Source organism: Spea bombifrons, chromosome 5, assembly GCF_027358695.1.
Source record: "Spea bombifrons isolate aSpeBom1 chromosome 5, aSpeBom1.2.pri, whole genome shotgun sequence".
Taxonomy (NCBI): Eukaryota; Metazoa; Chordata; class Amphibia; order Anura; family Pelobatidae; genus Spea; species Spea bombifrons.
Genome location: NC_071091.1, coordinates 28845503 through 28906450, shown reverse-complemented (window position 1 = coordinate 28906450; position 60948 = coordinate 28845503). Strand labels below are relative to the sequence as shown.

The 60948-nt window shown below is 41.3% G+C and overlaps 3 protein-coding genes across 6 annotated transcripts in view; 2 read left to right on the top strand and 1 right to left on the bottom strand.

The window, feature by feature from the left end:
- Positions 1–365: 365 nt before the first annotated feature.
- Positions 366–29818, top strand: DYNC1LI1 (dynein cytoplasmic 1 light intermediate chain 1). 3 transcript variants are annotated; one of them, XM_053466377.1, is made up of 13 exons: positions 366–673; positions 13054–13127; positions 14003–14119; positions 15033–15263; positions 15418–15587; positions 16016–16109; positions 22947–23082; positions 23795–23906; positions 25867–25926; positions 26012–26053; positions 26555–26675; positions 27562–27702; positions 28997–29818. In XM_053466377.1, exons 1-13 carry the CDS (start codon positions 558–560, stop codon positions 29107–29109), a joined length of 1527 nt encoding a protein of 508 aa, XP_053322352.1. In that variant the 5' UTR covers positions 366–557; the 3' UTR covers positions 29110–29818. The 3 variants fall into 3 exon arrangements, with proteins under 3 accessions (XP_053322352.1, XP_053322353.1, XP_053322351.1); XM_053466378.1 differs by having other exon boundaries at positions 367–673; positions 27559–27669; XM_053466376.1 differs by having other exon boundaries at positions 367–673; positions 27559–27702.
- A 3890-nt stretch (positions 29819–33708) lies between these two features.
- CMTM6 (CKLF like MARVEL transmembrane domain containing 6) lies at positions 33709–48233 on the top strand. The gene is made up of 4 exons (XM_053466950.1): positions 33709–33911; positions 46085–46261; positions 46961–47059; positions 47570–48233. Exons 1-4 carry the CDS (start codon positions 33807–33809, stop codon positions 47708–47710), a joined length of 522 nt encoding a protein of 173 aa, XP_053322925.1. The 5' UTR covers positions 33709–33806; the 3' UTR covers positions 47711–48233.
- A 10149-nt stretch (positions 48234–58382) lies between these two features.
- CMTM7 (CKLF like MARVEL transmembrane domain containing 7) overlaps positions 58383–60948 on the bottom strand; it is a 9883-nt gene continuing 7317 nt past the window's right edge. Inside the window, exons 4-5 of one of the 2 annotated variants that reach the window (XM_053466789.1) lie at positions 60615–60696; positions 58383–58760 (exon numbers count right to left, since the gene is read on the bottom strand). In XM_053466789.1, the coding sequence (XP_053322764.1) occupies positions 58747–58760; positions 60615–60696 (96 nt within the window). In that variant the 3' untranslated portion in view covers positions 58383–58746. Of the gene's footprint in view, positions 58761–60537; positions 60697–60948 lie in introns of those variants that run through there. The other variant, XM_053466787.1, reaches the window with a different exon arrangement.

Genomic DNA, 60948 nt, shown 5'->3' with positions numbered 1-60948 from the left:
CTAAGGTGACTCAATCAAGATAATGCCGAGGTTTCTGTGAGGACCGGAATTACTAAGGGGTCAGCTCATTTAGAGACTTCCAGACCAGGGTATATATATTTATAGACATAACACTAACAACCCCAACATCTATGGATTAAAGGAATTATATATATATATATGTATATGTATATATATAGTATATACCGTATATATATTGCATCCATATAATAAAGGCCATTATCTACACTATACTAGTAATAAAGCCAATATCTTTAAGTACAATATCACTCGTCAACGCAGCCTGTTTGATGACATGATACACAGTTCTCAGACTAACTGGGCGGGGCCTACAAGCCGACGCAGCGTCATCTCCGCCATGCCTGGCGTCCTCGCCCCGCCCCCTACTCCTTACTCCCGCCGTCCTTTCGCTTCCCCCCTCCCGGCTGCTACTGCTTCTTGTGCCCTAGGACCGCGCCTTGTCTGTTATTACGGGGGGTGAGACAAAAAAAGAAAAAAACAAAAAGGACGAGGGGTGTTACCGAGGCTGCAATTTACATCAATAAGGGAGCTATAGCATGGCAGCGGGAAGGACCAGCTCCTATTCGTCTCCATCCTCCAGCTTTAACGCTGGTTCTGGGAACAGCCACACTGCGACGGCAGGTAGTGAGGACGAAGATGGACACAACCTATGGTTAGTGCTCGTGCCTTGGTCGCTGTTATTCTTTACTACCCGCGAGGCCTCTCGAGTAGTGAAACAGCATCCTCAATGAATGGGAGTGGCTGGGGCCTGGCATCCTCGCAGCGCTGCCTCGCATATTACCATTAACTGCCTCGCATATTACCATTAACTGCCTCTTATAGCCCCATTCATTCTTAACGTTATCTGCCCATGTTGACAAATGTAACGGTCCCTTATGGTCCCGAAAAGACTGGGGGGGCGGGTCTTATGCCCACATTTGCCAGGTAACCCTTTCATGGTGTAACCGTTTGTACAGGGGAGTACTGAGCAAAGAGCGCGTGGCCAAGTAGCCGGTGTAAATATTTTTTTTTTGCTGTCAGTTACACGGTAAACATGTGTAGTGTGTGTTGGGCATGGTGTACCTGTCACTTGTGTGCGTGGCGCATGCGCGTTATGCAAGAAGTGGCGCTGGGCAAGGTGTGTCACGTGCTGCACTGACAGCTGGGCGGGGCCCGGTGTGTTTATGAACAATGACAGATAGGGGTGCTCTTTGTACTGATTGTTTATTCCTAGCTGCTACTGGGGTAGGGTGTTGTACAATGTTTACAGTTCAGGTGTAGGCAGATTAAGAATCAATGAAGATTCCCAGCAATGATGAAGATTACAAAATATGTATGAAGTCATCTACTAAATAAACTGGAACATAAGGAACAGACTCCATGAAATAGGTGGTAACCAATCATAGACTACGATTCCTGGGTAAAAACACACTCAAGTGATCTAATAGATAAGAAACACACTGCTTTATGTGGTTATTTAGAACTTTTGAATTATATATTTTTTATAGCTTTAATGTTCCCTCTATGATGTTCCATTCCAAGTAGAATGGTTAAAAAAAGCCACCAAAGAAAAGCCAATCATCTTCCAGGAAAGGAGGCTTTTGATATATATATATATATGTGTGTGTGTGTGTGTATATATAAATATCAGGTAATGGGTGTAACCAAGAAGAGATTGTGCTGATATCTGGACTTTTTGTATTCTGTGTAATGCTGTGTAAGGTAGACTGATAAATTGGTCTAGTAGCTATTATGCAGGTGTGGTATAATAAGTCTTATGACATCTTTGCTTGGCAAATGAGAGTTGGCAACAGAGGTGACAAAGTGCAAAAAATATTCTGCACAATTTATACAGTATACTTGGTTTCATTTTGTATTGTCTTATTGCTATAGCAACCTATAGAATGTTGCTGCTGATGGGACTGTTCCGATTGTTGGCATGGTGATAAGTAAACTGAATTGGTCTTTTGTAAATAACCTCCAGAATTTTTGTTACCGTGGATTAGTGTGAACAATAAAGCATAGTTCTGTGAAGCGCTCTCAGTAATGAAAGATACTAATGGTGACAAATACAACAACTGAAAAGGCCGGGAGGCAGGCAAAGTAATATGTGAAATGGCATTGATTAACACTTTAATATTATTCCCATCCCAATTGAACTTCTGGTCCCGGAAGAGCTTGGGTGGCCCTGTATTAAGCATAGTTAAATCAGTGAGATTTCCTCGGGCACCTCACACGATGCATTACAGGGCTGGTTCAGTTCTTAATGCTAAAGAAACTTAATAGTGTTGGCTCTCTTTATAGTGAATATGTATGTGAAATATGATTGTGAGAGAGACAGAAGTGTCAGTGTAATGCCTGAAGTGGTTATTAGCAGTGCAGGGACTATGGTGTTGATCCACTACAGTGTTTTACAGTTGATTACAGTGACTAAAACGTTAAACTGAAACTGATGACTACTGAAACCAATGGAAACTCTTTACAGAAGTGCAGACAGGGGCTCGACCAGACCCCCACAGGCTGCATTCAAAAAAGGCGATAAGTACATCGCATGCAGGGAGATTCGCTGAAGACATCTCCTGTAAGGAAAATGGCTGGGAAGCAGAGCATTTGAAAAAGAGCACAAAAAATGTAAAGGACCGCGCAGCTATCATTTGCATTAAAGTGTATTCTGTAAGTAGAATTATGTGGATGCTTTAAATATTTCACATAACATTGCACTCTTAAGCACTATGGTTTTGAACCACATGCTTGGTGTCTCAGAGATTCTAGATGTGGAAAAGAGACAGAAATGTACCGCAGTCGGTGGAAACAGCAAGTAGATGCAAAAAGCTAATAAGAAATAAACTATTTAAACGGCAAATGCCCCAGAGTACGGAGTGTGGCCTGGAGTACTGCAGACAAAGCAGCTTTCTAGTACTCGCTCTCTAAACAGACATGCAGTGGAAGAAATGTCTAGGACAACAGCCACACCACCTTAATATAAGAGATGTAGAAAGGAGAGGCTGGGAATACATTTTTAGAGACATACGGTATAGTCTGGTACGCTAAGCCGTGGTCCTTCAAGCTTGGGACCCAGTAATGGGTGGTGAGATGTTCTCCCTCAGACATCACAGTGCCGAACACTGCACGGTAGCAATTAATGCGGTTATTTCTGTTGCAAATAATTTATGTGGTAATGAAATACGTATAAAGATTCATCTTATTACTGTCCTCCACATTTGAGTGCTTTGGCCGTGTTTGCCTCGTTAGCAAAAAGTTACCTGGCGTGCTCTGTGAAGGAACAGAAAGGGTCACGACTGTATGTGACTGGGTCACGGGGCAAATGTCTGGAGAGCACTAAGCCAATGTAATTAATAAAGCAAAAATTCAATAAATAATTGTTTATGTGCCAGTAAATGTGCTTGTGACTACCAGTAGCTGTTGTTGACGCTTGCACAGGCAGATAAGGGGACGTTCCCAAGCATGGACCTTTGGAATGTCAGCAAATATCTTATTTGTGTGTCTTTCTGAATCAACTCCCAAAAGAACACCAGATATCCATGATGAGTGGAAACTGGCATGTTTAGGTGTTAAACCCTGGTCTTGAAAGCCCGAGAACCTGCAAGAAGCGACCATCTCTCTTGGTGCGCTTTGTCTTCTAAAACAGCCACGTGCAGCTATCGCTCATGTCCAAAGATGGTGTTTGATTTGCCGAGCTGCTTTATTCAGTATTTGCAATGTTATTAATCTCTCATTAAAATATACAGTATTGTGGTGGTCCACAGTGCAGTAATCTGGGCAGTGGATTATTACACAAAGGACCGTTTCAGCCTATAGAGATTGAAGTCTTTAGGGTCTGTTTACTGAAAGGAAAGGTTACATCAGTGAGTTTTATTTAGTCTTCTCACCCTTAAATGATGCATTATAGAGGGCCATCTTAAGGGCCCTTAATAATGAATACTGAACTATGGGAGTTGAAACCACAACTCTTGCCAACTCTCCCTTTAGTGAATAAATGCTTTGGGCACAATGCTCCTTATTTCACTTGGGCGCACTAGATACGTAGAATGAAGGTTAACCCTGTCCTGAATTCACTTTACTAAAGGAGCATTCAAGTCCCATTTGGGGTCTTTCACGAACTCTAGCGAATGTAAATGAATGCTCACAATTTTTTTTAAATGTATTTTTAGGGAGTTTTGAAACCACTCTTTCTTGCTTTTTAAAAGACAACTGTAGTGAGACATTTCTTAAACACATAACATAATTGCAGTAAAACTTAAATATAGAAAATACTTTTTTCAGCTCCTCACATGGCATGCCCACTTCCGTATTGCATAGAATATTGGTTGAATCCGACCGAAGATGCGCGTCCCCATCTGTTTATGACGGTGCACGCATCCCTCCGATATTCTATGCGGTATGGTGGGTCTAGCATGGTATGTGGGGAGTGTGAGAATTTTCTATAATCTTTCATTAAAGTTTTACTGCAATTATGTTATTAGTGCTTGAGGAATTTAAAAAAAAAAAAAATTCTCCCTACACTTGTCCTTTAAGCACATCGGCACATACTTAAAGTCAATGTGAGCTGAACCGGCATTCTTTTATATTTGTAACATTGCGTGTGAAGTGAATTCATGCTGGGGGGAAGAAAGTGAGACTAAACCTCCCTAAAGCAATAAAATTGTGCAACATTGACTCATTGAGCATAAAATTAATTGCTGTGTACAGTGATGTCGGTTAGCATTGACAAAACATGATGTTCTCATTTGTTCCAATAAACTTATTTTATCTTTAGACCTAGAGGCAGCCATTGTTGCCAGTCATGTGACATGTTGAGTGGCTTTCCTTGTTCAGACTCCACACTGAGCTGATTCTTTATGGGGTGATTAATCACAGCCGGGTTTGTTTACTATAGTCTGGTAACAGATCTAGAACACATTCAAATGGCTTATATCCATTATATATAACTGTCTATTATTGCCCTTAAACAGTGTTATAAATATAAAAACGTGTTTGTATTTTATGAATCTTACTGTAATTATTGAATAACATTTACTGTATGAATATATATATATATACACTGTTATGCTATCAATAACCACTAACTATCGAGTGTAAAGTCAGAGTCCACACTCCTTGTTTTCTGCAATTAACAATATTTATTAAGAGAGGCTAAACAAATTAACAACACATATACAAATTACTATAAGTTAGTATATGCTGTTACCAAACTATCTATTCATTGATTGAATGGAAATAACAAAGAAACAGCAGGATAAGCCTGTAAACACGTGATACAATTACCACTCCCTTGTGATCATCTCCACGCAGACTCAGAGAGAGAGAGAGAGAGAGAGTTGGCAGGACTTTATAAGCACAATAAGTCCTCCTTCTGCTGGACACTCCCCTGGTAACCTATCTTCTCCAGTGACCCTTAGAGACCAAGGTGATAGAAAAGGGAAAGGACATTGCACTGGGGGAGGGAGTGGAAGGTGACCATATGTCCTAACTGATTTGCCATGTGCTCTGCAGAGAAGAATCTCCATTAATGTTTCAGACCATTTTAAGGTCATGTATAGAGAGGCTTTGCCCATTGGATCTCTGCATCATAACACCATTACACTTCATTGGCATACAGTTGGTTGTCAATCATGCCTTCCTTTTTACATCCCTCCTTTTGACAATGAAGTGGATGAGACTCCTGGACTCTATAAAACCCACTGGAGACAAGAGGGATAGCGTACCTCGCAGTGTATCTACTATGTATGCATGCCCAGCCCGCTATTTACAGAGTTCTTTCCATTTGCATTCCATAATGGAGGTGATATACTCTGGCAATCAATGACTTCAGGTAACAACACATACAAACTTGAATAACAATACATACTACAGAAACACACAATACAATAATAAATGGATGTATGAATAAGTTCCCCAGAGCAGTACCCCATGTTGATTAGAGAAAGTATTAGCTAACTTTTGCCACCAAGTTGTACTAGGAGTGTCAGTTAACAACTGTAGTGCTGCTGTCATACTGGCTATGTCTACTGCATTCACTAACCCAACCCAGTTCCTACACCTCCCAGAACTGTGTCCACAACCCCTCTTCTATATCTATTTTTACCCCTTTCTGCCCACCTTATTAAAGCTCTTTCCATAGTACAGGTAATTCTGGAACAATTTTGAAAATGTGTAGAAATTTAAAATGTGTAGACACTAACCAGTCAGTTTTACATCCCTACCACTTAAAACTACAGTAAATTTTTCCCAAACTGACCCTTTACATTCCCAATCATCTTAATTGCCCTGGTTATCTACCCCAAATCCCAAAATATTATTTATTATTTCCCCAAAAATTTCAACAACACCCCCACCCCCACTGAGTATTACATATAAACACATATCATATACATTGTCACCACTCCATATTTTAGTACATCCTTCTATTCCATTGGCGTAATTCCCTCTGCGGTCTCGAGAGGGCGGAGTGATGCCCAGATCAGTCCAAGAGCTGTTTCCAGTATAATTGCCTTCAGGATGTTGGTCAAATGAGTTTGTGTTAAGTTCAAGTATTGGAAGATTCATTTTTGGTATCTGTATAACTTCCATTATGTTGCTGAGTGGATGGAGTTACATTCAGTTCCAATAGGGAATTATTATCGGATTCACATGTCCTGAATTGTTTAAGGAAATGCAACATGACCGGAAAGATGTTGAGCTTCATTCTTCTTAGAATATTATTTCACTTTGTCATACTTCGGGCACCTAAAAAGATCAAGCAGAAGCATCAATCCTTAGCAGTTAACTCTGTATCTGGAGCACAAGTCCCTTTATATAATTTACACTGATCTACATGCACCCACTTATATCCAGGCTGCCTTCTGGCCTTTTTGGGGTTAGACCTCTGTCTCGAATTACATAGGGCCCTTCCCAATTTGCATCCCAGGGAGAATTTTTCTGAAAATTTTTAATCATTACTAACCCCCCCTTCTCAAACAGAGTTTGAGGTGTGCATAAAATTTTGCAATCTGTTGGGGCCATATTGGAGGCAGCAAAGTGAAGCAATGAGTTTAATTGCTCCTGAATTTGGGAGAGATACTGGTCTCTAGATACAGATTCTCTCAGTGGAGTTGAAAGTTGTGGTTCACCTGGATGGCCTAGTGCCATTTTTCTCCCTGTCATTAATTCATATGGAGAGCACCTAGTGGCATTAGAGGGTGTAGCTCTGATAGCCATGAGTACTGCTGGGAGATGGTTAACCCATGATTTGCCATGTTGTACCAGCATTTTAGATAACCTGGACAGAGTATGATTCATTCTTTCCACTATACCGGATGACTGGGGATGATATGGTATATGAAATCTCTGCTGTATTCCTAATAGAGAACACAGGTTTTTGCATATCTCTCCACAAAACATTTTGCAAAGGTCTACCAGCATTCCTTGTGTTCCCATTACATCTGCACCCAGTATAGTACCTTCAGTGTTTTTACTTTGCCAGATCGGTATTTCCTTACTCCACTGAGCACTTAAAGTCAAGGTCACTTGTGGAATAAGAAATGCTTGAGACTGGGAACCACCAAGTCCTACAAGAAATGTCTTTTTCGCCCCAGAAGGAGGACTTAATGGTAGATCGGTTAATGTCACTGAAGCTCCTGTATCAATCAGAATCTTAGTGTGATGTCCTGCCATAATACCATGCACGTATGGACGTCCGGAATGGTCCCTTAATGTTTTACAAATAGGAACCATATCGTCCAGTGCTAGTCAATCTGAAAATAAAATTAGAGGAGCCTCATCCCCTGGTTTCAGTTTGTGGTCATTAGTAACCGCTCCTTGTACTGCCATCATTCTCAGAGCCTCCCGCGCCGGACCATACAGATTGGTCCTAGGCAGAGGGTTAGAATGATGTTCCTGACCTGCCTTTTCAGGACTGTTATTTCTTTTCATCTTTACAGATCCTCTTTGATCACTTTCTTTGACAGACCAGGGGGATGGACTAACATGCCATCCCTCAGTCACCCTTTGGTCTCTCTTGGCCTTTCTACATTCTTTCTGTCTATGACCATTTTTATTGCAATAATAACAAATCCCTCTGAAGGGAATCTCAGGTAGAGATTGCTTCCCTTCATTGGTAGTTACAATCGCAACCTTGCTCTGTCCTATGACTCCTTTCCTCATTAAATTCTGCCTGGCCTTCCCTATGATGGTCAATACCCCTTCCAAAGTATCTTTTTCCTCTGCCATCATCTGCACTCCAAGGTCTAAGTAAGTGAATTTTTTTACTAGGTATTGCAGTAGATCAGGAGGAGTTTGATCTGGTGGAATGCGGTGGGTTAGCCGATAGACTTGCTCAAATTTGGAAGCAAAAACCCACGGATCATCTTGTAAATTCACCTTCATCTCAGCAAGTGAATGACTATCTAAATCTCTGTCTCCTGTTACAAATTTGGAGACAGCTCTAAGTCTGTCTCCCTCTGTAGCCCATTTATCATCTTTAAACCAATCTCGGTCTCGATTAATAGGACCATTTATGGGTGGATTAAAGCTACATGCAATGCTGCTTGGGGCCCACATTTTAAGCATCATACATGCCTCTTTCGGAGAGAGCATATATTGTTTAACTGCTGATTCGAAATAAGACATGTTTGAAAGGACATCTGTTTTACAGTCATATGGGGGAAAGAGGGGCTTTAACTTCATCAGCTGTTTCATCACCTTATCTCTATCCTGCTGCTGTAGAATTTTAGCAGTTTGCAGGGTGGCAGATGTCCTGCTTTTAACACTAGGTGAAACAGATAAAGGGTCCATAAAATGCGGTATTGCTGGCTTTGTTACACGAGGGGTTAATACAGGGATACCACCATTATCTAGCTCATCCAGTATACGGTTTCCTATGTTTGTTCCTGGGTTCTCACTCTCTACAATACTTTGTGCCTCTTCTTCTTCTGCACATGTTTCCCCCTGGCTGCATACAGCAACTGGGGTTTGCGTGGCTAAACATGTCCTAAGGGATGATATCAACTCTCCTCTCGCTTCGTAATTGTCCTCTAATGTGTTTACATAATCTCCATTTAATCCACAGGTTGGACAATCACTATATTTACTTGTGTTGTTTATTATGGAGGCCACAGGAGTGTGCCCCACAAGTATACGGTTCAACTGATTCCTCAATAACTTCAGCAACTTCATACAGTTCTGGATTTTCAGTCTATCTTTATTCAGGCACCACTTCTTATTGTCTACTCTGCAATTCTCTTTCTCACATTGCAACCACAAGCTATGCATTTGTTTAAATTCATTTTCATTTTCCATCATTAATGGGTCAAAAGTGCTAGCTTCTGCATACTGTGCTACAATTTCCATTCTAATATATCAAAAAATAAATTATAATTTACTCACACGACTTGTGTCTTCAGACTGCAGGCAATCAAATGGTGTGCACCCCACTTTGAATCCTCAGTCTGGATAAAATGCGATCCTCCAGAAATGATGTCCGGCTTACTAATTGCGTCTCACTCTGGTTGCCTCTTAGGATCTCTCACGTCTTGGCCCGAGACGTATTGCAGAAAACGCTTCCAGCAAATAAAACAAAATCGGTTCGGTTATTTTGTCCCTTTTAGCTCACTTGTATCTGGAGAAAACTGGATTGTCCCCCCTTGCCAGTGAGCAAAAAGTGGTAAAAAATAATTACCTGGCTCGCCAAATGTTATAAATATAAAAACGTGTTTGTATTTTATGAATCTTACTGTAATTATTGAATAACATTTACTGTATGAATATATATATATATATATACACTGTTATGCTATCAATAACCACTAACTATCGAGTGTAAAGTCAGAGTCCACACTCCTTGTTTTCTGCAATTAACAATATTTATTAAGAGAGGCTAAACAAATTAACAATACATATACAAATTACTATAAGTTAGTATATGCTGTTACCAAACTATCTATTCATTGATTGAATGGAAATAACAAAGAAACAGCAGGATAAGCCTGTAAACACGTGATACAATTACCACTCCCTTGTGATCATCTCCACGCAGACTCAGAGAGAGAGAGAGAGAGAGAGTTGGCAGGACTTTATAAGCACAATAAGTCCTCCTTCTGCTGGACACTCCCCTGGTAACCTATCTTCTCCAGTGACCCTTAGAGACCAAGGTGATAGAAAAGGGAAAGGACATTGCACTGGGGGAGGGAGTGGAAGGTGACCATATGTCCTAACTGATTTGCCATGTGCTCTGCAGAGAAGAATCTCCATTAATGTTTCAGACCATTTTAAGGTCATGTATAGAGAGGCTTTGCCCATTGGATCTCTGCATCATAACACCATTACACTTCATTGGCATACAGTTGGTTGTCAATCATGCCTTCCTTTTTACAAACAGTATTAGTCTCATACACTTGTAGAAAATCCAGAACTTGCACAGAATATGCTAGCGTGTGTGTTTGTGTGAAAGTACAATGCACGCATGTCAACAAAAACATATTTATGTTCAATCACATCTCGGTTTTGAAGGACAGCAGACCCTGCCGTGTGCCGAGTACCCAAATGTTTCCGGCTTGTTAGGTCTTTTTCAAGCTGGGCTTTTGAAAACATTCAGCTCGGTAAATTCGTTGGTTGGCGTCTATTGTGGAATAAAAGTTGAGTCTGCTTGATTTTCAAAGGGATTTTTCAGTAGGATCCCACACCGTGTCACCTGCAACTGCGTCATTGCGTGTACATGAGGCCTTATTACTGCATTGCATATGCTTACTACACAGTGTGCGTCAGCCACTTGGCTTTCTCCTTGTACTATTAAGTGACCTCCCCATTTGTTCCAGTATTGCATATTGGAGTCCATTTTACATTCCAGTGCAGTTTACTGCATGAAGATCGGTCAAGATCAGGGTTATTGTACACGTCTTTACTCAACTGTGGTTTCCCACTAAGTTCACCCCTCAAAAAATAAAGTTTTTAAAAAAGGTATTTGTCCTGATTTTGGAAACACCGAATATGCCTGGTATTTTCATCTATTTTGGAGGTTACCAGGCTAAATATGAATAATTTAAAAACTAGATTTTTTTTTTTTTTTTTAAAGTGATATTTGGAGTTGGGTCCCAATAACAGCTAGAAAAGGCATATTTTAAGACATTATATACAAACACAGTATTTCGGTATGTCTATACCCATGATATCTACCGTATTGGCTCGAATATAGGCCGCACTTTTTTCCCCCACTTTAAGACTTTAAAGTGGGGGTGCGGCCTATATTCGGGGTCTAGTGCCCGACGCCCGGGACATGCAGTCCCGGGCGCCGGGCAGGCAGCGGGGTTAGGATACAGATCCCCCGCAACGGTGCAGGGGACCTGCATCCTACTCTCGGATGTCCTCAGACAGCCTCCCCTGCCAGCACTTCCCACGGGGGGGTGCCGGCACGGGAGGTTGTCTAAGCGCATCGTCTGGACGGTCACCGGCTGCAGCGATGCGGGTAAACAGCCTCCGGGTTGTTTACCCGCATCGCCGCAGCCGGTGACCGTCCAGACGATGCGTTTTACCTCTGCCCCCAAGACTTACCGGAGCAGACTCCCGGGTGTCTTGCGGGGCGCCGGCGGGGGACATCTACGCAATACGCGTATACAACTTCCGGTTGTATACACGTATTGCGTAGATGCCCCCCGCCGTTCCCGCAAGACACCCGGGAGCCTGCTCCGGTAAGTCGGGGGGAGGAGGACAGTGGCATCGTATCTCGGGGAGGGAGGACAGTGGCAGCATATCTCGGGGGGGGGAGGACAGTGGTAGCATATCTCGGGGGGGGGGAGACAGAGTGGCAGAATGTTTTTTTTTTTTGGTGCTTTTTAAAGAAAAAAACTTTTTCTTTAAAAAAGCACCAAACTTTTAGGGTGCGGCCTATATACGGGGGCGGCCTATATCCGAGCCAATACGGTATATACAATTACTGAAATGACTTATGATTTGTATTCGGCAACACCTGAGGAATACAGTTTAATGCTTGTCCTGTTTCTCAGATATTGTTGGGTCAGATTTGGAATATGTGCATTTCCGTTTCCATTTTGACAGATTACTTGGTCCAGGTCTCATTTGAGACACATTAGAGGTCCCATATTTCAAGTTAACCCCATAAAACTATATACATTCCTTAAATGCACGCCCCTTGAAGATTTCAGAGACACCCCACTTTCTAGCTGGTCCGCTGCAACCACAGATATAACCGGGAACACAAATGTTTGAGGTTTTTCTTGTACTATTCCACCTTTCAGTCACTTTTTGGATGGATGCTATACATTGGGCTTGCCTGGAACAAAAAAGAAAACACAAAAATGTAATCACATCTTTTGATCACATAGATACCCCATGTGTGTGGTATGTGAGTGTTACACGGACACAAGAGACCCTCATGCACACCACAACCGTGGAATAGCCTCCCGGTCACTATGAAATCTTCCTTCAGTCTAAAGAGATCTCGTTCGGCATACCTCAATGCAGAAGGCGACTGTAATCATGGTGTTTTCTCACTGGTTTGAGTTCTATCTTTGATGTACATTTGTAATTTAATATAATTTTGTACTTTTAATATTATATTCTAACTTATTGTAATGCAAATGCAAGGTTTGGGAACCAAGAATGTGTTCTTCCTGGCAAAACACTTTTATAAATAAATATGCAGTATAAAACAATGTTTTGGAGTAGGTAGTTCCAGAGTTAGTTAATTTAATTGTCTCACAGGTTAAATCCAAGGAACCTCTAGGCAGGCTGGAGAGCTATTGACATATTTATGGAGTTCTCAAATACAAAGAGACGCTCTTCCAAGATAGTCTTAGCTAATCATACTCTACGGGTTTTAGGCAAACTGCAGAATGAAGAGCAACCACCAGGACCATTTTATTGGTTTCCACAATTAGATCTTTGCCATAGAAATCCTTCTTATAATTAAAGCCCATTGTTTAATGATCATCATGTTGTATGTTCAATGTAGAGCTGGAACTTGAAACACTCAGTTGAGGAACCGTTGAGTGTTGAGGAACTGAAGAATTAATTGGGATATACTGTCTCTCCATGTTTTAGGTCCTCGATCCTCAGTGAGGTCTCTACTCGCTCCCGATCTAAGCTGCCATCCGGGAAAAATGTGCTATTGCTGGGTAAGTGAAGACTATTTACAACTTTAATAAAGAAGATATGTGGAAGGGGAAGCGCTCAAGACCGTGAAGTAATTAGTTATGTAGATTTTGCCACCCTTTAACTCTTTTTTACTGTGGTAAAATTTGCATTGCTGGAATTACTCTTATATAGAACACACACTATTTATATCACCTACGTGTTATGCTTTTTAAAGGCTTTAGTACAACTCCCAAATGCATATGTACAACATGTTCACTCACCCGTGTTTAGATATGTTTTGTCTCTTTGTTACGACACCAGTATCTGTTTACCGTAATGTCCTGCAAAATGATTACCTACAGAGGTATAAATGTCACATTAGTGTCTTACGAACAAGCTGGGATGGTGTGATATTTTGCTTGCTGTATACCATATGGGAGTAGGGAGATTTGACCTTCTAGAAGTAAAATACCAAACTGGCAAGTTAAATGTCAGTATGTGCAATCAATGTGGTTTTGAGGTCTACATTTTACAGTTTAGAAGTGTGATAAAAATTTGATATTCTACTGCAGCCCCCCCCCCTCTTGTTATGGCGAAATAGTTTCATGTAATAATTTGTGTTGGAGTGTGTTTCAACATGTGCAAAAATCATTCTTTCCGATGTGGCAGGTTTTAAGAATTGTTGGATTCCACCCCGTGCCATCTGTGTCATTAGGCACACTATCCTGGAAAATATGATAACGTTCCACCAAGCTAAAAGGGGCAATACTAAGCGACTGGCAGCTGGGGCAATTTCAGTACTAAACTTTCTACAGTGTTCTTCTTTATTATTTTTTTCAAAATGATATATTTTTAAAGCGTGTTTCTCAACCTTAATGTTCCGCTATATCAGCTTTAACATCATTTTTGTTTGCAGGAGAGGATGGTGCAGGCAAGACAAGCCTGATAGGAAAACTTCAGGGAATAGAGGAATACAAGAAAGGAAGGGGAATGGAGTATCTTTATATAAATGTGCACGATGAAGACCGAGATGGCAAGTATTCTCCCGTTTTCTTCTCAGAGGAAATTTTAAATGGAAGAATGTATAACGGGATATGTTGGTGTCAACGGTTAGCAGGGTTAGAAGCTTCCTCTAATCCATTTTGTTAGCTATACTCTGCTCCTGATTTATATTTGAGACTTGCTGCGGTTCTTCTGGAGGCCAAATGTGCTTGTTTTGTCCTTGGATCTTGAAAGCGGCCTTGTATATTATTAAAGTTGATGTTCCAGTTAGATAAAACATTAATTATACTGTCCAGTATTTTAAGCAAGCTTAATCAGGGATCCTTGGTATCCTTTGATATCTCTTTAGGCAGAAGTATTCCCTTATAGCAGAGATGACTTCCTCGAGGATAGTTTATCCCTTTTCCTGTATTGTTTTGTCTCCTTATGCCCTGGTCCAAACTGGTACCATCTTCTCCACTTATCAAAATATTAAACACTCTAGTTAGTGATCAAATATACCCATTGCAGGTCTCTGAAGGCTTAAAGAGGTTCTAAACCCCCTTTTCACCCCCTTATTATGATGAATAAGCATCATTACATCATTCCTTTAAACCCTCTGCAGCTATACTACCACCAGAGCTTCCAATATAGGATGGATGAACCTTGGTGTAGGGATGATGCTATTCTGTGAGAACTTCGAGAGAATTGTTTCATGTATTTTGGATTTTGCTTCAGAGGGTTTTGGATTTGTGATAGTGGAACAAATAATTGCTGTTCTTTAAAATTTATAAGAATATTTCTCACAATGTAAAACGTAGGTTATTTTTAATAAACGTGAATGAAAGATTTAATCCTTTACTAGCGAACAGTGAATAGATTCCCATGGCAAAGTTAACATTCATCAAAAGGCGTCAGGGCGTCAGCTGCTCTTGGGCTTATATGACTATCTTTTTCTATTCTAGATCAAACCAGATGTAATGTGTGGATCTTGGATGGAGACCTTTATCACAAGGGTCTACTGAAGTTCGCCATGGATGCTAGCAGTATAAGGGACACATTAATTATGTTGGTGGTTGATATGTCCCGTCCGTGGCTAGCGCTGGATTCTCTACAGAAATGGGCTAGTGTAATAAGGGACCACATTGACAAGCTGAAGATCCCACCTGAAGAAATGAGAGATATGGAAGAGAAAAGTAGGTGCCTAGTTGAGTGTGTTTTTCTCATTCTGAAATGGAAGACTTAAGATATATCTTGCCAATGCAAGTAAACTACAGCTCGTGGATTTGCATACTCGTACGTATGCCTGCTATCATTAATTTTATATTTCTTTCTGATTTTTCTTTGCAGTGGTAAGGAAATTTCAGGAATATGTGGAACCTGGAGAAGAATTTCCAGCATCACCTCAAAGAAGAAACACATCTTCACAAGACGATCAGGATGACAGTGTTATTTTGCCACTGGGAGAACACACACTCACACATAATCTTGGCATTCCCGTTGTAGTTGTTTGCACAAAGGTCTGTTAAACATTTTTTTTTTAATTGTCTAGTTTATTTTTTTATTTCTCTTCTGTTTGTTTGTGTAATCCTTGGTAATAATTGCAATTAACACATAGTATTTTTTATTGTAATAGAAAATCTAATTTGAAAGGCATTAATGATACAAAGGAAACAAGGCTCCCAAGAGTGGTACAAAGTATTACTGAAGGAATTGGCATGTTTAATTACTGTCCTGTTTTGCACGTGGCTTCTTATGCATGAACCACGACTCTTGTTTGAGTTACGTAATTCCATTGAAAGTTCAGCTATCTTTAAAAAAGATGCAAGAGTCTCATACAATGAAGATTCTTCCTTTTCAACAAAATTTGTACTGTTTCTACAAAATGTCTTCAGTACAACGGTGAAAAAAAGATTGTAACTTGTCTCTTTTCTTGCTTTCATCGCAGTGTGATGCCATTAGTATTTTGGAGAAAGAACATGACTACAAAGATGAGCACTTTGACTTCATTCAGTCACATATCAGGAAGTTCTGTTTACAGTGTATCCTTTCTAGAAGTACATATAACGCGACTGGATAATTTATAAAAATGATACCCACTGAAATGTGATTTGCACATAAGCGGCTTGCATGGGAGGGAAACCTATGTGGAATATAGATGTGGAATCAATATGATTTTAGGAGCCATTGCTTAATCTCCATTAGTTGTTCAATCTAATGCCCACCCAGTTTGAAAAATGCAGACTGGATGGATATTATGGTTCTTATCATGTTTCTAAGAAGCATACGGGTTTCTTTGGTGCCATCCAGTAGAGCTGGAGAAATCCAATATGCTAGCTGACCAATAGCTCCTAAATGTTTAAGCCTTAGTTTTTGCCTTTTTTGTTTAAATCTTTTTATTAGCAATGTTCACCAAGCAGAAACATATGACATAAAGGTCAACAGCCGCACTGTCAAGAAACAGGGACAGTACGAGCCCAAGGACAAAAAACATACATGGAATGCACTAGTAAAGTCAACGTTCTTAGAGGGTGTATAACAAGGATCACCGAGTATAGCGTAACATGTCAGAGACATAGAGATGGACCAGGGAGGTCCAACCATACGAATGTGCGGCCGACCATGAAAACAATATGGCGACAACAAAGCGGTTTTCTATTTTTACTCAGAGGTGGCAAGAGACCACTCCTGAACGAGAGAGGAGAGACAGAGAAGGAAGAAAAAGAGAGAAGAGGGAGTAGGAAGGAAAGAAGGGAGAGAGAGAAAAAAAAAAAAAAAAAAAAAAAAAAAAAAAAAAAGGAAGGTCTCCAGGAACCTAGAGGCGCAGAACGGAACGAACCCTAACAGGATCCATGAAAGTAGATATCCAAGGGTCCCAAATCGCCTCGAATTTTGGCACTTCATCACGCAGGGCAGCCGTCAGTTTTTCCATAGTGAAGATATGCCAGATGTTAGCTGTGATTTCCCTCTGCGTGGGGGGAGGACCCTTCCAGTGTCGGGCGATTGCTTGTTTCACCGCCGCACAAACACGGTGAATAAGGCGGGAAGCGGTGGGGGACAGAGAGTCCGTTGTGTCCACGAGCAACAGTGCAAGTTCAGGGGATGGCATGATGGTAATGCCAAGCGCCCGCGACAACATATCAAAGCAGGAGGACCAAATTGGGCGAAGGTGGTCACACGCCCACCAGGCGTGGAGGTAGGTACCCGGTTCCCCGCAATTCCTAAAGCAGGCGCCGGCACTCCCCTGGGCCATGCGCGAGAGCCTCACAGGCGATAGATACCAGTGGGCCACAACTTTGTAAGACCTTTCACGGATGACCGTGTTGGCAGTGAGTGTATGGATACGTTCCGCAGCCTCATCCCACGATACGTCAGGGATTTCCTCCTGGAGTTCTCTATGCCATAAAGATCTGTAGGCCGGCGGCTGAGGAAAGAGCACAGACACAAAGTGAGCGTAGTGAACCGATATAGAACCGCGGAGGCGTTTGCGGAGTAGAAAACGCTGTTCGAAGGTCGTGAGGGCCGATAGATCCCCGGCACGAAGCAGTGACTGGGCAAAATGGCGCAGCTGTAAGTAGCGAAACAGTTCCGAGCCGGGGACACCGTAAGTCTCCTGGAGCGCAGGAAAGGAAAGCACCGCATTGCCTTTAGCCAATGCCCCAAGCCTGAACAAATCCGCATCTCGCCACCACCTGAATTTAGAGGCTTGAACACCATCTGGAAAGAGGGGATTTTGCAACAAAGGCGACATCTGGGATACAGAGCCCATGAGGGATAATTTACGTCTCCAGTTGCGCCAAACGGTGAGAGTAGTGGTGATCGCCGGTAAAGTGGGAGCCCCCGGGAGAACCAGAGGGTCCAGCCAGGGGACCACATGAAGGTCTGTGCAGGGCAGAAATCCGCGTTCCACGTCGATCCAGGGGAGAGTACCTGGGGGGAGGGACCAGGCTTCCAGTTGGGACATCCTGGCCGCCAGGTAGTACAGGTAGAAATTGGGAACCGCCAGGCCTCCAGAGCGTTTTGCTTTATACATAGTGTGTCTGTGGATCCTCGAGCGCCTGGAACCCCATATGTAGCGGAATACAGATGCTTGAAAAGAGTCAATCTCGTCCCTTCGAACTGGCACTGGAAGAGCACGGAAAAGGTAAAGGAGACGGGGCAAGAGAGTCATTTTTACCGCATAGATACGACCCAACCACGAGATAGGGTATTGGGACCAACGTTTAAGCTCTTTCCGAAGGGCTGCGAGGAGCGGAGGATAATTAGTCCTGTACAGGGAGTGAAAGTCATTGGTGAGGTAGACACCCAGATACTGCAACCTGGAGGATTGCCAAGCAAATTTAAATGAAGTCGCAATAGAAGAGCGGATTGGATCCGTCCAGTTGACATTAAGTGCCTCACACTTGGCCTCATTGATTTTATAGCCGGAGATCCGTGAAAACTCCCGAAGAGTGCCATATAAGTTAGGAAGGGAAACCACAGGATTGGTAAGCGTAAGCAAAACGTCGTCAGCAAAAAGGCTCAACTTGTACTGAGTGTCCCGGACCACGATCCCCGTGATATCTGGGTGTTGTCGGATAGCCGCTGCCAGGGGTTCAATGCAGAGTGCAAACAGGAGCGGGGATAAAGGGCACCCCTGACGGGTACCGTTCTTGATGTTAATAGAGGAAGATTCACAGCCCATCAGGGCTATCGTGGCGGAAGGTTGGTCGTAGAGCGTACGGACACCTCTCAGGAAGCCTTCAGTAAAGCCAAACTTCCGTAAAACCTCCCACATATACCTCCAGTCGACCCTGTCGAAGGCTTTCTCGGCGTCCAAAGCCAACAACAGGGATTCCTGGCCGGTGAGTCTGGCAACGTCAATGAGATCGACCGTTCGGCGTATATTGTCAGGAGCCTCCCTATTGGGAACAAATCCCACCTGATCCGGATGCACCAAGGAGGGGAGGACAGTCCCCAAGCGGGTCGCCAACATCTTTGCATACAGCTTAATATCCGCGTTGATGAGGGATATGGGGCGATAGCTACTACAGCTAGCGGGGTCCTTCCCCTCCTTGTGTATAACGATAATCTTGGCCATTTGCATTTCTCGAGTCGGGGGCACTCCCGTAAGGAACAAGTTGAACATTGAGAGCAGACGAGGCAATAACTGACGCTGGAATTTCTTATAATAAGAGCCTGGAAGGCCATCAGGCCCAGGGGCTTTAGACGCCTTGAGGGAGGCAATGGCGGCACGAAGTTCCTCTTCGCTAAAGGGCTCGCCGAGTTGCTCCACCTGGGCCGACGAGAGCCTGGGCAAGGATACCGAGTCCAGAAAAGCGTGAAGATGAGTCGGGTCCTGGGCTGTAAGGGGAGCTTTCTTGCCGTCAGAGGGTTTGGTAAAAAGACGCAAATTGGTCCGCTATATCGCGAGGGTGGACCCAGCTTTTGGCATTCGCGTCAATAATCTTCGTGATATTTTGTGCCTTCCTCTGGGAGCGCAATCTCCTGGCCAGCATCGTGTCGGGTTTATTGGCCTTTTCAAAGAAACGCTGTTTAGTGGCATTCAGCGAGTGCAATACGGCATCACTAAGGAGAAGGTTCAATTCCCCCTTCAGTTGGATCAGGTCGTGCAGCGCCGCAGCATCCAAGGAGTCCTTGTGCTTCGCTTCCAAAGCGCTCACTTTATCGGTAAGGGATGTGATAGCCTCTTGGCGCAGCTTCTTGCGACGTGCTTTGATACGGATAAAGGAGCCTCTAATATACGCTTTATGCGTCTGCCAAATCAAAAGCGGGTCCATGTCAGGCGTGTCGTTAAACGAAAAAAACTCATCCAGGTCACCCGAAATCTCCTCCAGCACCGATGGATCCGTAAGCAGAAACTCGTCCAATCTCCAGTGTTTGGGGCCCGGGTGCCAATCGAATAGGCGATAGATGCATTCAACAGCTCCATGATCGGACCAGATAATAGGATGAATCTTTGAGGAGCGGACCAGATTAGCTTGATGCTGGGCCACGAACAGATAGTCAATTCTCGAGTAGGATTGGTGAGGATGTGAGAAAAAGGTATAGTCCAACGCCCGCGGGTGGAGGAGACGCCACACGTCAACTAAAGCTGATGTCGTTGCAAAGTCTTTGAGATGTTTAGAATTGAGTGGAGGATGGGCCAGCAGAGCAGGGCCCCGTCTGTCTAAGTGTAGATCCCAGAGCGTATTGAAGTCACCCCCAACAAAGAATTGATGATCTTTCAGAGGCAACAGGGAGTCCGCTAGGGTGGAGTAAAAAGAGGCCGCCGAAGGAGAAGGTGCATAGACGTTAAGAATTGCTATCGGTTTATTGTGCAAGAGACCCGTGACAAGGAGGTACCTGCCCCATTTATCCTTCTTGGTCGAGTGGAGTTGAAAGCCAAGTGTCGTGTTGAGAAAAATGCTGACTCCGTTCTTCTTTTGTGAGGGGTGAGTGGCATGAAAGTGGGTGCCAAAACGTTTACCCCAGTATTGGGGGAGGTGAGAGGAGCGTAGGTGAGTTTCCTGGAGGAGGACAATGTCGGCGTGGAGTTTGTAGTAGTAGGACATCGCCAGTCTCCTCTTCTGGGGAGCGTTGAGCCCCTTGACGTTGTGGGAAACAATCTTCACATCACCAGACATTTAACCCGGTGGGGAGCAAGCTGAGAAAGGCCGCCTGGAGACGAGAAAAAAAAAAAAAAAAAAAAAAAAAAAAAAAAAAAGGGGAAGAGGGGGGGAAAAGAGAGAAGCAAAAGAAGCAGAAAAAGAGAGAAAGAGTAGAACAGAGAGCATACAGCACAAAACATGATACAGATAACGGTATATTGTGCAAGGCTGCACATAACAGAATAACCCGGCTAGCAACCTCCCCCGCCGAGACAACGGCGGTAGCAGAGGCTTGGCGCCAGATTGCATGAAGACCAGCATCGGTCTTAAAGGGGACCTAGCGGCACGTTCAACCTCAATGGCCTCCATGGCCCTCAATAACGTGATGCTACCTCTAGGCTGTGAAGTGTAGGTGAGTGCCCGAGGAAGACAAACAGATGTACGAACGCCGAAAATAAATGCCGATAAACGCCGAAAAATCATAAAATATAAGAACGGTAAATAATAAAAAACACGACATCCCGAAAAATAAACAATAAGCGTCGGTGAACCGGATCAGACCCCCACATCGAAGCCACCCAGATGGATCCTAGTAGGCATAGCAACACAGAAGGGGCTGCCCGCCACAGCACAGCAAACGGAGTCCGCAGAGTCCGCAACCCCCCAATACCCCAAAGGATACCAAGCTGGTAGTGAGTCCTGAAGCATGACGGGTCTCCCCGAAGTGGACGAAGCGGCGAGCAGGCTGGAGAGCCCGTCTGCGGCGGGGGCAGTCAAAGAGCGAGACGGCGCCAGAATTGTGGTGCACTACAGCCAGGTGGGCAAGGTGGTCGAGCCCAGGATGGGCAGGTCAGCCGGAGAACCGGAGCGGTGCGATGTGGCATCTCGATGGCCGGAGTCTGGAGAGATCCTAGTCTACGGAGCTGCTCGGGAGGAACTCGGGACGTCCGTCCAGTCATCCGGCGGGGTGGGTCCACGGTCCTGGCGACTTCTTTTGCGGCCCGATGTGAGGGGGGGAAGACCCAGAGCGTGAATGAACTCCACGGCCTCCGACGGGGACCTAAGGAGAAAGCTGGTACCCTCCTTAAGGACCTGGAGCGCGAAAGGGAATCGCCATCTATACGGCACATCGTGGGAGCGCAGGTGGGCCGTAACAGGTTGGAGGGCCTTGCGCCGCTGGAGTGTCCTGGCGGATAGATCCGCATAAAGTTGGAGCTCAACATTATCGAGACGCACCTGTGCGGATCTAGCTGCCTTCATGATGTCCTCCTTGAGTGCGTAGTCGCGTAGTTTAACGATAATGTCCCTGGGGTTGTCAGTCGCCTTGGGTTTAGGCCGCAACGCCCTATGGATCCTGTCCACGGCAACGTCTGACGGCGGGACAGCAGGCAGGAGTTGTAGGAGAATCCTGCGAAGCACCTCATCGGCGTCTTGGTACGTCTCCGGAACGCCCCGAATACGAAAATTGGCCCTCCGGGACCTATTCTCCAGGTCCTCCTGGGCATCGTGAAGCGCATCAATTTCGAGGCGAAGAGCAGCCACCTCCGTCTCCAGCACGTGTTGTCCCCGCCGCAGGTCAGTATGGGTGCGCTCCAGTACATCCGTGCGGGAGCCAATAGCTGTGATTTCGTGCGTCATTTGGCGCAATTCGGCGTGGATGTGGTCCATCAGGTCCTTCTTGACCGACAGGACCAAATCTTTAAGTTCCTCCACGTCTCGCTTAGTGCAGGAAACCGAAGCGTCGTCCTCGGGTAGGCCCGACGCCGCCATCATGGGAAGCGCGGGAGCCGCGGCCTCAGGAGTCTTCTTCTGGAAGATAGCTGGCACTGTCTTCCTCTTCGACAACTTGCGAGAGCCCCCAGTCATGCCGGGCGTCTCGGCAGTCAAGTTTCGAGCAAAAAATCGAGGTAGGTAGCCTTTAGCAGTGCAAATTATAGGGCGCCGTGGAGGAGCAGGTTCACTGCACGTCCATCTCGGAGTTCGGCCGGCCACGCCCCCCCAGTTTTTGCCTTTTTTGTTGAACTCTATGGTATAACTTGCAGGCTACTAAAAAAACATGATGTTTTTCTATGTCTTCCTGGCTCCTAACTTAGAAATTCCAGCTCTGCTTTGGATGCAAATTTTAAGTATTTTTCTGCATTTGCAAAGTAACATGTTTTATCTCTAAACTGAGCCATGATGAAAGAAAAATCATTGGTACAATTGGGCCAGTGGTGATTGTCTAATAATGCCATGTTAACATATGTTTGGAAGAAATATCATGCACTTTTCCTTAAGCAAACATTGAAGATGGTGCTGCACTTATTTACACCTCAATAAAAGAAAACAAAAACATTGATATTGTATATAAATATATCGTTCAACAGTTATATGGGTTCAATTTTAATATGCCTGCAGTGGTTGTGGAGAAGGATGCAGTATTTATGTAAGTAGCCTGCTCTTAATTTTCTTAAATATATCAAGATACACCTGGGGAGCGGGAGGTAAATGTTTAAAAGGACAGCACGTTTTTAGCAGATCACTAAATTGTAAACATTGCCCGAGGTGTTTTTTTTTTTTGTTTGTTTTTTTTTTGGTAAATGACCTATGGCTATGTAAAAGATGTAGCCACTTAAGCTTTCAGGAACGTAGAATCCTCTTCTTAAAATTAAAAATTCAGAAAAGAACTCGGAGGTCCTGAATGCTCCTATGACTTCATCTTTTTTCTGTGTTGACCCAATAAATGGTGTCGCCTTTGGCCAAAGACTCTCTTCTCTTAAGCCAATATATATCCTTTTTATTTAGACCAATGTGTAGTAACCTGGATTTAAAGCTTACAAGTTATCAAGGTTTGAAACGTCTTATTCTCCCGCAGAATGAAATGTTAGCTGAATGTTACTGATATGATGTCAAAAGTGTTACATTTATATATTTTTTTAATCTACCACTACCTTATTTAACATGTAATGTGTGCCTGTGTGATTTAATTTGCAATGTAGACCTCTTTCTACTTACAAGGAGTGAAAAGCTGTAATACCTGGAAAGAGGGCTTGATTATGTTAAAATATTTAGTTTCGACTGATGTTTTACTTCACTCTAATTAAAATTATTACATTTTGCCATTTGGACTTTCTATTCTAAAAATATTGTGGTTTCAGTCCAGCAGGATGGGATAATGAAAAGAAGATAGGTATTTTACATGAGAATTTTCAAACTCTAAAGCTGGAAGATTCTTTTGAAGACATCGTTACTAAACCACCAGTGCGGAAGGTACATTATATGTCGTTAGACAAGTTTTATTGTTTGCGGTAGTCTTGTTTGCTGTAGCAAAACCAGACTGCAGGTTTAGAGGTCAAAAATAAATAAATATATATATTATATATCACATACTGAAATATATATATATATATATATAATGTGTGTGTGTGTGTAATATACTACTGTATACAAATATTTTTCATGGAAAACAAGGAAGTTTTTCCAGCTACAACATTAACAATGTCGACACTGTATTTCTGATCCATTTGATGTTTGTTTTCATGGACAACATTTTTTTTTAAAGGTTTCTTTCAAAAACAAAGAAATATCTAATTGACTCAAAGTTTTGAATGAGTGTGTCTGTACAGTCGTGTGAGAAAGTACACCTTCTTTGAATTCTATGGTTTTGCTTATCAGGACATTATAACAATCATCTGTTCCTTAGCAGATCTAAACATTATGTAAATACAACCTCAGATGAACAACACATGACGTATTACACTGTGTCATCAGGCCCGGACTGGCCATCGGGCACACCGGGCATTTTCCCGGTGGGCCGGGCGGCCCAGGGCCGGATTGACGTAGGGGCTGATGGAGCTGCAGCTCCAGGCCCCTACCTTAAAATAGGCTCAGTCAGGACCGGACTGACTGGGCCTATGCGGCCGCATTAACGCAGGGCTTAAGGGGCACCAGCCCCTTACGCCTGCAGCAACTGCGACAGGGTCCGCCACTCTAGGGGGCCGGGCAGCCCCCACCAGGGCCGGCCTTAGGGATGCGCGGCCGCACAGGGCTTAAATTAAAACAACAAAAAAAACCCTGATGTTTTATTTCAAGCCCTGGTGGGGGCTGCCCGGTCCCCTAGAGTGGCGGGCCCGGTCGCAGTTGCTGCTTACTCCGGCAACAAGGTAAGTAGGGTGAGGGAAGGGGGTGCAGTGGGAAGGGGGTGCAGTGAGAAGGGGGAGAGGGGTTAGATAGAAAGGGGTAGAAGGGATAGATAGTGAGAGGGGGTACATATTGAGAAATGGGGAAGGGGGAACATAGTTAGAAGGGGCAGATAAGAAGGGGATGGGGAGAGGGGGTAGTGTGAATGCGTACAAGAATGAATGAATAAATGTGTGGATGAATTGTGTGAATGCGTATGAGAATGAATGAATTCATGTGTGGATGAATTGCTTGAATGATTTGTGAGACTGCATTAATGAATATGTGTTAATGATTTGTGTGAATGAGTGAGTAAGTGTTTGTGTCTATCATGAATGTTTAAGTGATTTGGGGAGATGCAAAGATGGTACATGAAGGGTGGGCTTTAACAATAAATAAATAAAAATGGGCTGCTCAGTCTTAAATGCCCGGGCCTATTTTTTTGTCCCAGTCCGGGCTTGTGTGTCATGATTTATTCAACACAAAAAGAGCCAAAATGCAGGAGCCATGTGTGAAAACCCAAGTACACCCTTACTGCTTCCATAGGAATTAAAATGCTAAGTAGCAGACAGGTGCTGCTAATCAAATTAATTGATTGTCACCAAGTGTTGACCTCCTCTATAAAAGTTGAAGTTTTAGCTGCTTGCTGGTCTGGAGCATTTAGGTGTGTGCTAACACAATGCCAAGCAAGAAAGACACCAACATTGATCTTACAGAAGCACCTCTTGCTGCCCATCAATCTGGGAAGGGTTATAAGGCCATTCCTAAATAATTTAAAGTCCATAATTCTACAGTAAGAAAGATTAGTCAAAAGTGGAAAACATTCAAGACCGTTGCCAATCTTCCCAGGATTGAGTGAATGTGGGACCACAAATTTAGGCTGAAAAATCTGAGCTTTTTGCTTCTTTTTTTTCGCCGATTGTTGTTTTTTTTTTTTCTATTAAGATTTCTTTCTTTTATTAACTGCTTTTCTTAAATATCTTTTCCAGGGTACTTGTGTTTCAAAGAATATACTTTGATAATGATATGAATGTTTTCATTTTATTTACAGTTTGTGCATGAAAAAGAAATTGTGTCCGAGGATGATCAAGTATTCCTAATGAAGCAGCAGGTAATCTTGTGGATTTGTGGGAACTTGGCATACCCTGATTCTTAAATAAGTTGAATAATAAATTGGCTGTCCCTGTTTATTTTAGTCACAGTTGGCCAAACAACCTCCAACCGCAGCTGGAAGGCCGGTGAGTACTGTTTTTTGTTGAGCTATCTTGTTCTACTTAAATATTTTAATATATCTTTTAAAAAAAAAATAAAACAGTCTGACACCTCTTCAACGCAGTGTTCTCTGGTGAGGGTATGTCCTCATATTACCATACATCAGCCCCTCACCAGTGCTGAACATATGGCACGTAAGTGTAACCGTTTAGGAGAGTTTCCCCTTTTTTCCTGACAATGCTATATAAAGTGACACTATATGTGTAGAGATCAATAATTGTTTTTCTAATAAAATGCATGTTTTAGAGGTTTCTAAATACATTGGCCTTCTACAACCTTTAAAGGTCCACTCCAGCCCTATTTTCTTATTGCTAATGTATATTGTAGTCCAGTTTGTATGAACTCCAGTACATTTTAATGCATGCAGGCATTCTCTAGTGATTTGAGTCGGAAAATTAGAATGCTGTCTCATTTTGATCCTGTCCCCAACTGCCTTAAATAACATTCAACTTGTATTTTAACTTCAGGATGCCTCTCCAAGGGTGCCTGGTGGGTCGCCCAGGACACCCAGCAGATCAGGAAGTTCAAATGTTGCCAGTGTGTCACCGGTCCCTGCTGGCACGAAGAAGATTGATCCAAACATGAAAGGTATCTAATGAGCTTGAAGGAGGGGTTCATCTGCTCGGTGACATAAATACGCTAGCTAGGTTATGAAATGCCAGCTGCAGCATGACATCTTGAAAAAGTGATAGAATTACAGAGGGCAACAATTAGTTGGTGAAAGATCAGCCATATTCCTGGTCAGAATATTAACACACACAAGCATGCATACCATGTCACAGTGAGGTTGTCTGTGAGTGCAAATGATTGGACACAATCCCATTCATTTATTCCAGTTGATGGCCTCTGATCAGACATTCAGAGTGAATTGTTGTAGTTGTAGGCTGGTTGCCTTCACATTTTTCTGAAGGCTGGTAGTAAGTAGCATCATAGATGTCAGAATTGCCTCTGTATGATATCCCAGGGGTGATGTTTGTCTGGCGACTTGTAAAGGTGGAAGTCTTGTGTCATGCTGTTGTTGTTACTGCCTGAAACACAATTGTGCCATGCTGATGGTGGCAAAGATGCATCAGGGAGGTAGGAGGATACTCAGAATTGCACTGTTCTGGTAGAGGCAAAAACAAAATGTATGTGTGTAATATATAGTAATGTAGTGATGACATATGATTTTTTCTTTATTTACTTTTATCGGTCAATTTGGTGTAAAGTCGAATTGGGTAAATAATTGTAACCAATTCAAATTGTGACTTAATCCCTGATTTTCTTCTGCCTGATAAGCACTGAAAATACTTGAGCACGATAACATTAATATGCTGCGTTAGTTTTTCAAGATGAGAAGACTTGTGGTACATAGTAACTACTGTTGATGCTATTGGATAGTTTATGGAAACAAGTTGTGTACCTTTTTATGTTGTGATATAAGGTCCTTTCCCTCTTTTTGTGGGACATTTACCTATTTTTCTTTCTGCAGCAGGAACAACAAGCGAGGGAGTGCTGGCTAATTTCTTCAACAGTTTGTTGAGTAAAAAAACTGGATCACCTGGACCTGGTGGCACAGGGAACCCAACTAGCAATCCCGGAGGTAACAGTCTGCCAACATCTGCCAAAAAAACAGGTATCCTCTTTGTGTGGCCCAAAGGAAGCTGTACTTAATACATAGGACAACATCGATAACCTAAGGCTTGAGTGAAACCTTTGCTAATCTTATAAATACTGGAAAAGACTGGCTTTCTTCATCCTGTTTTAATCAAATGAAAACAACATTTAGTTCCCGCAGATCAAACTATTTTTTATTTGCATGGATAGATCACAGTAGCAACCAATGTGACCTTGGATTTATACAACCCATATTATACAACATATTTTTGGGAAAGTTAATTGTTTTTTTTGTCTGGTTTGTTGCTCACTTCATTATACCCAGCTACAAGCCTAGTAGATGGGGGGCAGAGGAATGCAAGCAAAAAAAAAAAAAAAGACATGACCAGCATTGCAAAGAAATGCTGAACGTGTATGACATCTATGGTTGCATTGCTCTGCACGGTCAATCAAAACCAATTGAACTCAAAGGGGCACAAACAGGCCAGAATTTAGGTAAATCCTTACTTTGAACTGATTAATTAATCGGTTCAAACCATTTTAATTGAGCTGCCAGTGCTTGCATCCTGAAAACCTGGCCTGGTTACTGGCTCTTGATGCCTGAAGATTTGATACCCCTGCGTAATATGTGTTTTTATCCATCCACCTAGTACATATTGCATAGGTATAATACTTTGAAAATCATCCTTAAAGAGCGTATCTTATGGGAATTACGAATGTTCTCATCTGATCCATGATTTTAAACTTTGGGCCACACAAAGAATACAACAGTTCTTAATCCATCCATTACAAAAGGACCAGCTGTAGATTGGTGGAGTTTCTACACCACATATTCACATAAATCACGGTCTCCATTTTGTGCACCACTGCAGAATATGTTAACAGCGGTATTTTAAAATATTTGAAACCTTTTACAAACCAAACAAATGTAGACTTAGTTATACACACAGACCTAGAGAGTGCCTATTAGTTCTAGTTTGCATGTAAAGGATAAAACTAAGCCCAAACCATTCCCAGCACACACAGAAGTCGGCCACAAAACGCAGAGGGTGGCTCATGCATACAGAAGGCAAAGCCCCAGGATGCATTTCCTAGTCATCATGGCATCCTGGGACCTTGGGTTAAAAAAAAACCAGTTATATCTTAATGAGATGAGCCTAATAATTCTCTCATTGCCATGATTCTGTTGACTAGAAGTGGTGCCCCATGGTCCATATGTTAGTAGAGAAACAATGGAAGCTGAATAATAAGATGTCGGTTAACAAATAGTAATTACTTTTACTTTTTTAATTTCTCTTTTTTTTCCCCTGTAGGCCAAAAGCCTGTGTTAACAGATGTTCAAGCTGAGCTGGAACGAATCTCACGAAAACCTGACATTGTGTCGCCCACATCACCTACATCCCCTACGGAAAGTGAGGCTTCTTGAAGACACCAAACACTGCCGCTCGTCAAACTTCTTCGATTTTGTTAAATTGCCTCTGCCTTTTCCTTCCTCGGTGGTTGTGGAACTGCAGAGCCCAAAACACTTAGGTTTATTATTATTTTTTTTTAATTGAAGATAGTTTTGATAGATCTCCCGGTTGACAAAGAAATCCTTATGGGACTGCTGTTTTTACAGTACACATCTACATCATTTTCTACTTCCATTGATTTCTTCATGTTTCTTTAAGCCACTGTTGGATACATTTGCAGCTTGATACAGTTAATAACCCGGTCTCCAAAAAAATGGTTGTAGGTGACATATAGTTCCATAGGTCTACTGATGATTCAACTAATATTATAGTAGCCTTTGGAAGGTACATTTTTGTTCTTTGCAAGGAATGAAAAAAGTTGGAAGTACAGTCAATAGAGAAATAGTTGGATTGGTATGGGGTAATAAAACAGACATTAAATATTGCTGCTGTACGGAAACTATGACCTAAGGTATGGGCAGGTTCTATTACCAGTTTACTTCACGCACTAATTGTTTTGTGTAAATTAAGGTGGAAAGTAGCTTCACTGTAATACATAATTCTCAAGATTTGTTTGTACAAAGCATATGGCTCTGCACTAGCTAAATGTCTCTGAATTGGTTCTAAGTCATGTCATCAAGGATCAGTTAATAAAGTTGTATTTATTCTCTGCATAGACTTAAACCACTTCTGTTTCATATTTATTTTGCCTTTCATTCTGTAGCACTAATATTTCCTGCGCAATATTCTTTTAATTATGACATATCATACAGAAATACTGAGTTCTAGGGAAATAGAGTCAATAAAATGTTGCATTTGTTAACTAATTTAAGTCCTTGCAACTATATGGCAATGTTCTACATTTCTAGCAAAGTATACACATTAATACCTGGAACACTCACATGATCAATTTTTTTTAACCCCTTAAGGACAATGGGTGGTCCCTAAACCCATTGAAAACAATGGATTTTGAGTCCGTACATGTACGGCTTTGTCATTAAGGGGTTAAATAGATATTTTTATTTTATTTCTGTTACTTCCTATCTGCACTTGCATATTTAACCAGCTCTGCTGTAGGATCTTTTTGGTACATTTGAGAACATATCAATGTGTTCCATTCAATTATTTGACATTGTTTTTTTTATTTTGTTGCCATGAGACTGTATGAAGTTAAATTACAAAACTAGATAATTCTGCAGTACAAAGTATGAAAGTTATATTTTGTTTTCTTCCCTGAAAGCGTTTTAATATTATCTGCGGGTTCCCCCTATGGAGTAGCTTTTTGAAGGAAGCTCAGAGAAACCTTAATTTTTTTTTATTTTTTTTTTAAAGCATGCATACATCTCAATCCACGTGTCTGCAGTTTTCTGACATAACCAACTTTGGATGTATTTGGATGTCCCCAAAATTATTTCATGAAGTGCTCTACATGAGGGATCTGTTTTTGGGAAGTTATGTGCATGCCAGTAAACTTTTCCATTCAAATTTGTGGCTACTAGTATTTTTTTTTAAAATTGCTTTACATGTAAGTGAATAGTAAATACATTGATAGAGCCATTTGTGTGGGCAACACCTGGGTGTTTTGTTATCTTTCGTAGGGTTTATTGCATTAGCTATGCATTGAGGACCCCCAGCATTTCCCATCCAGCAAGGACTCCTTTTGCCCCACAGAATGCTTACTTCAAGGTACACTTGTCCCCTAAATAAACTGATTTGTTCCTCCTATCGGATGCCAATGTATCTTACTGCCTGCATTCTTTGATTGTGTCATGCTCCCCTGGCTGCCTGAGACCGGGAATTGTAAGCATGAAGCATGCTTAAGTATGCATCTTGCCTATGTTTGGCAGCCCTCCTGTTTAAATCAATAGGAGTAGTGACAGCCATTGTATGCTAATTGAATGGTGAACACTGTCTACCTTGAAGAGAGGCTCCCATGTGTCCATATTGTACAGATCTATTGTTATCCTAGTTAGGCACGGATACTTTCACTCCAACCTGGTCCTCAAGGCAATCAGTCCGGTTTGTAATAATCTCCCCATTGGAATAGAATATGGTATTTACTAAATTCTGCTCTGCTAGTGTAAGGCTCTGCGACAAACATCTCTTGGTGCTCCACAGTGCAGCAGAATGAAGACTGGGCTCCAGATCACGTTTTGCTTCTAGATCACACAAAAAACTGAATTTATAACTCTCATCCTATAACCGTTTCATGTTAGCTTGTTCTCCAGTTTTAGCTACTTACCTTGGTGTGAAGGATTTGAGTGACACCAAGAAATTGTACGAGACCGCATGAAGCGTAGCCCTGGCCTGCTCTGAGTTGGTTCCTGTTGTATTGTTATACTCAATTACTCAGGGCTATCAGCGCAATAATAAATATACAGTATAACAGTAATAAATACTAAGCAATACCACTCCATTGGTTGCTTCTATTTTTTTCTCAAAATTATTTGGGAAGTGAATCTTTACAACGTGGGGTCAGGGCGGCTTAGTCCTCTCCCGTCAGCCCAGAAGCGGTATGACAAATCTGCCTAGGGCTCCTGAGACTTAGGAAATAGACTATCTGACTGAACTCATACATGTGGTTGACATTTAGAAGACCATGGGCCATCTGGATGTATGAAAATATTAACCCCTTAACGACTATCCCCGTACATGTACGGGGTTGCCGTGCAACGTTTTAACGACAATGCCCGTACGGGCTGCCGTTAAATAGCTGCATCGCCGCTTTTTCGCCGCGATCGGCGGCTTTGCAGCGTCCACGGAAGCCTCACAAGTGAGGCTGACCGTGGATCCGGGGAGGGCAGCCCTTGGCAGCCCTCCCCGGGAGAAAAATGGCCGCCGCCGCACCGATCATCAAAGATCGCGGCGGCGCCCGGCTAAAACTGCTTAGGAAGCGATCAAAATCGCTTCCTAAGCATAAACTGTGTTGCTGACATGCCTCAGTATCGAGGCATATCAGCAACACTACCCCCTACCCCGATCGCCTTGTGATTGCTCCGAGGAGCAACCACAAGTGTCATCCTGTGAATGACGTTGCCGTCATTCACAGGATGGCATTAACAATAGATCTGAGTTCACAGAGGGTCTTGAGAACTCTCTTGAGAACTCTCGAGCTCCTCCTGCAGGTTGAATGCAGGTACTGCATCCAACCATGCAAGGTCAATGGAGCCCAGCTCACTAATGAGAGTGACTAGTAATAAAAAAAATTTTTTAAAAAAAAATAAAATTGGTCAAAATTTTTTAAAAAAATATGGTAACATGTAAAAATCCCCACTGTCACCAAAAAAAAAAAGTTTTTAATAAGCAAGTCCTAAAATTCTTTATCTTTACAAAAAAAAAGAGTTGATATGAGTTGATGGGGTAAATTGAATTGGCCGGGTTCAAAGATGTCCCAAATAAGGGACATGGGGCAGATGTCTAAATGGCAAAAAAATACACACCTCACAAAGGCGGCATTTTACCTCCCAAATAACCCTACAAACCCATGCATGGGGGGTATCACTGCGCTCAGGAGATGTTACTGAACACATATTGGGGTGTTGTTTGACACGGACATACACCAGGAGTGATAAATTTATACCTGAAGTACAACACGTGTGAAAAAAATACAAAAACAATTTACTACCATAAAGTTTCACAAAGGGTGGTGGTAAAATTAGTGCATGGAAAGGGTTAAAATACCAGCATTTCAGATACCTTGGGGTGTCTAGTTTTTAAAAATATATGATTTGATGGGGTAAATTGCATTGGCCGGCTACAAAGATACCCGAAATGGCACATGGGGGGAAGAATTACCAGATTTGGAAAAAAGGTTTTGAAATGGCAAAACGCTACCTGTACTTATTGCCCCATAAGGTGCAGAAAAAAGCAAAAAATCATAAAAACATTGGGTATTTCTAAACTCAGGACAAATAGTAGAATCTATTTAGCAGGTTTTTTCATTAGTTTTTGCAGATGAGTAAAAGTTTTCTGTTTAAAAAGTGAGAAAAAGTAATTTTTTAACAAAAAATCCCCATATTTTATCATTTTTTTATAGTAAATTAGATATCATAAAAATAATGGTATCTAAAGAAAGCCCTGTTTGTCCTGGAAAAAAACAATATATAATATGTGTGGGAGCACGAAATGAGAAAGAAGAAAATCACAGCTAAACAGTAACACTGAAAAACGTTAAAAGAGCCATTGTCCCGCAATATACTACGAGTAAAAACCCCTATTGTCCTTAAGGGGTTAAGGACAGCTTTTAATTTCCTTGGCTATCCGGGGTATCTTCATCACCCAGTGGGCGATGCTGTTCACTGGTGAGGTGTTGGCTAAAGAAATCCCTCTGCATCTGCATATGGATGAAACCAATCGTTTATAGTGCACATGATGGCTGGAAGGAGATGTCCCTTTATTCTCCCTTTATAATTAAATATATATATTAAACACCACGTCTGACTCTGTAACACATTTTATGGAGTCAATTGTTTTGTTTCATTTATTTCCCGGTAAACGTTAAAAACTCCCTCGTGTTTCTCGAATGTTATCTAGTTTTAGTTTCACTTTTATCTGGCTTGACTCCATTTTATTAGTGAGCCAGCCTGAAGGAGGTGGAGTAGGAAGTGCTCAAAGTACACAGAAAATCCCCACAGGCAGGAAGAATAGTCGTCGCTGAACCCCCAGACCGAGCATGGACACTACGGTATATAACTGCACTACGGAACCGGTGGCGAAGACCGGCTTCTGTAACACAGGGCTGCCTCCCGCGAGGCTGTGGCTGAAAGTCCTGCAACTGGTGAGTCGCTCCCTGACAAGATTAGGACTCTGGTAGTAGGGCTCTCTCCTTATTGGCGGTTAAGTCCTTACAATAACCCTTTACATGCCAAAAACTAGGGGCGGTTGCGGGGCATAAAGGGGGTAACACGGCTACAGCCCCCTCCGTGGTACCGAAAGGGTTACAGAATGGATATAATAATGTAAATACCACCCTGTTCTATATGCTACGAAAACAGCACGACTGGTGGAAGCCACGGGAATAGCACAACGGCGGGAATGCTGACATGTTTATCGTTATATATATATATGTATGTATATATATATATATGTATGTATATATATATATATGTATGTGTATATATATATATATATATATATATATATATATATATGTATATAAAATGTGTTAGTGTTCATTTTGTGAACCTGCATTATGCTATTTGAAACAATAATGAGATCTATTGTGCCGTTCTTGGCCATGTTGGATTGTAATGTATGTATTCTGTATGTTTTATAGAAGTTATAAGAATCAGTCTGAGGGGGATAGTTGTGCGTTTACACGGCTGCTCAGAATCTGAGTGCGTGTGAGAATTCACAGGCCGCCGACAGTAATCATTAACTGGTTTCTGACTTTTCCCAGAACAAAGCCTCGCTTTGCGCCCCCTGGAAAGCACTGGGAAGTGTGTGTGAATAAGCAGATTAATAACCAAATTTGCCTTAATAACAGATATGTAATAATTATTCTTTTTTAACCTCTCATGCAAGTTATCACTAGTATGACTTTTTGCTCCCAGCACCCAGTGTATTTTTTATTAGCCAGTGTACCCCTTATTGCTAATTATCTAAAGTACACAGTATTGGATGCCGGTAATGAATGTTTTGTGACATTATTGTTATTTTCTTTTTTTTTTTAAAACAACTATTGGTAAAGTACACATTTCTGGACGCTTAACAATGTAAATTCTGAACTTAGCACTGTGCTGGCTAAACCCATTACTCTGAAAATTAGGCAGGTTGACCCCATGAACATTTTTACCTCACTAATGCCCGTAAATAAATAAACGAACATTACTGTCCCACTTTATACTGACATCATCAGTGACTGCGTTGTACAAAAAAATTGCAACCGACCATTTTTACATGGTTTGTTAAATTGAAACATGGATTATTTTCATTATCAGTGATAAAAACACCTTTCCATTGGTAGTGTTAGGCATGACGTTCTGACTGGCCCACGCAGAGCCCTGTCCAACACTTTTGAGATGAACTGAAATGGACATGGAGAGCCAGTCCTTCTTGTCCAACATCAGTACCTGACCTCACAAATGCTCTACTAGACGGAAATTCCCACAGAAACACTCCAAAATTTTGTGGAAAGGCTTCCCAGAAGAGTGGATGTTGTTATAGCTGCAAAAAGGGGGCCAACTTTGTATTAATGTCTATGTATTTAGAATGTGATGTCATAAAAGTCCCTCTTGTAACGGTTAGGTGTCGCAATACTTTTGGCGATATGTGTGTGTAGGACACCATTACTGCATTGCACGATCACATTACACAGGTAAAAGGCGTTGTTGCTAAGGAAAAGCTAGCAAAACCGATTGTCTTCAGATACAGAGTGATTTCCTGCACATCTGTTGTTTGTATGCTTTTATGACTGCTTCTAATTACAGGCAGCTTTCAGTTAAATGGAGAAGACCCACCTAAATGGCCAGGTTATAGGGAAGCCTTAGAGGGACAGTTTAATGTCAATGATAGCCCCAGTAAACATTGCTTATTATTGTACTTTATGAGTAAAGAAGTAATCATTCATTAAAAAGAGGGGGAAAAATATACTACCTACTAACTATGCCCACCTCCTTCATAATCCAATGCTTCTTGCCACTGATCAGTTGCAGCCAATATGTGGCAGACGTGCTCACATTTAAATCAGTGGCAGCACTTTCCGCATATTGTTTTCTGAGCCGGCACTGGAGCTGACTAGGTGAGTATATAGGTGAACAAATAGCTAAACAAGCCACCAAACACCTTGCACTCATCCTGTTTAATATATACATTATATATATGTGTGTGTGTTTGTGTCTTGACAGAAGAATCTGTATCTGCCATATCTGCCATACATCTGCATGTATGCATGTATGCGTGTGTATGCATGTAAGTAAGGGTGAGTATATGCTTGTGTTTAGGGCTGCAACTAACGATTATTTTAATAATCGATTAGTTGGCCGATTATTTTTTCGATTAATCGATTAATCGGATAAAAAAAAACAATATGCGTTTCTTTAAAATAATTTAATGAACTGGATGTTAAAAAACAACTTAAAATTTACATTAACATTCTTATTTTGTTATGATGTAATAAAAAACAATATTTTCAAAGTACAAGAACCCAAACACAATATTTATGAAACAAAATAACCCCAAACATTCTGAAAAGAGGTGGACTATTACTGTTCAAGAAACTTTGCCCCAGCCCTGGCACTTTGCCCCCAGCACTTTGCACCCAGCACTTTGCACTTTCCACCCAGCACTTTGCCCCCAGCACTTTGCACCCAGCCCTGGCACTTTGCACCCAGCACTTTGCCCCAGCCCTGGCACTTTGCATCCAGCACTTTGCACCCAGCACTCAGCACTTTGCACCAGCACTTTGCACTTTGCACCCAGCACTTTGTACTCAGCACTTTGCACCCAGCACTTTGCAGCCAGCCCTGGCACTTTGCAGCCAGCCCTGGCACTTTGCACCCAGCACTGGCACTTTGCACCCAGCACTGGCACTTTGCACCCAGCACTGGCACTTTGCCCCTGCACCCAGTCTCCAACTCTGCCCTGCACCCAGCCCTGCCCCCACATTCTGCCCTGCCCCCACACTCTGCCCTGCACCCACTCTGCCCTGCACCCACACTCACACCCTGCCCTGCATCCCCACCCCCACTCTGCCCTGCACCCAGTCTCCCACTCTGCCCTGCACCCACACTCACACCCTGCATCCCCACCCCCACTCTGCCCTGCACCCAGTCTCCTGCCCTGCACCCCCACTCACACCCTGCCCTGCATCCCCTGAAACCCCACCCCCACCCCGCCGTGGACCCCCACCCCCGCGAATCGCTCTGTGCGAATGGAGCCACTCGCACAGAGCGAACCGCTCTGTGCGAATGGAGCCACTCGCACAGAGCGAACCGCTCTGTGCGAATGGAGCCACTCGCACAGAGCGAACCGCTCTGTGCGAATGGAGCCACTCGCACAGAGCGAACCGCTCTGTGCGAATGGAGCCACTCGCACAGAGCGAACCGCTCTGTGCGAATGGAGCCACTCGCACAGAGCGAACCGCTCTGTGCGAATGGAGCCACTCGCACAGAGCGAATCGCTCTGTGCGAGTGGCTCCATTCGCACAGAGCGATTCGCTCTGTGCGAGTGGCTCTGTGCGATCTGTGCACATAGACATGAAGAATACTTACCTCCGGAACGCGTCACATCCGTCACGTAGTTAAAAGAAGGCGGAGACTGCAGAGCGTGTAGCAGAAGCGGGGAACGCTCGCGGAGGTAAGTAAAAGGAGCCGAGTGCTCCAACAACGAATCGATCACTCGATTAATCGATAACGGAAATCGTCGACAACGATTTCCGTTATCGATTATTATCGATTTTATCGATTCGTTGTTTCAGCCCTACTTGTGTTATGATTTTTGTTTTTCTGGAAGGTGGAAGCATCATTGCACTTTGATGTCTGGTTTCATGCAGAAAAGTGTGGCCCAAAAACATTCATCATCGCTGCTCTAGGAAAAGGGAACGCTGCCCTAATGAATTTTAACTGATTCCAAAAAGGGAAACTCCCAGTGATGCCTCGGGAGAGAGATGAGGGAGGAGAACATACTTCTGAGTAGCAACCCTTCCCATAACTGCTTCATCTTCACTGTAACCCACCCTGGAAGGGAAGCCTTGTTCCTTTTTTTTTTGGCACTTACTGGTATTGCGCAGCTCAGGGAGGGCTGTTCCATAGCGCACTTGGAGAGTGAACTTGTTCTCAGAGGTTATTCCTAGTTAATAAATGACTCTCTGTGGCAGCATCACAACATTACACAGACCTCAAGCATCCAGTCAGTTACATTTGGTTAATGAGCAGCTCCTACAAAGTTCCACCTAGGATTTAACCTGTTACACACTCTAAAAAAAACGATTACATTACTTTGATGTAATTTCATGATTTTTTTTGTGGTCCTGTCACCCTTAGTGCACATGACCTAGATATCATACACACCAGATATCATGTGCTCATTATAACATGCATATTGGCGCATGTCCAAAACCATTCTGCATTGTCACATGTAAGGAAGATGAATCTAGTACATCCTTGTGTTTGAACCCTGGATGCTCGGTTTGAACTTCAGCAAGTTGTCTTGACCACGTCTACATGCCTAAATGCATTGAGTTGCTGCCATGTGATTGGCTGATTAGCTATATGTGTTAAACAACTGAACTGGTGTACCCAATAAAGTGGCCAGTGAGTGTGTATGTATCATTTGTCGTGGATTTTATTGGGGTTATCCCCTATGCGGGGGGTGAACTGGTGATCAGTTTGTTAGCCTTCTGGCTTTTTAGGGCGGTTGGCTTTGTTTAAAGTTTCATTTAGAAGGTTGTTTAGAACATTGATTTGGGCCAAGAGTTTTTGTAAAAAGTTGTTTTGTTTTAAATTAGTTTGTTGTTAATTGTGTTTGTGTTGTGTTTTTATTCAGAAATGTATTTGTTATAGTTACTGTATCCCTTACAACCACATGCAAAGAGAAGGAGAGAGGAAAAAAGTGGGAATCATTTTTATGATTCGCCATACATGTTAGTTTTATCCAGATTGTTCTTCAGCATAAATAGGGGAAATATATGTATATGTGTATATATATATATATATATATATATATATATATATATATATATATATATATATTTATTAGTAAGTGGGATAATAATGAAACTGAAACAGTTGTATATAGCTTATGCATGTTGTGATCTGCCATGAGTTGTACTAGGGAGCTTGGATTGGGAGTGTCAATGTGGCTACCAGGAGGTTCAGTAGCCACTAAAAGCTCAGTAAAAGAAGTCACCTGTCCTGGACAAGTCCTGACACACTTGTGGAGCATCACTAATTTGTGACCTATAACTATTTAGTTGCTCCAAGCTTCCATCCCGGGAGCATTCTTACTTGGCCTTCTATTTGAGATCTATTTTCCTGACTCTGGTTGTCTTGACTCACTCTTTGATGGCTATCATCTGTAAATGTATCCCCTGGCTTCTGACCCTGCATGGACTTGGTTTACATTCCCATCTAGCTCATTCGGTACTGTGTTTGGCTCCCCACATTCCATGTACGACCTTGAATTGTACTGAGGCTATATATCGTTCTTTTCTCAATACCTTGGTGCCACAGTTTCATGTTACCACATTCGTATGTTTTACTCAGTTACAGTGTTTTCGTTTTGTTTTGCAATGTTTACTCGTGATGTGTTGAAAATATTACAGACAAGAAATTTTCCCCTTCCCCTGTCTAGCCGTTTGTCGCCATATTGTTTTCTAGTGGTCTTAGAAATTTGTTAACTACAAAAAAAAACTCTGTTGCAAGCTCCCTAGAGAACAATATTTTAAAAGTTGGCTTCATTTTTTAAATAACTTGGAACTGTGTTCTACGTTTCCTCATTTTTGTGTCCCTCCCCCACAGACCTAATTCTGCATTTTCTCTAAAGTTCAGATATCCATAAGAGATGTACGTAGATTTAAGTTTCTGTTTCAAAGCTATTAATCTACAAACAATTTCCTCAGGTTTTTTATCAAAATTAGTTTGAGACTGAGCCCGTGTCTTCAATAATAAATGCAAGTTTCAATTCAATTTCAGTTTATTGGGCTTTTGTACATGGTCCTTAATGTACAAAGTTTTAGTAAATAAAAGTAAAAAATGTTGAAGACCGAGTGATTCTTTTTAGTTTGTAGTATCTTGGAAGTATATCTTGGAATAAGGATGTAGGGTGTTATGATAATAACTTTAAATATATAGATGGGTTCAAACAAAGTGCAGGAGAGAAGTTTATTTAATGGGTTGGAAAATGTTACAACAGGATGTTAAAGTATAACTAGGGCCAGAGGCTTGGATGTCCTATAAAATGTAGTTCTTCAATGCAAGGGTGGTGGGCTAATGAAATGGTCTTCTATCAGAAGGGAAAGAGGTTGTGAATGGAAGCTTGTCCATCTTTTGCCTTCAGTAAGACAGCAAATGTTTTTTTTAGGTTATTGTTATTTTGCATGGGGTACTTGCTGTCTTACTGAAGGCAAAAATGGACAAACTTGATGGGCCAAACGATCAGCATAAGCAAACCATGGCACTTACTGAAGATATACTTGCAATTATTAAAAATATTCTGAACAATGCACCAGGTTCTGTGATGCTAATATGGTCCTATAAATGTGAAAACAGCCATCATGTAGTATGCAAAAAGCCTTACTTACAAATATTACCATATTTGCTTGATTATATGATTATATTTGCCCTTGTCTTATATTCGAGGTTGTTTTCTAATGAGACCTCAAACAGCAGTTAACCCCTTCAGCGATGGACGAGACTAGTGCTGGCGAGACGAAGTAGGACAGCAATCTAACTGAGCTGTGCTGGTACTGTCGCTAGCCAGAGCTTAGCTACACAGTGCTAACATTGTCCTAAAAAGGACAATAAGTTGTCAAAGCAGCCCACCCCAATCATCAGAAATAATGTTGAGGTGGAAAACACATACTTAGTTTACTTGAAACAGCTCAGCTATTTTTGCACACAAACATAATTAGATCGGGAGTATAATCCCATCACTTCCAGACAGCCCAGCTCCTTCATACAGTTCTATGGCCAGCATTGCCCACCCAGTCCCAGGTTACCAATGGAGAGCTGAGGGTCCAAGTATGTTATATTCCAAAAAGCATCTTGATCTGTTGTCAGGTCCCCGGTAATAGCCCACATGTTAGCCGGGCCAGCGTTCCAGAGCTGCAGCTGGGTAAACCCTGGTTCTAAAGATGGGTACTAAAACCAGGGTTCCCAAATAAAGGCATTCTCTGTAACCGCCTCCGAGTGTGGCCCAAGAAATGCCCCAAAGGGATGCATAATTATGCAGTTCAACCACCGGCTCTTAGTTCTTGCACCTTCGACTTACATCATAAGACTTCAGGCAGTGGGATTTTTTTCATAAACATGACATGTCACAGAGGTCAGCAACTCTGTGATCGGAAGTACCGTATATTCTTAATTTCTTTTTCATCTTACATAGATATTGAAAGATATATTCAGCCCCACCTTTTACATAATATGCATACAGTATTATTCTTGCATTATGATATGTGGATTAAGTGCATTTATAAGCCATTACAATGAAAGCAATAGACTGTAACAGGTACTTCCCGTTTAGCTGACTTATAATGCAGGTACATAGAATTAGCAAAATGGTGGATGAATTGTTTAACATTGAAGTTGCTGGCTCTTTGGCACATGAAGCTCTTCAAGTGGCATTAAACTTTTTAGTTTATTTTTTACTCTTAAGAAAATGATTCAGTGCCCTCTGGTTAGTATTACCTGCACACACCCGTCTCTGACATCTGTGTCACAAAGTGTTTTCACTCCCTCACTGTTTGCTTAATCATTTAGTTGGGGAAGAGAGAGAGAGGGAAGTTTAATGCTAATTTAATGTGGCAGAACCGGTCGTGCAGGCTTGCTTAAGTCAAATTATGTGTAGCTAGATATTTTATTTGTGTTCTAATGATTATGCGCTTTTGTTGTCTAAGACAGGCTCTGTAAACATAAGTCCTTGTGTACATGGCCAGATAAAGAGCATCGTGGGCCTGGTGCTAAGGATTTTGGTGGCCTTTTTATGGAAATTAATTAAATAGACAGATTTCCTTGGTGTCCATGTGTACTGGATAAAGATGACATCAGTGCTAGGCAGATAGTATAGGATAGAATCTTATGTAAAAGAATTGGGAGGTAGGGTGACCACATGTTCCAGATTGCCAGGGACAGTCCCACAATAGGACTTTAAGCCTCATTGTCCCGGAATGAGAAGTCTGATTGAAGGAGGTCTCAGCCTTTTCAACTCTCCTGATAACCTGAGAGTTCAGAATCCTCTCCTGATAGGCTGAGTCCCTCCTTCACACCAGCATCAGGTATGTGTGTTTGACTGTGTGTATGTGACGGTGTTTTTCTATTTGTTACTGTTTGTTTGTGTCACTATGTAATAGAGGAGTTAATTTTCTGAATCTGCTCATGCCTGGTAATAAAGGGGTAAATACTCAGAATCTACTCATGTATGTAATGATTATAAGTCTGAAATCAACATGGTTTCCAAGGCTTCCTAATAATTAATATATAATAATATATGTGTGTGTGTGTGTGTATATATATATATATATATATATATATATATATATATAATTTTTATTTTTTTACACATACACCAGCCCAGCCAGCCTGTTTGGCACCAACAACCATCCCACTTTCAAAGTCACTTAAGTCCCCTTTCTTCCCCATTCTGATGCTCGGTTTGAACTTCAGCAAGTTGTCTTGACCACGTCTACATGCCTAAATGCATTGACTTGTTGCCATGTGATTGGCAGATTAGCTATTTGCGTTAACAAGCAGTTGAACAGGTGTACCTAACAGTAGTAGGAACAGTGAGTGTATCTTACACACACACACACACACACCAGGACAGGCTCTGCCACAACGACACCCAAACACACACACACACACACACACACACACACACACACATCAGGACAGGCTCTGCCACCCACATCCGGACGGGCTAAGTTACAACAATAAAAAAAAAGTATTTTCAATACTGCATTGACACTCCCTTTAGTGTTTTTGCCGCCTTGTGTATCGCCCCAGCCATACTATGTGTATTTATGCCACCAGCCCCTATGTGTATCTGTGCCCTCCTGCCAGCCCCCACATTGTGTATTTATAACCCCAGCCACCACCCCCTAGTATTGACTTATGTGATGCCCCAGCCAGCCCCCTCTTGTGTATTGTTGCCCCTACTACTTTGTATACGTATTCTATCAGTCAGCTCCTCCTCTTTAGTATCATGTCATCATCAGTGTCATACATAAAACAGAGAAAAAAAGTAGTAGCTTTAATATAAATAAAAAAATATAGTATCTTACATATAAGAACACTTTAACGCTCCCGTGGGAAGGACCGGAATAATGCTGTGTTATAGCAGGAACAGCTTAGTTTTTTCATCATCAGTGTCATGTTTTGGTTACTTTACTTTTTTCCTGACTTTCCTGCCTGCTCTGTGCTCTCCTCCACGGGACTGGCTGCCACACGAGGAACTCCGTTGACTGTGTGAGCCCACCATTGCGAGCTTCACGTCGAGTCTTCAAGGGGGCAGGACAAAGAGCCTCAGTGAGGCATTAGACGTCTACAAGCTGGACGCATTCACTTTAGGTATCAGAGGGAGGTGGGCATGTGGCCAGCCTACAGAAAGTCTGACTGGGCCTATTTTCAGTTTGGTACACTAGCCTGTTTGCGAGGGAAGTGATATAGCAGCTGAGCAGGAACTCTGTTGGGCTTATTGATGCTGGGTAATGTAGTAAATTAGATCCTTTCAAATAAAACATTTCCTCAACATGGCTACCTTTTTACCATTAGTGTAATTAGGGCATATGTTTTATCAGTGACACCACTTTTAGCATAACCAAATTAATTGGTTAATGTTACCTATAGCACATGCTTTTTGTTTGTTGTTTTGTAAATATATTATAATTAAGGGACTGTCTTCACTTTTGGAAGCAGAGATCTGGGACAAAAGGTGTCAGAGCCGTTCTTATGTTACCCTTACTGTAACAAATGCTGCCATCAGGGCCACCTTTAACGGGACACTTCAGCCATTAAATGCAGATGATGTGTTCAGTCCGTTCCAGCACTGGCTCAGCAAATGCTGTGGGCAAAAGTCTGTTAAGACTCCCAAACACATGCACAGAAAGCACTCCCATTTCCTGCCGCTGATAGGGAAGTATCTCTTCTGTTCTTTTTTTTTTTCGAGAAGGCATATTAAGTACGTTAAAATGCATTCTTCTCTAGTCAAGCTGTCAGGTGCAGTAAATTGTCCCTTTAACATGGAGCAAAGAAGGCTGCTGCCCTGGGCCCAGGATTACCTTAAGCGAATGTTGTTGTTGTCCAATGGATGCCTCAACAGGCATTACAGCTTGGCGGTGTAAAGATCTCTCTCTCAGGGCATTCCAAAACCAAGGGCATTAAAACAGTTGCCCCCCCTTTTTGCAGCCATAATAGCTCCCACTCTTCTGAGAATGCTTTCCATAAGATTTTGGAGTGTTTCTGTGGGAATTTTAGCCCATTGAGCTAAAAGAGTATTTGTGAGGTCCGGCACTGATGTTGGACAAGCAGGCCTGGCTCGCCATCTCCATTCCAATTCATCCCAAATGTGTTCAGTGTGGTTAAGGTCAAGGCTCTGTGGCAGCCACTCAAGTTCCTCTACACCAAACGAATTAAATCATGTCTTTATGGACCTTGTTTTGTGCTTGAGGGACAGGAAAGTACCTTCATCAAACTGGTGATCAGCATTAGAATTACCATTGACTAGAACTTAGGCCCTAAAAAACAGCCAAAGACCATTATCCCTCGTCCATCAACCTTTACAGTAGACACTATGCATTCCTTTAGGTAACGTTCTTCTGACATCCGCCAAACCCAGATTCATCCATCAGACTTCCAGATAATGAAGCATGATTCATCACGCCATAGAACATGTTTTCATTAGTCCAGTGGTATTGTCCTTTAAACCACTCCAGCCGACGCACATAGTGATCTTTGGCTTATGCACAGCTGCTCGGCCATGAAAACCTATTTCATGAAACGCACAGTGCTTGTGCTCATGGTGCTTCCACTCTGTAGTAAGTACCGTATTTGCTCGATTATATGACGAGGTTTTTTCCAGAGCAAATGCTCTGAAAAATACCCCTCGTCTTATAATCAGGGTCGTCTTATAATGAGACTAAGATCCAGATCCCCTGCAGCGACTAATGCCACTCTGCCTCCAGAAATGCCTTTTAACCCTCTATACGCCACTCTGCCTACTGAAATGCCCTATACCTCTCTATATGCCACACTGCCCCATTATATGCCTTTTAACCCCCTAAATGCCAGAGTGACATATAGGGGTATAAGGCATTTCTGGAGGCAGAGTGGCAGATAGGGGGTCAAAAGGCATATCATGGGGCACAGTGGCATATAGAGGGTTAAAAGGTGTATCATGGGGCACAGTGGCATTTAGAGGGTTAAAAGGCATTTCTGTGGCAGAGTGGCAAGCCTGGGGGCAGATGTGCATAACTGGGAGGGGGGTAGGTTGAAAAAAAAAGAAATAAAACCAAAATATTTTCCTCATAGCTTTTATTAACAAACAATTGTTCACATAGTTTACCTGAATTAACATTTACTGGTAAAACTTTTTTCCTATAGGGTCGTCTTATATTCAGACTTTTTCTTTTTTTCATAAATTAATATTCAGATTTTGGGGGGTCGTCTTATAATCGATCAAATACGGTAATTCAGCACTTGGCAACCCTACTCTGAGTATGCGTGGTCTACCCCTCTGTTGCTGAGCTGTTGTTACTCCTAGATGTTCCATTTCACAATCATGAAACTTACAGTGGACTGGGCAGACATAGAAGGGCAGAAATTTCATAAATTAACTTGTGGCAAAGGTGGCTTCCTATGACTGCGCCACATTTATAGTCACTGAGCTTTGTAATATGACCCATTCTACTGCCAGTGTTTGTCTATGGAGATGCTTGATTTTATACACCTAGCAATAGATAGATGGCTGAAACACCTACACTCAATAATTAGGAGGGACACTTAGTTTTAGGGTTGTGATCACTAGATATGTATCCTTAGGGATTTAGAAAAAGAATAATGTATTTTGTTTACACAAGTTAAACACATTTTCTGATGTTTCTGTACACATCGTCACTTTTAGAGCTTTAGAACATTGAGATAAGCGTAACATTTGGAGATGATAGAAGAGAGGGACATCAGGGGAGGAAAGAGGGCTTTGAGGGAGATTTGAGATGTGTGCATATAAAGTACATTGCATGTTATATGTAAACCCCACTACCTTTAGGGAACTGACTTCATTCTTATTTTATTTCCTCAGCTGTTCTCCTTTGTGGCCTTCCTATGTGAGGAACTGATCAAGCATTGTAAAAATTGCATCGGCCTCTACTTCTTTGAATTTGTGAGCTGTAGTGCCACAATTTTGACCATTTTTCAAATCATTGTATATCTAACTCCTTTGAAGAAAAAGGTGAACGATGAACATTATCGCAAAATTGTAAGTATATCTGAATATCCAGAGCAGGAGAGTGTTGAGCACATGTACAGAACACATATCTTTATCTGTTTGGTTCCATATGGATGTGGTAGTCCGAACTAACATGCATGACCCATATATAATGAATCCACCACCTCAACAGGCAATCGACAGGTAGCCCTGAAGCTATTGTTTAACTATATCTTCCACAATTTATTATTATTGTTATTTATTGTTTTATATAGCGCCATCAAATTCCATAGCGCTGCACAATTGGTAGACAGGACATAACAAGTAGCATGTAATATAACAAATTGGCTAACAGAGACAACAGGTGAGGAGGGCCCTGCTCAAACGAGCTTACAATCTATATTACCCTAAACATATAATGTATCTCCAGGTCCCAAAAACTGGACATTCATGGACCAGAAGCAAAGTATGCAAACTATATTCAAACATTGAGTACATGATCATACTTTTAGAAATGCATCCATTTCCCACAAATCCCCAAATAGTGCGTTTACACCATCCTGAACAAAAATTAATACATAGTTTTTGGATAAACACAGTACTATTACAGACAACCCTCTCCATGTTTCTCCATGGAAATCTTTGAGCAAGTTGTACCATACAGCTGGCACTTATTGCATTGATGTTTAAACAGCGCCACCTAGAGGAAAATGTTGAGCATAACAATGAACAATTTGTCTCTTTCTGCAGGATTTCTGGTTGACACTGGGAGTTGGTATTTTATTTTTGATTGTTTCGATTGCGTTTGCAGCTACAATGGACAGTGAAACTCTGCCAAAGGTGTCTGTGGTAAGTATTGTTCTGTTTTGCTTGGACCCCTTACCGTTTTTCGTCAGTGGGACACTAACTTGTCATAAAGGGCCAACCATGGCAAATGACTATTGCAAGAAGGCTGCGGCTGGCCCTGCATAATAAACAATTATGTAACCAATTGGCCATTTGGAAGCATTTTCACTGACTTTGTTCTGCATTAAAATGTGATAATAACCTTTTCACTCCTAAAGCTTGCATATTTGATTACCTATTACATGAAACAAGTAGAAGAAGCAGCAAACCTTAGTGTCATTTGTTATCTAAGACTCCCTCTGTATATCACTAATACCGTAAAAAAAAACTTACTAAAAATCAGTTTGAAAAAATAAAAGCAGATAGGGGTTAATGCCTTTTGTTGAGAGAAAAATCTCAAAAACAATAATAATTTTGGGAGCCATCACTTGTTGGCTTCTGGGATTCGTCAAGCTCAAGAAGGTGAGAAAATGTTTAAATTTACCATTATATATATTTCTGCTTTTCTTCCAGACCTTTGGTTTTCTTGCATCTATAGCATTTATTCTGGAGTTTGGGTTTATGTTGTACCACAAGAGGAACTCTAATGAAAAGAAACCCCCTGGAAATGGCAAAGAAGGACAACCACTTAATCAACAACCTCAAGGCGTTTAATCGTCCTGCTATAATGTAATAGTGTTCTCTCCTACCGTATAGCAGGCTTTGTTTATAAATCTAAGTCTGAACTTGCATTTTTAAGTCTGTATTTCAAGAAAACTAATTTTAACCCTTACTGAAATTTTGTGACACACTATAAGCCAAACCAATGGTATCCCAACTAAGGTGAGAAGGGATTTTCAAAAAATATATAATCACCAAAGCCAATCTAGTTTAATAAAATATTTTTAATAATGCATGCCACTCAAGACCTATAGCCTACATCCTATACAATATTGTCTGAAGCGTAGATTAGGATCAGAGCACATTTTCATTTTCAGTGGTTTTTATTACATACCTTAGAAGATAGGGGACTTTTTTAAATTTTATTTTATTTTTTACTGTTACTCCTATACCTGTAAATATATCTGATTTGGCCAAAGGCTCTTTACAATACGGCCACTGAACACGTGTATCCTATTTATTGTGTCTGTACGCTCTATATCGGTGTGTAGAAATAAAAAAAAAAATAAATAAAACAGCTTACATAGTTGCCTTTTATTATACGGTGGTAATTTTAGACAAATGTACATAGTGAAGGGATATATAAGAATTTCTTTTCTTTTTTTTACATGGTTCCGAAACTGTTCTTTAAGAACTGATTTTTTTGAACAGATTGATGTATGAATTTGAAATTCAGAATACAGTTTGTGTCAATATAAATACAGTACAAATTACCAGCTCTGACCACCCTGTTTAATCACTGTCACTATATTTATAGAAGTGAACATTTTACCAAAATCATTTTAAAGTACATAAATAATTTTTATAGTGACATTATTGCCTAAATGAAAAGAACCAACGCCCAGACTCATCGGAACAGAGAGTCATTCATTAACAAAGTAAATTGGCTAAAAAAAAATGCATTTAAATAGCAATTATTGAAGGATAATGTAGCCACAAAGTATTTCTTGGCAGAACACAAACATTTTAAGGTCTAGTTCTTGAAAATCACTTTCATATAAGTCTTGTCCTTGAAGGGGATGTATTTACGGGATGTAGTAACGTTCTGTGCTATCTTGCATGCTTTCACCAGTTTATCTCCTTTGCACATACCTGGAAAATATCATGTATTCTAAAAAAATATATATATACTATGAAGAGAGCCTCGTTCCATTACATGTCATTTTGATGAGTAAATTAAGAGTGTTGGGTTTCAACACTTGTACATAATCATGTAGTTTTGGGCAAAATGTATGTGAATGTTTATTTCCTGTGTATTTTATGAATAATTCAGTGATGAATGAATATTCCAATAAACATAATAAAGAAATGCATTGCCTGACATTTGTTGGGGACTTGTTCCTGGATTAACAAGCTGATTTACATGTTTTTTTAAAACTTAAGGAACAATTCATTTTAATTTTTTTATTAAATGTCACACTCACTCTTCACATCCTTCTTTAAATAGTTTTAGGTTGGTCAAAGCAGCTTTTTTTGTACTTATTTATTTTTTATTTTATTGTTTTGTTCACTGCTTTTCCAGAGAATTTTTAGGTATGATTAGATAACTAATGGCATCTTTTTAGACCTCATTAATCTTTTTAATAACTAGAAGGTGCCCTTTTGACAAGGAAACTGTCCCTTTAAATATTTCTTTGTGGGGCTACCACATTACATTAGAGACATCATATACTCAATAATAACAAAAAAATGGAAACTAGTAAGAAAAAAAAGGACTGCACGGGGGGCGTGGTTTGCAGCTCACCAAGATGGACGCTTGAGCAATGTGCTCTGCAGACCCACTGCACAAATTCCTCTACAATCGACCTTAAACACAAACATGGGCAAGACAACCAAACCACATGCTACCCCAAGACCTCCCAGGTCAAGGAGAAATCGTTATCGACCTCGGTAAAGACGTTTTTCCAGAATATCACGGATGCTGACTCTCGAGACTCCATGATGCTTTCAGAAGACCCGTCGGAAGAGAACCAGGCGACCACGAGCCTACGGGCTCCGCATGAAGATGATACACACTGGCGGTTGGCGGTTGACGCACTCTCTGACCAACTGAAACTACAAGCCAATACTATCTCCTCTTTATTACAAAAAGTGGAAGACCTGGACAATCGTAGCAGGAGATCTAATCTGCGGATCCGGGGCCTACCTGAATCTATCTTGCCTACGGAAGTGGCTCCCACTGTCCATTCTTTATTTAATAGGCTTTTGTCCAGGCCAGAAGATGCGGAACTTAAATTGGATCGGGCACACCATGCCTTGCGACCCAGACCATCGGACTACCAACTGCCACATGATATTGTTTGCTGCGTTCACGATTTCCCGCTAAAGGAGGCCTTATTGTCGGCGTGTCGTAAGGTGAGTGCGCTCAACTGGGAGGGCCATCCCATTCAGATCTTTCCTGACCTGTCCCCCCTCACCTTACAATATCGAAAGGATGCTCCGTCCTGTTACCTCGGCTTTGAGGGACGCTATGATCCCATATCAGTGGGGATTCCCCTTTTCCATCATGGTGCGGAAGGGGTCTGATCGCCTTATTATCCAACACGCTGAAGATGTGCCTGCGGTTCTAGCAAAACTAGGCCTCCCGACCATTTCGGTACCGGATTGGGAGTACTCGTGTACCCTGCCTTCCAAATTGACGCAACCTGGGAAGTATTGGGACCCCAGGCCTCAAAGGCCCCGAAAATCTAGGGCCGCCACCTGATTGCCCTCCTTTGCTACGCCGCACCGGAGCTGAGATTACACGCACAACGACTACCACTTGACACGCATACCAGTCATCTAAGTGCCTTTTTGGTTCCTGCTCTACCACCACTGTTCAAGGTAGCCAGGCTCTATAATTGTCAAAGCGCCTCTGCTCTGCTCTTGTCCGTTTTCTTTGGGTATAACCCAAGGCAGTCGGATACACTCTGGCATGTTTGCACTACACACCTCTTTCCTACATAACATGTATGCCCTTAACTTCATGCCTCTTTTTGGTTACTTAACCTCTACCGGTAAGGTCGAACTTACTTACCATTGCGGTGGGTCTCTGGCCCATCTTTCTCTTTGTTTTTCTTTTTTATTCCACAGTTTTTTACACACCACACGTTTTCTTTTTGAGTTATACACTGTTTTTAAGCTTACACCCCCTGAGCCGGCCGCCCGGGTCCTTTGTGCCCTAGGTGTTAGGCATATCCCGTATGTCGGGAATGGTGGCGCTCCTGTTCCTAACGTTTCTCCCTGAACCAGGCTTAGACAGGTTACGTGGGACTGTTCATTTTTTACGTTTTATGTTTTGCATACTGTTCTATATTGTTTCGATATGTGCCGCCCCGTCTCTGCTCTGCTGGTCTCTCCAGGTGTCTCGTCGTGCACTCCAACATTGTTAAACTAACCTCTTTAAATGTCAGGGGGCTCAATAAACCTGAACAGCACTCTAAGCTGTTTCGTTTTTCACAGTCCACCAACACTAAAATCGCATTTTTACAGGAAACACATTTTAAAACAGGCTATGCCTCTCGCTGCTCATCTAAACACTACCCCTATACCTATTTTTCATGCTCTTCTGAGTCCAAAACGAAAGGAGTGGCGATTTTCTTGCACAAGTCCCTGCCTTTTCAACTTCTGGACACCTGGAGCGACGAGGAGGGCCGATGTATTTTTGTAAAGGGATTTCTCGCCTCTTCCAAGATCACTTTGGCCTGTATATATGCACCGAACCGTAACCAAACCTCATTCCTTGTGTCTACTTTGCGCAAATTAGACGATTTTCAGGAAGGAATCACAGCCCTGGGAGGGGATTTCAATATGGTCCTGGACCCCAAACTCGATAGTTCCTCTGGCCTGTCACGTATTCCCTACTCACGCATAGCCAGGGTTAAGAGTGCCTTACATACTCTGCAATTGGTGGTTGATTGGCAGATTCAGCACCCCTCCACTAGGGACTACACCTTCTTTTCCCTACCTCATACCCGTTACACTAGGATAGACTCGATCTTTCTCTCTCACTATCATCTACCTATTCTTCACTCTTCCAGTATTGGTACCTCAATTGTTGGCGACCATTCCCGGTCCATGTGACATTGTCCTTGGCTGATCTCCCTCCTAAATCATGGAATTGAAGGCTTAACGAATCCTTGCTGTCTGCTCCTGCCCATGTTCTGCGTAGAAAAGAATTATTTCTCTGATATTTCGCCCTCTGTCTCGTTCTTCACTGTTTGGGAGGCCCACAAGTCGGTTATTCAAGGCCATCTCATTAAAATGGGTGCCAACCTCAAGAGACTAGCCCAGGGGGGAATTTTGCGTTGTGCAGCGGGCCCTGGTACCTATCTCCATATCTGGTGGTCCTGCCCCATGGTTGCCCCCTTTTGGGCCTCCATTGAGCGGGTCCTCAGAGAGGTGGGCGACCCTACACACTGACTCTGGTTGCTGCCCTACTGCACTACAGTGACATTCCCTTTAGTCGTTATAAAAACTCAGCGAAGGCAGTCATCCCACGCTTCTGGAGACAACCATGTATTCTGCCAATACAGGCCTGGCTTCAGAGAATGCAATTTATCTCCCACATGGAGGACTTAGTTTGGACCTCACAGGGCAAGGCTCCTCTGTATGAGCGTTGTTGGTTTTGGTGGAAGGAGTTGACTTCCTCCCCGACCTTCCCCAAGATTTTGAATCCTGTGCCTTAGCTCATGCAGTTACTTCGACCAATACGCCCCTTGCCCGGATCGGACTATAGCCCACTAACACGCGTGCATTTGCATGTACGGGACACACTCTACTTCTTTTATGGATCATATGACAATTAGGAGGGGTTGCGGCACACGTCTTTATGTTTGATTTTGTGGTTCTTATCCTTTTTATGACTATGTTACCATGCAGTCTTCCACGCTCCTTCCATAACGTGCCACAACAAGGTGATCTATTAGGCTGTTCTTATTGTGATACACTATGTCTATTTGTACATCATTTGACATACCGCGCTTTACAGGCCTACTTTGTACATCTTATTTTCCCACTGTCATCTGTGACCATCGTTGAACAGTGATATGATATCTGCACTCTGTACTTAGCCTGACTATTGAAGATTGCCTGCCTACTTGCTGTACACCCGTGTTGTACTTGGAATTCTGCATGGACTGTTTTCTATAAACGGAGTTAATATAAAAAACTAAAGGACTGCACTGGTAATACTCACCCACCTTACATTCCTCAATAATCCATATTTCCAACACAGCAGGACATTTTAGGCCCAACACAGTAGGACATTTTTGGCCCATTTTAATGCATCTTCTTACATTTATGCAGCTTACAGGAATAGCCCTCATTTATCGGATACAGTACGTTGTAATACCGCACTTTTTGTCAGAAGTTACGAGCACTCACGCCTTTTAATTCTATTTCAATGCCCATGTTAAAAATACATATATCGCATACACAATGTATGTTTATGTTATCATTCATAAACCACGGTGTGTTGGATGTATGTTTCCTGCATTTTATTTCTTTGAATGGATTTGTGCTCTTTACAAAGTAAAAGTGTTTCTTTGTTACGCTGCATGAAAGCATACATAGGATATGATGATATGGCATCCCTGGAGAATAAATTGTGTTACTTTACACAAAGGAGCTTCTGTACTCACTGTTCAAAGGTCTGCAAATGCTGCTGTGAAGCCTCTCGGGCCTCACAGGAGAATACAAGAAGACATTCAGTCCTGGATTATCACAAGAGATCTCAGACCTGATAAACTAGGAAAAAGAACTAATGAAAGTTGGGACTGAAACATGATAACGTCTTTTGTGCCTGGGAGGTGCACTGCACAATGATTCCAAAGAGTTTAGCAACAGGGATTTTTTTTAAGTGACATCTTCCCCAAAATATTACTGCACTTCAAGCATAAAAGCTCATTGTCCAAAATGTATTAAAAGCAATACTTTTAGTTCTTATTACTGAACCTTTAACAGTGTTTAGAAACAACTCAACTTACACTAAGTGCAGCCTATTACATACAAATGCTAATAATGTTTATTTGCGAGTTAGCCCAAGGGAAAATTGTTTTTTTAATCAAGGTTGAAACGCTTTATTGGGCAAACAGAAAAAGATGTAAATATTAAGAGGTCCTCAAAGATTATATAGCTCTTCTTCCATGTTGGCCGAATAAAAGGCACCAACTTCGACTAAGGGACCCCAATGTTTTCTAGGATACAAAAGTTTGCTTCTATATATGTATGAGTGAGTGTACACTGCAGTTAACTCCACGGTGAACCTTCTTCCAAGAGGCCAACTCTGACCACATCCATGAAATTAACATATTGGTAGATCTGTTTGTTAACACCTCTTACAGAAGCCAAAACCAAACTGTGCCTAATGTCCCAAATATAAAATTCTAGGCAATATACATGCACCAAAAGTCCAGCTCAGAGTTTACAGGAAGATAGTTAAAGAAGTTATTCCTGTAATTATCTCCCCAAGAAGAACCGCGTCATCAACAAGGCTTCATCATTCTAAAAGACAGCACTGGAGGCACTAAATCACATATGGTAGAAACTGTAAAAAAATGGGTATATAATAATCAACATAAAACCTTTATTAATATGGATACTGTAAGCAGTTTATGTTAGATTAATAGCTTTAGATTGCAGGTGCCAGTAGGTGCTTCTTCAGTTGACTGACAAACGGGAGTCTTCCAGGTAGATGGTCGCAGATTTCTTGGCTGTAGCAGTGGCTCTATACAAGTGGATGGGGATGGGAGGGCCATGATGCCCCCTCAAGCTCTCTAGCAGTTGCTCCAAGAGTCAGAAGGGGACATGACGAAGATAAAGTGGCAAGGCTACCCCAAATCACCTTCAAAGGTGGGACCCACCTACAGATTAAATACTGATCTAGGGGCTTAATGACCTCTGATTTCCAAAGCCTCTGAGTAAAATCCAAAGTGTTCCTAAGTATGCTGCTCAGTTTAGATAACGTAACTTCCTCTGCCTGGTTATACAGAGTTAAAATATTGCCACGTTTGCTTACTAGTAAAGAAAAATGAACAAAAAAATGCAATGCAAATGTATCAATGCCTTTATATAATTTTAAATGTATACAATTCACATCTTGGAGAATATACTATATAATGTATAACCAGGAATATCATTTATTTATTCTTTTCTGTTGGAATGAAACCAGCATGAAGCTTCTTAATGAAGCTTTAAAACACAAAATAAAAAAATATCATTTAAAACAAACATCATACATTTTACAAAAAAGGCACATAGTTAAAGGTGATATATACCGTATATATATATATATATATATATATATATATATATATTTATATATATATACACACACACACAGCAAGTATTTAATTAACAGCTGCAAAATAAAAAAAAACTGTTGGGAAGTGCAATAAAAATGTATATATTCAAGAGAGAAACATATACTTCAATATATTAAAAAAAGGCTAATAGTGATTTTTTAAATTAAATTGTAAATCACCAAGGTCCCATTAGATTGTAAGCTTGCAGGCAGGGCCCTCTTCGCCTAGTATCAGTTCACCCTAGTCTGTGAATTCTGGTTTTGTCCGGCTCCTTGAATATATGTATTTTAAGAAGCCCTGCGTATACTGTTGGCACTATATAAATAAAAGAGAATAAATAATTCAAGCTGTAGGAATAATCTTATTTTCACACAAAGTGAAAGGCCATAGCCATATTTGAGACAAAAATAATTGACTCAAGTACTAAAAGAACAGAACAAAAACTTTAAGGATTGCTCTAGACTTTCTGAAGGGGATCTGACGAAGGGGGTCTTCCACACAAGGACACTTTGCCTGTCCCTCCGTCGCTGATATAGCTTGACTGTTGCCCCTTCTTATCCAACATTTAAAATCATATTTAGTTCCAACATCACCTCTACTTCTATCAAAGGTGTAGACAGGTAATTTCATGCAATGTTTCCTTATTTCTTATGATCCCGGGGAGGAGAATGCATTGGAGACGTACTGGCAACCAATAGGGAGTAATGGCATGCGGCGTCCTGTTCCCTACATGCATCGTCTTGTAGATGCACATACACCTCTACCAATGACAAGTATATCCGCTACTAAAGCTGTTCTCATGACTGTAGGCAGTTTAAAATAAAATGACATGGCAGTAACTTTTGGACAAAACACAAGAGAAATGTAATCTATTGATATGATATGGAGTAAATAAAAAAACATCAAAAAAATTAAGACTAGGGATTGTCAGAAATCTGGCAGCTGCTCTTTAATAAAATATTCTACTCTAGTCTAATCCCAAGGAGCGTTTGAGGTATTCTGTATAAGAGAGATTCCGGTGTAAATGTTGTTAAAAAAAACAAAGAAAAAATCAATGCATAAACCAATCGACTATTCCTACTGATTGTCGTTACTACTTTGTACCAGGTATATAATATTTTTACACATGGGATATTTAGAAAGAAGCCATTATGAACACCCAAAGAAGTATAATGTAATACATCTTATATTACCGGTATATTACCTAATCACATTACAAAAGGCAGATATTATCAAGCAAGTTCAAAATGCAAGACAGCTAAGAAATGACCATTCTTCGTTCGACGGTACAAGCGGGACAGAACAGGTCCTGCTGCCCTTTGTAAGCCAATATAAGGCAACCTAAGGCTAGCTTTCGAGTTAATGTGGAATGGTAGTTTCCAAGTTACCTTAGACTAATTTATTAGACAAAGCGGTGTATTCACTAAAGGGAGAGTTAGCAAGAGTTGCGGCCTCAACTACTTCACTATAGTAGGTAGCGGTCAGCACAGGCAAATTTCTCAATAGTTGAAAAAGGTTTTGAGAAACCTCACTGATTTTACTGTGCGTTATGCATGGCTAGCCAAGCTCTTCTGGAGCAAATGCTTATTTGAGTTGGAACTTTATAATGCACCATGAAAATAAATTGAAACCACAACTCTTCTGCAAACTCACCCTTTAGCAAATCAACCCCAAACACACCAAGTCCTTTACTCTTCTACCCGCAGTAAGCAAGAAACTACCTCAGTCTTAAAGGATCTGTCCCTTTTAGAAAATCCTACAGTCTACACTGAATAAAACATGTTTAATGTTATTTAAATATTAATAGAAGCAAGATAACATATTAAAACCCCACCTATATGTCTCTAATATGGAGAACCGTATCTTAAACAGCAGGACAATTATACCAATCGACAAACTACAGCACCAGATACAGTGCAGTGAAAAAGTATTTGCCCCTTCATGATTTTTTTCTATTTTTGCATATTTGTCATATTTAAGCATTTTAGATTAAAAAAATGCAGTTTTTAAGTGAGTTCAATTTCACTAGACACATTCAGGCATGCTTTCTGCCAGCCCTGTTGAATCTAAACATAAATTAAATATACCTGTTTTGCAAAGTGAAATAGGCTAAAGGGTCTCACAAAGCTGCACAAGATGCCGCGACCTAAAGAAATTCAAGAACAGATGTCACTGACATTTATCAGTCTGGAAAGGGTTATAAAGCCGTTTCTAAGGCTCTGGGACTCCAGCGAACCATGGTAAGAGACGAGAACTTGGAACACTGGTGAACCTTCTCAGGAGTGGCCGGCCTACCAAAATTCATTCAAGAGCTCATTGACGACTCAACCAGGAGATCCCAGAAGAACCCAGACAAACATGTAAAGAACTGCAGGCCTCACCTGCCTCTGTTAAGGCCACTGTTCACGTTTCCGCAATAAGAAAGACTTTGCAAAAATGGTGCTCATGGGAGCGTTGAACTGAGAAAACCACTGCAGACCAATAAACAGAAAGGCTCGTCTCAAATTTGCCAAAAAACATCTTGATGACTCCCAACACTTTTGGGATCATATTTTGTGGACTGATGAGTCAAAAGTGTAACTTTTTGGAAGACATGGATCCTGTTACATCTGGTGAAAAGCAAACAAATCATTCCATAAGAAGAACAAAGCATTCCATAATAAGAACATCATACCAACAGTCAAACACATTGGTGGTAGTGTGATGTCTGAGGCTGCTTTAGGACAAGACTTGCCATAATTGATGGAACCATGAATTCTTCTCTCTATCTCTCTAGGAAATCCTGAAGGAGAATGTCCGTCCATCTGTTCCTGACCAAAAGCTCTGTTGCATTATACATCAGGGCAATCATCCGAAGCACACAAGCAAGTTGACCTCCGAATGACTCAAAAGAAACAAAATGAAGGTTATGGAGAGGCCGACTCAAAGTCCTGAGTTGAATCCAATTGAGATGCTGTGGGGTGATCTTAAAAAGGCAGTTGATGCTCAAAAAACCCTCCAATGTATCTGGACTTAAACAATTGTGCCGAGAAGAGTGGGCCACAACTCCTCCAATGTAAAAGACTCATTACCAGTTATCGCAAAGGTGTGATTGTGGTTGTTGCTGCCAAGGGTGGCACAATCAGTTATTAGGTTTAGCGGCAATTACGTTTTTACATGGGTGATATAGGTTTTGATTACCTCTCTTCACCCTTAATACATGAAATGATCATTTAAAAGCTGCCTTTTGTCTTTAAGCATGTGGCAGTGATATTGTTTCTATAAGAGCTTGGAGGAAGCCTTTGACTAATGAAATTCCGTAGGGGAAATGACTTCATTTGATAAACAGGAAATCAGCTCAGTATGGTGTCTGAGTAGCAAGGGCAGTTAGACTTTCAAAAACATTTAAAAAAACCCAAAACATTTATTTTGCAAACTACAGGCCAGCATGATGCTTCAATACAAACAAAACAATAGTTTCCCCTTTAAATGTGTCTACTTTTAGTCTTGTCTCAACCCAACAAACTAGTTCCTGTTTAAAATCTGTGCTTCCCACAACCTGTTCCTCATTTTACGCCATGATAGGGCAACTGGAAACAATAACCAAACAGTTTCCACATGTTAATAGAAAAATACTTAAAGGTACAACTTCACATTACGCATTGGTCACAATAAATGAGTTCTAGAACAGTGCAAACGGTGCTCCAATGCATTGGTATTCCAAAAGGTACTTCACTTCATCTGAGGGATCGTCAGCTGGCCAGGTAGTCATACAGAGGCGCCTGCAACAGATCAGAGAACGGAGGTAATGCACCAGTAAAAAACCATTTCCATGGCTAAATCATGCTATTTTTTAAACAACTACCAGGTCACCCAATTATGGTCCTTCACTCAATATATGTTTTATCACTAATGTCTCATTTGCACAAAGTACTGACTACTAATTAGTTTAATTACATTTATTTTCAAAAAAATTCCCAAACATACATATTCACGCAATAGCCAGTCACAGCGCAATGTAGCCTGGGACTGGAGATCCCTAGTCAGTTGTGTCCCCCTATAATCAAATCCATAGAAAGTTAACTTTAGCAACTGTATATCCAAAACACAACCAAGTATTTATCAGATAACACATTATAAAAAAATATTTACACATATCATAGTAGTAAATATGTAGTTTCTTTCCTTATGCGGCTAAACTAATATAAAACAGACACAAAAGCATAATACTATGCAAAAAGCAAATAATCATCTACTTTATCTGAACTCATCACTTCCGTAGGTAATGGAGTCCAGAGTTTTAATGCCCTCATTGTAAAGAATACCTTACTTTTTCTTTTAGGGTAAATAAACCCAGTTATCATAACTCAATCCTTATATCCTCTTAACAATTTAATAGCCCTTTGTACTCTTTCCAATTCTAAAATATCTAGCTGACAAAGTTACCTTTATTTCGGCAAAATTTGATTTTTTTTTTTTTTGCTGGGGTAAATTAGTTTTCCAATCAACTATTCTCTCCCAACCCAAGATTGTTGTCCTATACAATAGCTATATATCACTATGTTGTTAAATGGGGACATAGGTTGGGCTATTAAGGCGAGTGATTGTATAGATGGTGATGAGGCTTTTCATTTTTGTTTCTGCTCGCTAGGAAGCCTTACATTATAGTGGTTTTGGGGAATTGTAAATAAAAGTTACTTTTCATATTTTCTTTTTTTTGTTAGGTTTGTACTCTTTAGTATAAAGTATTAGATGCAAGGAGGATAAAGGCAATCTGAGAATAAGTACTGGTAATACAAATTATTGCCAGAATGGGGCGTGCATTCAGCAAAATAAAAGGATGCCTTGGCAAATAATGGAAAAAAAACAGTGGTCCTAAATATTAAAAAGCTTTGGCCCCCTGACAATAAACGCTTGAGTGAAATGAGATCACAGCAGAGGAAGAAATGGTTAGAGTGTTGTGATGAAAGCATCTTAAGAACACAATTATTATCAATTATTAATTAACAAATAAGGGCTCAAAATGTGTCTTGCTTTTACATCACACAAAAAATAACATTAAGCAGGAAATGTTAAATACTGTATTATCGAATTATTGTGTTACTTTGTAATGCTAAATCTTTTATGGTGACCTGGTTCATGAGGTAACATGTTATTTGGCAAAACAATAATCACTTTATAAACCACGGCATATATTACTGCTTACTAGAAGAGACAATGAATAATGAAATGCAAAACAGTTTTCTGCCTTTAAATAAAATTAATTTCTAAAACCAATTCTGCTGTTACTATACAGATCATTTAGTTTTAGGTGTATAGAACCCCGTGACACCCCCAAACACTCTCAGCTGCTACAGTAATGTCCCCTGAGTACAGTGATATCACTCATGCAAAGGTTTGCCAGGATGTTTGGGGGCCAAAGGGTCAAACTTGGGAGGTGCACATTTTTTTATTTGGTTTCAATTTTTCTTCTGGTCATCCGGCACCCATGTCCTATTTGGGAAATCTTTAAAGCTTAGCTCATTTCAGTCTTTAACCGGTTAAATGAAAACGTTTCTTTTACTGTAACACAGCACATAAATGTGTGATTTTATGGATTTACAAAATGTCCAATATGTTGCAATAATTAAACTCACCGCTCGATTGTGCTACAAATGAGACTTTGTATGACAGCCACATGCCCAGTATGCATAAGAAGGTAGCTATAAATCCAAATACCTACAGTTTAAAAGAAAGAAATATTTCTGAAATAATTTTACATAATAACAAAAAATATATTTAGTGCCACCATACCACTAGTATGGGTTGAACACGAGGGACAGTTTACACTAAGACAAAGGAAACCTTTCGATTTGTGGAGTTGTTTTATGACCAATTATGTACTTACCTTGGTCACTGCCCTAGGCATAACCCAAGGCACATACCTCCATAGTGTAAAAGGATGTGTTGGCAACATCAGAGATCTCACTT

Excerpts from the sequence above, each read along its gene's own strand:
- DYNC1LI1 (XM_053466376.1), top strand. The coding sequence starts at position 558 with ATGGCAGCGGGAAGGACCAGCTCCTATTCGTCTCCATCCTCCAGCTTT. Across the intron at positions 15,588-16,015 it reads TTGTAGTTGTTTGCACAAAG|TGTGATGCCATTAGTATTTT; the intron begins GTCTGTTAAACA and ends CTTTCATCGCAG. Across the intron at positions 27,703-28,996 it reads AACATCTGCCAAAAAAACAG|GCCAAAAGCCTGTGTTAACA; the intron begins GTATCCTCTTTG and ends TTTCCCCTGTAG.
- CMTM6 (XM_053466950.1), top strand. The coding sequence starts at position 33,807 with ATGGACACTACGGTATATAACTGCACTACGGAACCGGTGGCGAAGACC. Across the intron at positions 33,912-46,084 it reads GGCTGAAAGTCCTGCAACTG|CTGTTCTCCTTTGTGGCCTT; the intron begins GTGAGTCGCTCC and ends TTATTTCCTCAG. Across the intron at positions 47,060-47,569 it reads CTCTGCCAAAGGTGTCTGTG|ACCTTTGGTTTTCTTGCATC; the intron begins GTAAGTATTGTT and ends CTTTTCTTCCAG.